The sequence below is a fragment of the Zea mays genome, chromosome 5, assembly GCF_902167145.1.
Source record: "Zea mays cultivar B73 chromosome 5, Zm-B73-REFERENCE-NAM-5.0, whole genome shotgun sequence".
NCBI lineage: Eukaryota > Viridiplantae > Streptophyta > Magnoliopsida > Poales > Poaceae > Zea > Zea mays.
This window is the reverse complement of record NC_050100.1, coordinates 16,827,124-16,899,212: the sequence shown is the minus strand read 5'-3', so window position 1 is coordinate 16,899,212 and position 72,089 is coordinate 16,827,124. Positions and strand designations below refer to the sequence as shown.

Below are 72,089 nucleotides of genomic sequence, written 5' to 3'. Positions count from 1 at the left end.
TCTTTGATGGTGACATCCTTTGCTGATACCAACTGCTTGAGGCGGGTCACTTCGTCCGCAGATTCCTGCAACCTACAACGTTGGTTGTCCAATTCCTCCATTGTAAAGCGGTGACTCCTCTCCAAGATGGTCAGCGAGTTGCTAGAATCACGATACAATCTGTCAAGATTGTCACGAGAAGCAGCAAGGATACGCTTTTCTTCCTGCAAGCAAAAATCAACTCCTTCAAAAACCAAGCAAGTAATAGGAACACAGCAAGGCAAGGCACAGTTTTGTAAATTACCTTTTCAGAATCGAGCTGAGCATGAAGAGAAGAACTCAGGGCATTGGCGTCATCCAAGGCAGCGGAGACCTGACCCAGTTCAGTTTGGCTCTGAGAGTACTTCTCCTCGAAATCAGCACACCGCTGGACCCATTCAGCCTGATCTCGGGAGTGTTTTTCCTCAATAATCGAAATCTGCCGAGTCATTCCTAGCAAGAGATAATCAAACAAAACGGGGTCAGAAGGTAAAACAGTCCACAACAAAAGCAAGGAGAAGCAAAAAGGGCACTAACCAGCGTTGGTTGCCTCCAATTCAGAGACGCGATGTTGAAGTGACACTGGATTCCAACATGCAAGAGACGAAGCCACTTCTGGGACGGAAGCACCCTGCAATCTCAGCTGGCTGGCCATCCCATCCACCAAAGCCTGATGAGGAAAACAGATGAGGGTGATGACAACAGTTCATACAATGTGAAAATCAAGCTAAAACACATCACGGTACCTGGAGGTTGGAAAAGAACGAAGGGATCCCCAAATCAGGGGAGATCAGTTGATAAGCAGGCGTAAGGCCACCACCCGAAGCAGCTTGCAACGAACCAGCAGAGATCAGCTCAGTACCTTCAACAGAGCCCAACACTCGGTCAGCGGGGACGCTGCCCTCTAAAGCGACTCCCTGATCCAAAGTTTGGGCTACCACCATACAGCCAGAGTGCGGAGGAGATCCCGCGTGAACGTCCATGGAAGTACAGGAAGGAGACCCTGCTTGGGCACCCTCGGGGGCTGGGTCATAGTTGACACTGCCCACTTGAGCCGGATCATCCCCGGCAGCACCCTCGGGGGCTGGGCAGTGGCTTACACTCTTCACCCAAGCTAAGTCATCCCCGACGACATCCTCGGGGGCTGGGTTAGTGTCAGCACCATTCTGGAGGTCCAAGCTCTCCGCAGTAACCACCTCTAAGGTTGACGGGCCCTCAGCCACTTCCATAGGACTAGGACAATCCAAGTCAGCTTCCCGACCCTCGAGATCGCGCTCTAAGGTCGACGAGGCACGGGATGACCTCAACCCAGCATCAGGCACGTCGACGCAAGCCTCCATTGCACCATCATCCACTGGCTTCGATAACAGGTCTTCTGGGACCATATCTTCGAGAGTCTGATCAAAGTTGGCTAGGGACAGTTCTTGCAGACCAATGAGGACAGACAAAGCAGGAGAGGGAACTCCACTACTTTCGCCGCTGGCGATGAACCGCCGGCTGTTTTTCTGAGTCAAAGGAGCTTCAGTCTCTTCTTCCTCATCATCCACATTGGCAACACAAACAGAACACCCATTGGGGTCAGCAACAGATGGAGCACCCACATTGGGATCAGCAGCAGATTGGGGACACCCATTGGGGTCAGCATCAATAAGTCCAGTCGCAGGCATTTCTTCAGTAGCAGGAACCGAGGTACCAGCGTCCTGATCAAAGCTGGATACTCGCCGGAGGCGTCTTCTTTTCTTCTTCTGCTCATCAACAAAAGGATCAGGCTGATTGGCTCGGCAAGGGCGCCTCAGGCAAGTACGGACAGGTTTCTGAGCATCCAAAGTCGTATCAACCTCTGGGAGGGGCACCACTGCCAACGCCCCAGCAGGAGCAGCATCGGAAGAATCCTCAGCTAGCAAATCGAGCATAGCGTTTATATCTGCATCACTAGGGTTCAGAGGCACCTCAAAATGAACCTGTCGTTCGTCATCAGGAATCTCCCCAAGCGAAGCAACCAAAGCACTGACTTCTTCGGCAGAGGGTCGCACTCTAAGGCCCAAACCGCCATTAGTAATGGGCGGATTCGACACGAAAAGGGTAAAGGCTTTGGGAGGAGGCAAGTTCCAGGCCGAGTACGCCACTGGAGCACCAACATTTGACACCTTGCCCCTGAGGATCATTTCAAGTCGGCTCACCAAATCTGCAGAAGGAATTCTCCTGTTGGTAACCCGAGTTGAGTCGGCTAGCCCTCGATACAGATAAGCTGGATAGGCCCTGTCTTTCAGTGGCTGAATATTCTTGAAAACAAAGTCAGTAACCACAGCTTCAGCAGTTAGACCCCTCTCTTTCAGCAGCCCAACTTCAGCTAGCAACACACCTGCCTCAGCTACCTCCTGATCTGTGGGAGACTCGGTCCAGCTTGGGGTGCGAACGTCCGGTTGTCTTCCCGACCGGGGGGGGAGAGAATTCCCATAATTCTCAACTATGAACCACTCTAGGCGCCATCCCTTAATACTATCCTTGAGGGGGATCTCGAGATATTCAGTTTTCCTCCCGCGGCGCATCTCCAAGCTGGCACCCCCGACCAACTGATGTTGTCCCCCGGCCATCCCAGGGCGACAATGATACAAGTATTTCCATAAACCGAAATGTGGCAGCACGCCAAGAAAGGCTTCGCATAAGTGAACGAAAATGGAGATTTGCAGAATTGAATTGGGGTTCAAATGGGTCAAGTTAATATGATAGAAATCAAGGAGGCCGCGGAAAAAGGGAGAGATGGGAAGGCCGAGGCCGCGAAGAAGAAAAGGGGCGTAAACAACAGACTCATGGGTATCCTCTGTCGGAACAGTAAACCCATGGCAAATCCGCCAAGAACAGAGTTCTTGCGGAGGAAGAACCCCGATAGATACGAGGTGAAGAAGCTCAGTTTCAGAAATGATGGACATGTGGTTACCTGCGAAAGGCAATTGGCTGTTGGGGTCGATTGGAGGAATCACCACATCAGACGAGCTCGCGGTCTTCCTCTTGGGTGCCATCTCGATTCTACCAGCAAGCAGAGCGGAAGGCGAATGGCAGAGAGGATTTGGAAGCGGAAAAACAAGAACTAGGGCACGGAAAGCAAAGGCGGCTAAAAGCGCAGCTCTTATGGGATATTCTCGAGCCAGATACCGTTTCAAAAAGTGCCCAGTCATCACCCGGCGGTTATTTCCAAAAACCCAGCATGCCACGTGGAAACCCGGCAGTTATCTCCAAAACACCGGTGCGCCACCTCATCACTCGGCGTTGCCTCCAAAACGCCGATTTCGTTTCAGTCGCTCGGCATTACCTCTAAAAATGCCAACGTCGCCTTTCCAGTCGGTCGGCGTTACCTCCAAAACGCCGACTTCTCGTTCAGTCGCTCGGCATTACCTCTAAAATGCTGACGTCGCCTTCCAGTCGATCGGCGTTGCCTCCAAAACGCCGACTTCGCGTTCAGTCGCTCGGCATTACCTCTAAAATGCTGACGTCGCTTTCAAATCACTCGGCGTTGCCTCTAAAACGCTGATATAGTGTTCAGTCGCTCGGTGTTGCCTCTAAAACGCTGATTCAGTGTTCAGTCGCTCGGCATTGCCTCTAAAACGCCGACATCGCCCTTCAGTTGCTCGGTGTTACCTCTAAAACGCCAACACCGTCTACAAAGTTACTCGTCAGCTACTTCTGGAAGCGTCAGTGTGATGCCCAAGTTACTCATCTACTGTCTCAAAGGAATCAGTTTTACAAACAAGCACGACGAGTTACCAAGGAGAAGCCAACATCATTCTTTCATTAAAAGGGAAGATAATAAACTTACAAATCAACTCTTCACGAGTTGATACTTCCCTACTATTACTACATTACATTACTACTACTACTACACTATACTATACTACTCTACACTACTAATACTACTACATTATTTCACTATACTACTTCTAATCTATACTAATATCTAAAAACCAGTGACATTTAGCCACTGGCCTTGTTGCTGCCCTTGCTGCTGTCGCCGCCGCTGCTGCCCCTGCTGCTGCCGCCGTTGCCGCTCCTGCTGCCGCCGTTGCCGCTCCTGCTGCCGCCGTTGCCGCCCCTGTCGCTGCCGTCACCGTCACCGTCACCGTCGTCGCCGCCGCCATCGTCGTCGTCGTCCTCGTCCTCGTCCTCGCCGCCGCCGTCCGAGTCCTCCTCATCCGAGGAGTACTCTGACTCATCCGAGCCCTCGAGCCCGGAGCGCTCGACGGCCCGGATGTACGTCCAGACCTCCGCGGCAATCCCCTGAGAGTCGTCCGAGTCATCGGACGACGCTGGGGGAGAGACGGGAGCCGGAGACCCCTCGGACTCAGAGGAGAACTCCTCCTCTGAGTATTCCGAGTCGCCAAAGTCCTCTGACGGAGGAGTCGGCTCGCGCTTGCGTTTGTTGTTCTTGCCCATGGTGGAAATGCAAGGAGAGGAAGAAAGCAAGCAGCGAAGAACAGCAAGAGATGTGAAATAACCAGAGAGGCAAAGGCACTATTTATAGAAGAAGAAGGCAACCGCTCACCTCCAACCGCGGTCACTGAACAGTCGCAAAGCATTCAATAAGCACTTCAACCCGTCTGAAGACACGTCAGGCGGCTGACGCCGTTTCACGCAACACAACACCCATTGGGACTCCAGTCAACAGCGCGGAGGATATGATTACACCCGCCGTCACATCACATTACTACTCAGAAGCAGCCGGCTAAAACATTCAGCGCACCAAGCCGTCCCTTGCCCACACCCATTGGGGGGGGGACGCACAGGAATTATCAGTATATTTTTCAAAACGGTCACATCTGTGCAGGGCACGCAGTGAATACCTCAAGACAAAAATGAGATATCAGTAAGGATCAGAGGAAAGTCAAATATAGCTAGTGAAGTACAAAATATGGCCGACAGAAGCGATGTGAAGACTAGACAGAGAACGTCCATCAAACGTCCAATCAGTCGCAGAGCAAATAAATTGCACTACCTAGCAAGATATGGATGGATTGCGAACTCGGCTGCTAAAGACAAAATATATGCTGACCTCTGAAGCAAAATATTGATGACATAATGCTGACCTCCAAAGCATAATGCGAATAGCTTCATGCCGATTTCTACAAACAAGAGAGGATAATTTTCAGCAAAGAGACACAAAAGGAAGACCTTCGAATGGATTATCCTCAAAAATCCATTTGAAGGTCGGGGGCTACGCCCATTGGGTGCACCTTCGTGGATTATCATTCCAAGCCAAGATAGTGCCGACTTCTAAAGAGCGTGGAACAAGATTAAAAGACCAGTTCTCAACTAAAACGCAGGAGTACAAATGGAAATAATTTCTGGGAAGACCTTTGAGTAGATTATTTTCTAAAATCTACTCGAAGCTCGGGGGCTACACCCATTGGGTACACCTCCGGTGCACCCAATGAAGTTCAGAATCCTACAAATTGGAATGCCGACCTCTAAGGCACAAGCACGAAACAAGGTTTCGGTCTACGAGTGATCAAAGTAGGAGAAGACAACAAGAGGTCATTTTCTTCAAATCACCTACAAGCTGGACCTAAGATCTTTGGGCTGATTACCTCTAAATTAACCCAAAGATCGGGGGCTTGTGGGGGATAGATATCCCCCGGGTCCACTAAAAGAGTAAAAGACCTCACGAAAGGCCCAAGGGCCCAATAAATCGTAAGGTCATTCTTTCGTGGGCCTGGGGAGAAGCAGCCAGCAAAGCAGATCGACATGAGGCCGGATTGGTGCAAACCCGGACGACCCACGACGTCGAGCGAGTGACCACAACAGAGATCCGACTTTCCCGCGCTGGAGCCCCCATGCAACGGAGCCATGCGAGGATAAGTCGGCAAGGGTTACGCAGGGATAGACTCAAGAGGTTCACTATCTTTTAGCTACTTGTTGTTATCATATCCATATGTATTGCCCCACGGTCGAGTATATAAGGCCTAAGGGGCACCCCTTCAGAACGATCGACCCTATTACTTAGCCACCCACGTCAACTCTCTGTATTCTCAATCCAGAGAGCTCTTTTGTAACCTCGTTCACCAAACATACTCACCAGGACGTAGGGTGTTACGCGTCTCTAAGCGGTCCGAACCTGTAAATCTTGTCCACTGTCCCACGTGCAATCGGCATGAACCATTTTGCTACAGTTGTCGACACCGTCCTACTCCTAAAAACACCTCGAGGGGCAACCCCGGGTGTGCGGTCGGACCCAAAACACCGACAGTACCTAAAGTCAAGAACTAAACTTGTTTTGTAGGTTTATGCATCCGGGGGCTCAAGTTGGATCATCGATAGCGGGAGCACAAACCACATGACAGGGGAGAAGAAGATGTTCTCCTCCTACGAGAAAAACCAAGATCCCCAACGAGCGATCACATTCGGGGATGGAAACCAAGGTTTGGTCAAAGGATTGGGTAAAATTGCTATATCTCCTGACCATTCTATTTCCAATGTTTTTCTTGTAGATTCATTAGATTACAATTTGCTTTCTGTATCTCAATTATGCAAAATGGGTTACAACTGTATTTTCACTGATGTAGGTGTCACTGTCTTTAGAAGAAGTGATGATTCAATAGCATTTAAGGGAGTGTTGGAGGGTCAGCTATACTTGGTAGATTTTGATAGAGCTGAACTCGACACTTGCTTAATTGCTAAGACTAACATGGGTTGGCTCTGGCACCGCCGACTAGCCCATGTTGGGATGAAGAATCTTCATAAGCTTCTAAAGGGAGAGCACATTTTAGTACTAACCAATGTTCATTTTGAGAAAGACAGGGTTTGTAGCGCATGCCAAGCAGGAAAGCAAGTTGGTGCCCATCATCCACACAAGAACATCATGACGACCGACAGGCCGCTTGAGCTACTCCACATGGATCTGTTCGGCCCGATTGCTTACATAAGCATCGGCGGGAGTAAGTATTGTCTTGTAATAGTGGATGATTATTCTCGCTTCACTTGGGTGTTCTTTTTGCAGAAAAAATCTCAAACCCAAGAAACCTTAAAGGGATTCTTGAGACGGGCTCAAAATGAGTTCGGCTTAAGGATCAAGAAAATAAGAAGCGACAACGGGACGGAGTTCAAGAACTCTCAAATTGAAGGCTTCCTTGAGGAGGAGGGAATCAAGCATGAGTTCTCCTCTCCCTACACGCCACAACAAAATGGTGTAGTGGAGAGGAAGAATAGAACTCTATTGGACATGGCAAGAACCATGCTTGATGAGTACAAGACTTCGGATCGGTTTTGGTCCGAGGCGGTCAACACCGCTTGCTATGCCATCAACCGGTTGTATCTACACCGAATCCTCAAGAAGACATCCTATGAACTCCTAACCGGTAAAAAGCCCAATATTTCATATTTTAGAGTCTTTGGTAGCAAATGCTTTATACTTGTTAAAAGAGGTAGAAAATCTAAATTTGCTCCTAAAACTGTAGAAGGCTTTTTACTAGGATATGATTCAAACACAAGGGCATATAGAGTCTTTAACAAGTCCTCGGGACTAGTTGAAGTTTCTTGTGACGTTGTGTTTGATGAAACTAACGGCTCTCAAGTAGAGCAAGTTGATCTTGATGAGATAGGTGAAGAAGAGGCTCCGTGCATCGCGCTAAGGAACATGTCCATTGGGGATGTGTGTCCTAAGGAATTCGAAGAGCCTCCCAATGCACAAGATCAACCATCCTCCACGCAAGCATCTCCACCAACTCAAAATGAGGATGAAGCTCAAATTGATGAAGTAGAAGATCAAGCAAAAGAGCCACCTCAAGATGACGACAATGATCAAGGGGGAGATGCAAATGATCAAGACAAGGAGGATGAAGAACAAAGGCCGCCACACCCAAGAGTCCACCAAGCAATCCAACGAGATCACCCTGTCGACACCATCCTCGGCGACATTCATAAGGGGGTAACCACTAGATCTCGTGTTGCACATTTTTGTGAGCATTACTCTTTTGTTTCCTCTATAGAGCCACACAGGATAGAGGAAGCACTACAAGATTTGGATTGGGTGGTGGCGATGCAAGAGGAGCTCAACAACTTCACTAGGAATGAGGTATGGCATTTAGTTCCACGTCCTAATCAAAATGTTGTAGGAACCAAATGGGTCTTCCGCAACAAGCAAGATGAGCATGGTGTGGTGACAAGGAACAGAGCTCGACTTGTGGCCAAGGGATACTCCCAAGTCGAAGGTTTGGATTTCGATGAAACCTATGCACCCGTAGCTAGGCTTGAGTCAATTCGCATATTATTGGCCTATGCTACTTACCATGGCTTCAAGCTTTATCAAATGGACGTGAAAAGTGCCTTCCTCAATGGACCAATCAAGGAAGAGGTCTATGTTGAGCAACCTCCCGGCTTTGAAGATAGTGAGTACCCTAACCATGTTTATAAACTCTCTAAGGCGCTTTATGGGCTCAAGCAAGCCCCAAGAGCATGGTATGAATGCCTTAGAGATTTCCTTATCACTAATGGCTTCAAAGTTGGAAAGGCTGATCCTACTCTATTCACTAAAACTCTTGAAAAAGACTTGTTTGTATGCCAAATTTATGTTGATGATATTATATTTGGGTCAACTAACGAGTCTACATGTGAAGAATTTAGTAGGATCATGACACAAAAATTCGAGATGTCTATGATGGGGGAGTTGAAATATTTCTTAGGATTTCAAGTGAAGCAACTCCAAGAGGGCACCTTCCTAAGCCAAACGAAGTATACTCAAGATATTCTAAGCAAGTTTGGAATGAAGGATGCCAAACCCATCAAGACACCCATGGGAACCAATGGGCATCTCGACCTCGACGAGGGAGGTAAATCCGTCGATCAAAAGGTATACCGATCAATGATAGGCTCTTTGCTATATTTATGTGCATCTCAACCGGATATTATGCTTTCTGTATGCATGTGTGCAAGATTCCAAGCCGACCCTAAGGAAGCTCACCTTACGGCCATAAAACGAATCTTGAGATATTTAGTTTATACTCCTAAGTTTGGGCTTTGGTATCCCAGGGGATCCACATTTGATTTGATTGGTTATTCGGATGCCGATTGGGCAGGGTGTAAGATCAATAGAAAGAGCACATCGGGGACTTGCCAGTTCTTGGGAAGATCCTTGGTGTCTTGGGCTTCAAAGAAGCAAAATTCCGTAGCTCTTTCTACCGCCGAGGCCGAGTACATTGCCGCAGGACATTGTTGCACGCAACTACTTTAGATAAGGCAAACCCTCAGGGACTATGGTTACAAATTAACCAAAGTTCCTCTTCTATGTGATAATGAGAGTGCAATCCACATGGCGGATAATCCCGTTGAGCATAGCCGCACTAAACACATAGTCATTCGGTATCACTTTTTAAGAGATCACCAACAAAAGGGAGATATCGAGATTTCTTACATTAATACTAAAGATCAATTAGCCGATATCTTTACCAAGCCACTTGATGAACAAACTTAGGCATGAGCTAAATATTCTTGATTCTAGGAACTTCTTTTGTTGATTTGCACACATAGCTCTTCTATATACCGTCGATCATGTCTCCTTCATGTGCCATGACTAATGTGTTTTCAAGTGAATTTCAAACCAAGTCATAGGTATATTGAAAGGGAATTGGAGTCTTCGGCGAAGACAAAGGCTTCCACTCCGTAACTCATCATTTGCCGTCGTTCCGCGCATCTCTCCATCTTTTGGGGGAGAGTCCAAAGCAAAGGACTTCGTCTTTGGTATAATCTTCACTCATTTATTTATGACCAAAGGGGGAGAGAGTAATTCTAAGGGCTCTAATGATTCCGTTTTTGGCGATTCATGCCAAAGGGGAGAGAGTATGAGCCCAAAGCAAAAGGACTGCACCACCACCAATTTCAAAAATTTAGTTTTTCAAAGAGTATTTTCAAATTGGTATCTTACTTGTGATATAATTTCAAATTGGTACACCCTTTTCAAAATTAATATCAAAACCCTCTTGAACACTAAGAGGAGGATTTCATTAAGGGGGAGTTTTGTTTAGTCAAAGGAAAAGCATTTGAAACAGGGGGAGAAAATTTCAAATCTTAAAGATGCTTTGCAAAATTTTATTCATTTACCTTTGACTGTTTGCAAAAGAACTTTGAAAAGGATTTACAAAAGAATTTGCAAAAACAAAACATGTGGTGCAAGCGTGGTCTAAAATATTAAAAACAAAGAAACAATCCATGCATATCTTATGAGTAGTTATATTGGCTCAATTCCAAGCAACCTTTGCACTTACATTATGCAAGCTAGTTCAATTATGTATTTCTACCTTTGCTTTGGTTTGTGTTGGCATCAATCACCAAAAAGGGGGAGATTGAAAGGGAATTAGGCTTACACCTAGTCCCTAATTGATTTTGGTGGTTGAATTGCCCAACACAAATAATTGGACTAACTAGTTTGCTCTAGTGTATAAATTATACAGGTGCCAAAGGTTCACACTTAGCCAATAAAAAGACAAAGTATTGGGTTCAACAAAAGAGCAAAGGGACAACCGAAGGCACCTCTGGTCTGGCGCACCGGACTGTCCGGTGCACTAGAGGACTCCAAGTCAAACTCCTCACCTTCGGGAAAATCCAGACGGGCTCCGCTATAATTCACCGGATTGTCCGGTGTACACCGGACAGTGTCCGGTGCTCCTAGGAAGGGCGGCTCTGGAACTCGCCAGCTTCGGGAATTCACAATGGCTAGTCCGCTATAATTCATCGGACATGTCCGGTGTACACCGGACTGTCCGGTGTGACATCGAAGCAACGGATACTTCGGCGCTAACGGCTACCTGCAGCGCATTGAATGCGCGCCAGCGCGCGCAGAAGTCAGGCACGCCCATGTTGGCGCACCGGACACTCTACAGTGCATGTCCGGTGCGCCACCGGACATCCAGGCGGGCCCAGAAGACAGAGCTCCAACGGTCGGAACCCAACGGCTTTGGTGACGTGGCTGGCGCACCGGACATGTCCGGTGCACCATGCGACAGACAGCCCCACCAAACGGCTAGTTTGGTGGTTGGGGCTATAAATACCCCCAACCACCCCACATTCAAGTCATCCAAGTTTTTACACTTCCAACCACTCACAAGAGCTAGGCATTCAATTATAGACACACTCAAGAGATCAAATCCTCTCCCAAATTCCACACAACGCTCTAATGCTTAGAGAGAGGGATTTGCTTGTGTTCTTTCGAGCTCTTGCGCTTGGATTGCTTTATTCTTTCTTTGATTCTTCATTGCGATCAACTCACTTGTAATTGAGGCAAGAGACACCAATCTTGTGGTGGTCCTTGTGGGAACTTTGTGTTCCAAGCATTTGAGAAGAGAAAGCTCACTCGATCCAAGGGACCGTTTGAGAGAGGGAAAGGGTTGAAAGAGACCCGGTCTTTGTGACCACCTCAACGGGGAGTAGGTTTGCGAGAACCGAACCTCGGTAAAACAAATCCACGTGTCTCACTCCTTATTCGCTTGCGATTTGTTTTGCACCCTCTCTCGTGGACTCGATTATATTTCTAACGCTAACCTGGCTTGTAGTTGTGATTATTTTTGAGAATTTCAGTTTCGCCCTATTCACCCCCCCTCTAGGCGACTTTCAAGTAGCCGACCAATCATCAAATCTTTGAGCCATATGCTCGATCGATTGCCTAATAACACACACTACTTTTGTAGACGATCAATCATATGGATCATGCATGGAGGCATAGTTCAAGTGACAAGATTACCTCACCAATCATCAATCATATTGTCATATCCATAACATTGTAGGTTGCTTCTTCCACCATTCCCACACAGAGAAAGCATCATTGCACACACCATTTTTCCTCCTTACATGTCATAATTTTGCCATGGATCCCTCTTCTTTATGAAGAAGTCAAAACCACTCCTATAGGGTTATAATTTGGGTTGACATAAGATTGATTAGAAAATGAGCTATGTGGAATAGTTCAATGATTTTGGGGCTATGTTCTTATGGTTGACAATGAGGTTTGTCCTCCTCTCTCTATCCCATGAACAGGGAGTGACAATGAGGTTTCTCACATCCTGGATTTTTTGTGCCATTTAGAGAGGTCAATCAATCTACTCATCGGAGTGTTTTAGTCGTATACCACATTAGCAGAAGGTAATAAATTGCAGCATTGTGGTCAGTGTCGTTCAATCAAACGTGAAATGATGAGATATAGTCTCGTGCACGCTTGCCACATCTCGAGAGAATTGATTTTCTTCATCCCATATTTCCTTTATGTCACTCAAAGACCATTTAGTCCTTCGTACACCTATATTAGTGTCTTAGTCATATACACCCTTACTACAATTAATTACGAGAACGAAAAATCTTGTAGCTAATACATTTCGATCAAACGAAATGAGGACAAGTAGCCATGTATGTACAAACTTACACATCTCGAAATAAGGATTTTTCTTCCTACAAATTTTCTTCTACCATTCATAGGATCTTAGTCAGCCGCTCTTAACAAAATAGCAAGTAAATCTTGTGACCGATACAATTCAACCAAAAGGAATGATAGGATTGCCTCGTGCACAATTGCCACGTCTCAATTGATGGCATTTTCTCCCTCCTGGATTTTCTTGTGCCAATTTAGAGGTCAATCAATATACTCATCTGTGTGTTTTAATCGTATACGACATTAACAGAAGGTAAAAAAATTGCAGCATTGCGGCCAGTGTCGTTCAATCAAACATGAAATGATGGGATATAGCCTCGTGCACGCTTGCCACATCTCGAGAGAATTGATTTTCTTCATCCCATACTTTCTTTATGTCACTCAAAGTCCATTTAGTCCTTTGTCCATCTATATTAGTGTCTTAGTCATATACACCATTACTATAATTACGAGAAAGAAAAATCTTGTAGCTAATACAGTTCGATCAAACGAAACGAGGACAAGTAGCCATGTATGTACTAACCTACACATCTCGAAATAAGGAATTTTCTTCCTACAGATTTTCTTCTACCATTAAGAGGATCTTAGTCATTCCGTATCATATTAGCGGTTTGGTCGTATACGCTATTAACAGAATGGAAAGTAAATCTTGTGACCGATACAATTCAACCAAAAGGAACGATAGGTTTGCCTCGTGCACAATTGCCACATCTTAATTGATGACATTTTCTCCCTCCTGGATTTTCTTGTGCCATTTAGAGGTCAATCAATCTACTCATCGGAGTGTTTTAGTCGTATACAGCATTAACAGAAGGTAAGAAATTGCGGCAGTGCGGTCGGTGCCGTTCAATCAAACATGAAATGATGGGATATAGTCTCGTGCACACTTGCCACATCTCGAGAGAATTGATTTTCTTTATCCCATATTTCCTTTATGTCACTCAAAGACCATTTAGTCCTTCGTACACCTATATTAGTGTCTTAGTCATATACACCCTTACTACAATTACAAGAAAGAAAAATCTTGTAGCTAATACAGTCCGATCAAACGAATCGAGGACAAGTAGCCATGCATGTACAAACTTACACATCTCAAAATAATGAATTTTCTTTCTCCCAGATTTTATACTACCATTTAGAGGATCATAGTTAGTCTGTCTACTCTACCATGTGAGTGCTTTAGTCGTATACGCTCTGATTAGAATGGCAAGAAATTTTTTTTGACCGATACAATTCAACCAAAAGGAACGATAGGATTGCCTCGTGCACAATCACCACATCTCAATTGATGGCATTTCCCCCCCTTCATTGATTTTCTTGTGCCATTTAGAGGTCAATCTACTCATCGAAGTGTTTTAGTCGTATATATACGACATTAACAGAAGGTAAGAAATTGTGGCAGTGTGGTTGGTGCCGTTCAATCAAACATGAAATGACGGGATATAGTCTCATGCGTGCACGCTCGCCACATCTCGAGAGAATTGGTTTTCTTCCTCTCATATTTTCTTTCTGTCACTCAAAGCCACATTCAGTATTCTGGTCCTATATACACCCTTAATAATAGAATAATAAGGGAAAAATATTGAAAACGGTACAATTCAATCAAACGAAGCGATAGAGGTAACGACCCTGTGTACGCTGAGGACTCTATCTGTAAAGGCCCCCCTCACCCTTCAATGATCCATCATCTTGCATGACAGACGTGACACAAGCTAGGTAGAGACGCGCTCCGCCGTCCTTGGCATGCATCATGGGCTTGGAAGAGTTTCTTCTCCTCTAAAAACCACATAACCGTTCATCGATCATCAATTAAGAATTAACAACCATCTATCACCTCTAATTAACAAGTGTAAATAATAAGTACGAGAATAAACGAAACAGAATCCTGACGATGATAGCTGAGCGCGCATGCATTACCTAGGTTTATTCATGTAGCTGTTGGGATTTCTTCTCGAAGCAACGCATAAGTAATTTTTACTGGTCTTTTATGTGTATGCAGTGTGAACATCGTGTGTGGACGGAGACAACACATACATGCGTTGTAGTGCATTGTAGATTAAGCTAGAGCACGTCAACAAGAGGCTGCGAGAGGTATATATATATATATATATATATATATATATATAACACTCTAATCTCTTAAGAGTTGTTCACTTCGGATTAAAGCTAGTTATTTGGAGAGTGATTTGAATAGTATGTTAGAACATGTCTAAGACTTTTTATATATAATAGTATGTTAGAACATGTCTAAGACTTTATATATATATAAATATATAAATATAATAGACCTCTAAATTCTAATTTGGAGAGTGATTTGAATAAAAACCGTTCTCTCTCTATATATATAGAAGGAAATAAAGAGGCTATGCACTTAAAATGCAAAAAATCTAATAGTTTAAAATTAAGGTAGCAATGTCTTTTGAATAAAATTTGCTAGCTCAATCCTAAAAAGTGCCCTAATTAAGAGAGGAAATGAGGACCACTGACGATTGGCCACATGTCAGGCAGGAGTGAGCTTATGATAAAGAGAGAGAAAGGCTAATAATTGACAAGACGAGCGTACTATGCTATGCTACAACTAGTATATAGCTAGCCCGGCCAGCCGCTGTGGAGAATAATATAATATCGAAAGAAGAAAGAATCGCTGGGCTAATAATATATTAGCTGCTGTCTCCATCTTCTTCACCGTCGTGTCATCGTCGGTTTGTCATTGTCGCCACCGCTTCCTCCAGCGACAGCCGGTACTCTCCGAATAATTGCGAAGCTGCGTCCAGTCCACTCGTGGCCGATAGCCGGTAGCCACAGTCGTCGATAGATAGCTAGCTGCACAACTTAACGGACCACTAACGAATTATTGGTAGATACATCTATACTATATTCTAGCCTTTTGTCGGTAGGGTAGCTGGCACATGCATGCGGTGAAAAGGGCCAACACCGCGAACCGATTCCTCAAAAAAAAAAATCTCTATAGTAAAACATATATAAACCTATGTGTATATGCTTAGGTGGTGTTTGGTTTCTAGGGACTAATGTTTAGTCTCTTCATTTTATTCCATTTTAGTCCCTAAATTATTAAATATATAAACTAAAACTCTATTTTAGTTTCCCTATTTAACAATTTATGAACTAAAATGGAATAAAGTGAAGAGACTAAAGTTTAGTCCCTATAAACCAAACACCCCTTTACACAATCTATAGTAAAAAATATAAATATTGCGCTTATAGGATAAGCCTAGGCCCATTGGTTTGGAGTGACTAATAGTCACTTTTAGTCCCTAAAGAAGTAAACATGGTGACTAAAGTGGTATGGCTAAACTTAAATTCTTTAGTCACCAAGGGGTGACTAAAAGGGACTAAAGTATGATTTTTACCTCATTTGACCTATCCTCTTTCTTAGTGCAGCAATCATCCACTAATTAATAGGGATAATATAGTTATTATTCGCACCAATTAATATTGTTTAGTCAGATTTAGTTACTGAAACTAAACGGGGTAGTTTAGTGACTCACTAAAGTTTAGTCACGTGACTAAGGATGTGTTTGATTGGATGTACAAAGAGTGATGGAAGGGAGTGGCCATAGTTTCTATATTGTTTGAATGAGAGTCACGTAGGGACTAGGTGAACACCGGAGTAATTTTTGGTGGTGGCGTGATCCCAAAAAATTAAGAAGACGGTGTCACCGTCACCTCCTCTTACTTTAACCTCAAACCAAATACATCGTAAAGGAACCAAACGGCGCCCTAATACCGCATGTAAATAAAAACGGAGGCACGGAAATCGTCGCCTTTCAGAGTTTCAGTCATACAAGTCTTTTTTAATTAACATTTACCGTTAATAGTACAGTATGGACACTGATAAAGTCACAAGAAGTGTGCAGAATTATTAATTGCTACTAGTAGACCCGGCCCGAAAGAACATTATTATTGTGTGGCTTCAACATTCATATACTACACACTATATCATTGCAAATATACATGTGTCTAGCTTCAAACAATGTGACAAACAATACATCATTTGGACTTTATTTGGAGCCATGAGTTATATATGGCCATTTTTAGAGCAACCACAACGTTTAGCTAGCTTTGTGTGCTGTGCTAAGATGAGACCCACGTGAGGAGTACGTAGGTTAGCAAAATTTGCTCCACCGTAGGGCACTCACGTGGAACTCAGCACAATAAATAAAAAGGGGGAAACGTTTGTACTAATATGAGGCTAATCTTAATAAAATTTCAATGGACATTAAATAAACTGATGTTGCATACTTTATAGCAAGGTTAACAATATATAACTTATAGTGGGCATTATGACGATGTGGTCATGTCACATATAGCCAATTAAAAGCTAGTCACATATATGATAACTCTCTAATAATACAAGCTGTATATTTAATACTTGTCATATATCTTTCTCTTACAAAGTTTTTGAGTCCATGAGCAGCCAGTCCACTTTACTACTAGTGAACAACATGCTTTTCTTCTCTCTTTATTTCTCTTTCTTTTACATCACCGTAAATGTAATACATCATCTTATTATAATTGCTCGTGAGATAAAAAATTATGAATCTTAAAAACAGGCCGGCCATTAATTAAACTCCCACTGAGATTGACTTATTTCTAAATATTTTTAAATATTTTTAAATTTGTATGCACCTGGTGCTCAACTTGAGGCTAGTTCTAGGTCTGTACCCATAAAACACTGTTCCAGCGTGCCGCGTATGTCTGTTGGTTTCCGCGCTCTTCTTGGCAACACCCAAAAACTAACGCTGCAAACGTTTGGCTTTGTGTGTGTGCTAATTAAGATGAGACCTACTTGAGGACTAGGTTAGCAGAATTTGCTCCGATCCACCGTAGAGCACTACCGTGGATCTCAGCACACATTTTTTTTAAAAAAAAAGATAAAAAAGGAAAAACAATGTTTGTACTACGAGGCCAATCTTATCGAAAGTTTTATAGATATTAAATAAGCTAATGGCCCTGTTTGGCACAGCTTATTTTCAGCTTTTTCATAAATTTAAGCAGAAGTTCTGTCAAACAGGTAGCTTCTGCAGCAGCTTATCAGTTCAGCTGCTTCTCAGAATATACTAAAATCAGTCAACAAGCAGAAGTTGCTTTTATCAACTTCTCAGATAAGCTGCTTTTTCAACAAGCAGCAGCTGTACCAAACAGGGCCAATGTCGCATAGTATAAATAAAGAGAGAGAGAGAGAGAGAGAAAAAATAAGATGGAATGAATTTTATAGGAATGAAAAAACTTGTTTGTATTGTGTCTTGGTAACAGACAGGGCGGACCCACACGGGTCCACATGGATCATGACACACCCTAAACTAGGCCCACCAAGACCCCACCCTAGGACCGTTCGACATTTTCCTTCGAGGCTTCGACCGCGCGCCCACAAGGCACGAGGCACGAGACACGAGTCCACCATCCGTGGCTGTGGCGCCACACAAACCACTATGAAGGAGTCCTATAGATGTCTAAATGGGCGGGCCGTACCGACCCGAGCACGGCTAGGCCCGGCACGGATTAGGACCGTGCCGGCTCGGCCCACATTAGCTAGCGGGCCGTGCCGTGCCGGCCCACGGGCCCCAAGCGAGGCTCAAGCACGGCCCGCAAGGTTAATAATCGTGTCGGGCCGGCCCACGGCCCGACGGGCCTAACAGGCTCATAACAATATATGACATTTAAATGATAAAAATATCCTAAAAGTATGCATTTTTTATGGTTTAAACCATATTTATTTGTTCTAAATATTTATTTACAACCACATAACCAACAAAACACATGTTTCTTATGTTTTATACTCTATATTCAAGTATGATATATGTATTTATATGAAAAAATAGAAAAAAAATAAAATCGATCCGTGCCGGACCTAGCCCGTCGTGTCACGCCTTCGGTCTAGGCACGACCCGCTGACCGGGCCGGGCCGGCACGGGCCCGCTGATCGGGCTGGGCCGGTATAGACCCGGTTCAGTACGTGCCGTGATGGGTTCGTGCCAGGCCAAACCCGTGTCGGGTTTTGGGCCGCCCGACAAACCTAATCCATTTTGACATCTATAAGGAGTCCCCGCGCGCCTGTTGAATCTCCCAACCGTCATTGTTGGTGCTCCCGCTGATATCGCCCTAAAGTATACGTTGCTGGTAACATGTTCGAGAGTGTTCTGTCAGATGCTGCCTTCCTCAAGGCATGCATGGGAAAAAAAGACCAATAACAACAATAGTGACATACTGACATGGCAATAATAGTGACACACAATTACTTTGGGTAGTATATACTACTCCCTCATCACAAAATATTATTCATTTTAGCTATTAGTTTTTATATCGATATTCAAATAGATAATAATGAATCTACAGTTCTAGACATATATAAAACATATATATCAAATAATATTCATTTTAGCTCTTAGTTTTTATATCAAGTTTTTTATACTAAGTGACCAGACCAGAATTCGAATCCTCTAGCTAAACAAAAATATAGGAACCAATCAGGAGATGAATCACATATTGGAATGAATACGATGCATGCATAAAGGCGTACCCCGTACGTACGTAGTAGCTAGCCCTGTGGCTCTGTGCATCCATGCATCTGGAAACTGGACCAAGCCGCATAGGGTGGACGTACGCGATGACACAGCACATGGGGCGCGCCTTCTCGTGGTCAGTGGTCACTGAGTACCGATCGAGCGATGGGCCGGGCCCGGGCCCCCGGCATGCATCCATCAAATTTGGAGATCAACTCGCATTGCATGCACCTAGCAGCGCCCCATATGCATGCCAATCTGCCATCAATCGAGTAGCCTACGTGCAATAATTCTTAACACCTGATATAGTCAAGTTTTAAAATGTGGCTCTGCTGCTGCCGGGCGGCGTCGCCGCTACAAGATTCATGGTGGTCAGTATGAGATGGACGCTGGATCCCAATGCAAGTGACGATATCGCAAACCGCAGCTACGTAGCTGGAATAAAGGCGAGGCCGATGACATGGCGAACGCGATACTTTCACTAGTTTCTTCTTCGTACTAGACACAAACGTCGGGAGTGGCGGACACAGGACGTGAATTTATGGGAGGCCAGAAAGACCACATGCATGAGAGTCAGAGTTTGCTGGTTCGCCAAACTCGCTGAGTGTCGAGGATGGGTTACATCTGCGATGAGCGAGATTTGGATTGTCGGGTGGATCGGCGTCAGAAAGGAGCGAGGTCGAGCAGTGGCAGAAACGGGGCAGCGGACAAATTGGCTTAGGTGGTGAATATTAGGGTCAGAGAGGATCCGGCGAGGAGGCTCATGACAAGGTTGTTTTATGTTATGTTCCAAATCTTTAGAGCTAATTGTTAACTGGTTTTTGTTGGGTTGGGACAACTAACAACTAATGCTTATTTGAGGGGATATAGCTAACAATTAGTTGTTCCATTCTAAACCTCTCAACTTATTTTAGCCGCTATCTATTATTTTTAGAGGTTTAGAACAAGACTTTATGCTATCTAAAACTTAATTTTTTCCTACACTTAACAGTAAATAATCATTCGGCATAAAAGAATGTATAAAGGTATTGGATGGACATGCCATGGCCCACTTTACCCCTCTTTGGATCTGCCTTTGAACGTCGGTAATTGCCGTGTTGCTAAAGCAACGGTGAAGTCTCCGATGATCGTCCCTCGGATTGGATTATCTATGCCCGGATCTACTCATATACTGTATTGGACAAGCGCCATATACGCACATTCGATCATGGCCAGAGAACTTATGTCGTCTGTAATAAAGCAATGCGAGGGTATCTAAATCAAACTTCATGGATAGGAGACTCTATAGAAGGGTCCATGGGCTCAGCCATGAGGCCAAGGATTCGACGATCAAGATCGGGCAGAAATAAGAGGATTCTAGAAATACAAATATGGTAAAGATCTCATCAAAACAAGAGACATGAGAAAGATTTCAACAGATAAGAATATATGCTTGTAAACATAGAGAGTTGGACTCGTATAAAACTCGGTACCGACCAAACATGGTAACAGACTTGATGCCTACTATGTAAACTAGTCGTTACAGTAAGAGGGTCAGGTGCACCAAGGTGAACTACGCCTAATTACATGCTCTCAGCGTAGACGATTCGGTGGATCTGGCGCCCCATCTCAGCCGAGGCACAGAAAAGTGCTCTCTGGATGTGTGGTCCGTGCCATCGGACCGGTCCGATGCACCTAGACACACTCTAATTCTTTTCTAACTTAAGTTTTTTAATTCAGATTTGATTTCATACTTTGTGTGGGCTACTTAGTGACAGCTAGCATTGTTTTATGTGTGTGGAACTGTGGATGCAACAACACTACACTAGACATGCATAGGTCAAGTTACTCATCCACAACCCTCTTTATATATAGTACGACCAAAACCAAAATAAAAGGTCTCAACTCTATACTAAGTGTGCGGCAACTCATTCGACGCTTATAATACATAATCCTTCAGCTTTTGATCCTTCTTTTTCATCTGTCGCGTCGATTTTCATTGGTCGGGTTGTTTTCACTTGTCGTAGCCTAAATTCCTGCATTTGTGACTTTACTTACCATATAGCTGCAAAACACAAGTTAGTCACAAAATTTTTTTGTTGTCATTAATCATCAAAACCAACAAGGGGCCTAAATGCTTTCACTTACCGTTTAGAATGGAGGGATGGGTACTAAAGTATTGTAGTAGAATATGAATAGATTGGACATATGGTCCTATGTTATTTTATCCATGGATTTCGTTCTAACACTTGTCTGTTTTACTTAAAAACACTCGTGTATGCGGAAGAGTGCTGTTTAATATAATGGACTAGTAGGACAAAATAATACAGAAATTATTTGGACCAGCGCCGAGGAAGACAATTCGTTTTGAATGAATCTGCTGCTGGCTGCTGAGTAGTCGGACATAGAGAATCCTTCTAGACACAGCGACGTGCCGGTGCCCCAGCAATTCATTGTGGCATTTCGCAGCCCACATCAACCCCTTCACACGAACCAGATCAGAAAAGCCACTACTGCTTTCTCTCTCTCTCTCTCACACACACACACAGACACAAATAAAAAGAAATCAGTAGTTCGATTTCTCCTCTCACCTTTACACATATCTCCGTATTTACAAATTAGGTTGTTGATGTAGGCTGTACGCACCTGCTGGTTTGCTACTCGATCCTATATATCGTCCAATCCTATCTGACCTCTCGACATCTGGTCCTTGATTACTCGTCCTTTTTGCTTGGTGCCTGTGTATATCGTCGCCCCGGCCGCTTGAGCTAGCTTCCTCTAGTGCTCGCTCTCGTCGTCGATCGGTTGTTTGCATAGCCCACGGCGAGCCGAAGCAATGTCGTCGGCGCCCCTGCAGATCGCGCCGGTGCCGGAGCATGTGTGCTACGTGCACTGCAACTTCTGCAACACAATTCTCGCGGTAAACAACCCCATCTGATCTCATCTCTCTGTTTGTTCCCCTCCCTCCTTTGAATTCCCAGTTCTCGATCGGCATGCATGCCTCTGAAGTGCAGATCTACAAAAGGGAGATGCACATGAAATGATTGGCTGCGCGCGCGCATGCATCATACAGTTTATTTTGTAGGATTTGGCTGTCCCTCTTGCTGGATTTCATCTTCTTCTTCTTTACTTTTTTTGCTCTAAATTGTTTTGTAAAGGTTGAATGAAATTTCTGAATCACTCCCGTCCCTTGTCGTCCTAGCTTCAATAATCGTTATTTTCGGCCGGCCGGAGTGCGTTATTGAATTCTTACTTTTCTTTTCAACTTGATCTGAAGCTCGATCTCTTCTCTTGTACCTTTCCAATTTGACTGCTATACTCTTTCACCATGGATATGCATGGGAGGAGAAGTGGTAAAGGTCAGCAGACATATTGAAATTTGGGGTGCTTCTCGCGCCTTTTCCTCTGATCAAATCTTGGGAACAACGTGATTAATAGCTGTCTAGCTTAGAGGAAACTACTAGCTAGTGAGCAACAGGCGCAGGTGCTTACTCCACTACATATACATGCACACATGCGCATACTTCCTTTTGAATATGGTTTTTTGATAATTCCATATATACTCGCAAAATTTTCAAGCATTCTCGCCTTCTGTAGGAAATTATCATCATTGTTGAGAGTGAGAGGTGGTCTATTAGATCTCAAGTATAGCAAATTTAGATTATTCGTTTGCCTGGTGTGTATGCATCATGCATGATGTATAGCTTCGTGCATAACCAGTCCCGTGCTTTAGTTTCAGGTACTACTTAAAACACAATATATCGGGCGTTAGATCTACGCATTAATTTCCTACCTGAACTGCAACAAAGGGCGCATGCAATAATAACTGTTAAGTCGATAAAAAATTTAGTATGTGTAACCTGTTATTACGTGGATATGTAATTTTTATGTTCTATAATAATTAATAAACCATGTGTTATTACCCTCCTCGTCCTCCTCACATAAAGCTAAGCCGTGATATACTAGTAATATATATGGGCCAATTATATCTGCTGTAAAACGTTGCTACTTTTTATTCATGGAACAAAAAAAAAATCCATTATGGAGAAGTTTAAGGAGTGCTCTAAATTAAGATCAAAACCATTTACTGGAATAATAGAGGAAGAACGTAACAATGTACTGAAGCAGTATACATGTATAATGTGTTTGGTTTAAGGAATAAAGTAATCTATCTTCTTCTCACTCCTCACTTTTTTATTTGGTTTGTGGAATAGAATGGGTTGATCCATCACCACCTCATTCCTTATAAGCTAATAATTAGTATATACATGAGGAGTGAGTTGATTCCACCAAAATTGATGGAATAAACTTATGATGCATCATCTCATGAAGCATAGAGTGACTCCACAAACCAAACACACCCGTATATAGTGTACTGCAGGCCTGCAGGGTGACTTCATCCCGATACAAAATTCAAATAATTCCCTATTTTTTCCGATAAAGGAAGCATTTATTTAAACACCAAGTACGATACATGCATCAAATTGCATTGTATAGAATTTATGCTTAGAATTTATCCATACATCGACGAGTACAGATTTCTTCTTGTATTGTACAGCATATAGTCAAGTACAGGATCTAATTCGGCATGCATGCTGAGCTCTTGCATGAAATGGCCTATTCTATCATTCACACGTTATGTTCCGTTCTCTCTACGCTTGAACGTAATACCCAATGTCTTTTAGTAATGGTAGGGATCCTACACTGAATACTCAATCAAACACAAATGTGTAATGCTAATAGTGTGTGTCATATATACTATGGGTCTTGCATTAGCCTCAGCCTAGCTACATTAGAGTGTTGATGCAGCATAACCCGGCCAAGCTAGTACTGTAACGTATGCAATGTCCCTGATATCAGTTTTCTTAATTTCTGCATAGGCAATAAGCCGCTTTTAGTGACACTTTGTTTGGCTGTTTACATTTTGTTGCATGTATGCAATGCACAAGTTTAGATACATGCCTGCTAAATTAATACATGCAACCAGTGCAGTGAGACACTATAGTAGCTAAGAGCAAGATCATATCTTTCGCAAGAGATCTTGCCTTGGCTGAAGTATGAAGAAGTGGCAGTACTTTTTTTGCAACTCCAATGCCATCTCTCTCTCTCTCTCTCCCCTTAGCCAATGCAAAGATAAAAAGGAAGTCGATCGATCTTTGTTGAATCCCCTGCATGACCCCACTAATATATGCAAAACATATTGCACATGCCCGTGTGCCAAAGTGGCTCCTGCATGAATTGTCACTGTCTCCTGCGTCTTTCTGATCCCTCTAAACTCTGCCCAAATATATTCTTTCGGTGCCGTTTTTGTGTGCACAGCATGTGTCAGAGACGGCGGTCGATATGAGCAAATGCATATATGCATGGATTATTATGAGTACGTACGTTCTCTATAAAATCAGATCACACATCGCATCACATGCACGCATTGTATAGCTAGCTAGAGCAGCTAGGCGTCACAACAGCTCCCATCATGTGACAGATTTCACCTCGTCCGCTCATGCATGGAGCACGTACGCACAATCATTTGTAGTAGGGCACTTGTTCAATCCTAGCTTAAGATCGTCTCATGGGACGACGGAGTTTGTGCGCACAAAAAAAAAAAAAAGGCCAGCGCGCGTGAGTGAGGACGAATCAAACAAAGTATGGCTGGCACAGAGTACTGATGTGCACTGCACCAACAGTTTTGGTGCAAATGAAAATACTGTTAATAGATGGAAAGAGAAAGGGAATGAACCAGTACGTGTTTGTTTACTACTGGGAAAATAAATAAAATTAAAAGAGTGGCCCACTTGTAGTAGTGGTCTCTGCTCAGGCTCAGCAGCAGCAGAGCGCTGATAAAAGTCATGGAGCAACAGTTTCGCAGGCAGCCATGGGTAACAGGAAAAGGGAAAGAGAGAGAAGGCGGTTCTCCACCATGCTTTGTGCTGTGCAAAAAGGAAAAGCCACAGTTACATATAGCTTTGTTTGGTGCGTTATTATATTTGTATATTCATGCATGCATCTGCAGAAGTCGATCGACGCTCGATCCTTGTTCAGAAAGTATATATATATATATATATATATATATATATATATATATATATATATATATATATATATATATATATATATATATATATATATATATATATATATATATATATATATATATATGTGTGTGTGTGTGTGTGTGTGTGTGTGTGTGTGTGTGTGTGTGGGGCATTCTTTTTAGTTTAGTTTTGTACATGTGTGTTTGTTCTTCGAAAGCATGCTTCATTCTCCTTCGTCAAATCTGCAGGTCAGTGTCCCGAGTCACAGCATGCTGAACATCGTCACAGTCCGTTGTGGGCACTGCACTAGCCTGCTGTCGGTGAACTTGAGAGGACTCATCCAATCACTTCCTGTCCAGAACCACCACTACTCCCAGCAGCAGGTTGGAATTAGTGTGAAATAATATATAGAAACACACTATATATACTAATTAGTAGTCGTCGTCCGTGCAATGCATGATCTGTGTGTGCATGAAATATATGAAGAGACACAGTCCTGCTAGTTCTAAACTCCTTCTAAGCTAGAAGAGCTAATACATACAAACCCTTTTAATTGCCGTTGATTTGCTTCAAAATTAATTGTAACAATAATTCATGTCTGCAAAGTTCAGAGAAACGTATAGCTAGCTGGTAGTATATAGCAGATAAAAGCCACACTATATGTCAATGTGCATGCATGCATGGGTCATGTCACGTTCATCCAATGCCTTTCTACAGTAGAGACAAACCAAAGGATCTGACCAGCACTGCTGCTTTCTCACATGAAAGAGCTTTAATTTAGAGCTTGCACATGCTTCTGAACCAGATGCATATATCATCAGCCCTCGCCATGCATGACATGAACCTAGCTGCAGGGACGGTTATCTGTAGCACACTCTCTGTCCGACTGTATCTAAGGCCCTGTTTCAATCTCACGGGATAAACTTTAGCTTCCTGCTAAACTTTAGTTATATGAATTGAAGTGCTAAAGTTTAGTTTCAATTACCACCATTAGCTTTCCTGTTTAGATTACAAATGGCTAAAAGTAGCTAAAAAAAGCTGCTAAAGTTTATCTCGAGAGATTGGAACAGGGCCTAACTTTAAACCTTTCTGATGATACATACTACATGCTGGAAAAACACTATATATATGCACAGTCTCAATTATTCGCTTGAAAAAAGGAGCTTCACATTGATAACATGATCATTAATTGTTTCGATTGGCGGCAGGAGAATTTCACCGTCCAAAATATGGGTTTTACTGAAAATTACCCTGAGTACGCACCTTCGTACCGCATGCCAACGACGCTGTCAGCGAAAGGTGATCTGGATCATATGCTGCACGTGCGCGGTAAGCTTATTGATTCATACATGCATGTGTATGCTACTGCTCTATATATTCTTCTATGTTAGAACCGGCCGGTTGTATTCACTACAGATAAAGGTGATCTGACCTATTATTTGATATCTGAAGTGCTGCCCTTCCTTATTCAATAATGTGTTTCCTTGATTCCTTAACAATTTCCCGGTTGATGTCATATTAGTGTTGCAATGGGTTTACAGTAGTTCACCTTAGCCTTTTTAGTAGATCAAGAGCATATCACCTTTTGAGACAGTAAGACGCCTTTTCACTTTTTACCTATTTTACAAGAAAGTAGGTCAGAGGACCCAAGTCTTTTGCTGTAAAATTATACTTTGACTCCTTGCTCAGTTTGTTTGTGGTTGAGTTAGTAGATGAGCTAACAATAATTATTTCATCTACATAAATTAGCATGCAGACTAATATCCCAGCTTGTTTGAACCAAATAGTGAGGCATCTGCAACTAAAAGATTGAAGCCAAGTTCATGTAGTTTTCTTATCATTCTTGAGTGCTAGTCCCTTGGTGCTTGTTTTAGCCCATAGAGTGACTTCTCGAGCCTACAAATATATTTCAAAGGTCTTGTTGGATCATTGCGACTAGGAGGTTGTCTCATATACACCTCTTCTTCAAGCACCCAATGCAAAGAATGCATTCTGAATGCCTATTTGTTTCATGCTCCATATTTGAGAGATTACAAGTGATAGGATGACTCTGATTGTTGTTGGTTTGATAACTGGACAAAATGTATCAAGATAATCAATAGCATACTTTTGCTTTGTGACAAGTCTAGCTTTAAGTCTATGCACTAAATTAAACCATCAACCTTTCTCTTCACTTTGAAAACCATCTACTATCAATGAGATCTATTCCTTTCCATTATGCTTGGTAATTTTCCATTGGATATGCCATCTAACTGCCCAACAATGAGGACAGGGTCAAATGACTGTGGATTTTTTGTGATGAGTTACATGAAGTCTTATGATCACAATGCAGGTGTCATATCTTCTTTCAATCAACCAGTAAGTGACTGTGCTAACTGTTTCTATAATCCGGTTGCCATCAGTTGTACATGTTAGCTATAGACGTGTCTAATGCACGCTATGCTTTTATTGCAGGACAATTCCCGAGACCTACGTGCTCATGCCCTTCATCAACTCACATTCCATCGCATCAACAAGGTGTTGCCACTTCCATTAGATATCCAGAGATTTATGTTTGCGCGCAATTAGTGAAATATGTCAGAACTAAGCAATGGTGTGGGCAATGTACCGTACTGTGGTATTTTGGCCATTATTGTCAGTTAACAATTGTAGGAAGCTTCCTTATATGTGCTGTTTCAGAACAATTGTCATGCTACTTTGTCTTAGGGGTGTTACCCAGGTTCTTTCTGTGAACTTTAGTTGGCTGGATACTTATGGTTATGTTGCGAATATGTGAACATCATATGTTTTCACTTCTGTGTGCTTTAAATATGATCTGTTTTTATGTTCTGAAGATGTTATATGTATACCTCATTCCTTAATATTACCATCTGTTTATATGCGAGTATCATCCAGGCTATATACGATGTTTCCTACTTCAAATTATGCAACATTAGTAAGCAATATACGCTCTATTTATCAGATTTCAACAACTTTATATCTTAGATTATTCGTATCAGATACAACAGACTACTCGCGCGCCTGACTCACTGCTGTCGTTATCAACAGTACTGGTATATAGTTTACAAATTATACGATCATCCCACAAGTTATCTACGATGTTTTGTAGTTCCAGTTACGCAACATTATTAAGCAATATATGCACCATTTATTAGATTTCAATATCCACCTCTATATAAATCAGTTGCCAAACAAGCAAGGTTTATTGTAAAAAACAAATTAATCGTATCTCATACAACAGTCTAATCACTGTCTGACTCACTACTATCGAAATCATTTGCGTGTTTTTTTGATGTTGTTGTCTCATTCCAATCAGGAGCTTTACTGCCACCCTTGTTCCTAGATCCTGGAGGTCGTCCTCTCTTACGTCCAGCAAGGCTTGCCAACCTTTGTCTATTTTCCTCCATTGACAAACATGTCCTACTGTTGTGACCATCAGCAATTCCACACTTCTGACATTTCCTGGTCATTTTCTTTGTACCTTTTGCTCCCAATTTAATAACCCTTTCTTCACTCCCCTTTATTGTTCTTCCTTTGGGTTTTGAGTTACTTGGTCTTGCCAAGCTTATCCCATCGACTGCAAATTCCAGTTTCTGCAATTCAAAAGTAAATACTTCTCAGCATATAATATTATGTAGTCCAACATACAGTATTTATACCATTATTACCTTTCTGGCATTATCATTTTGTTCACTGACACCACTAACATTCATTATTGCGTGATCATGCAAATTAACCTGTAATTGACAACACATTTTGTTAAGCTCAATCATAACCCAATAACTCAAACGTATAAATCATGTATATGTATAACTGCAAATCAGTAAAGTTGTTAAAGATATTACCTCTTCTAATGGACGTATTGGTATATGTATTTGATCATTGGCCACACCTTGTTCAAGTATATTAGATACGTCTTGAATTTCCTGAAAATTTGGATGAAAGATCATTATACATCATTTACAAATAAACATTCACAACAGTACGATCCAAACCTTGTTATTTCTTTCGTCAAATTCATCATCTTTTTCGTTGTCTCTATTGGCTTCATCATCGTCCTGAGATTTTATTGTTTCACACCTCATCAATATAATATGATTAATAATATGTTACAACATACATATTAAAACAATACATACCTGTATACCATCTCCTCCACTAGTTCCACAAGTTTCCTCAATGTCTATATCTGTTTCCAAACGCGAAAGTACTTCGAGAAGCTCATCCATTACTGTTAGGGCTCTATCATTTCCTGCTTTGGATAAACTAGCATGATGCACTACTTTCATTGCCTTTTTAAGCAACATCTTCTGTCTATATGACTTAGTTTCTCCATCCTTCCCCTTCAAATTCCTATCATCTCTTGAAAACGGAACATCTTGCCTTGCAGAGGTGGTGTATCTTTGTAAAATATATTCTTTCGGTATCCGGTCAATCTGAAGATGCATAAACGCGCGTAGTACATGTACACAGAATAGCCCTATAAAACAATAACGATCTTAAGATTTTGTTTATATGTTTTCAATGTATATATTTACTATTTAGTACTCCATACCTGTATGTTCCCAATGTTTGCATTCACAAGTATACTTTCCTGCATCTTCATCAGCTGTGACTTTGAATTGGTGCTGTCCCCAAACAATTTTATTCGATCTAGTTGTATGTTGCACTACCCAATCATTTGCACCCCCTCCTTCGTCGTGCATTATCTTGAATGCGGTTGCATATTTCAAAGATTCCTGGAATCTACACATCACAGCCCTTGTGTATGCTCTTGCAACCCTTATCTCAAACATGTATAGCGTGTTCGTTTCCTTTTGACCCTGTGGCATATATAATGCAAATTAGTTTACACTTATATTAAAGTATCAATATACGACATAACAATTTTATCCTCACCATGCTTCCCACTGCTTCTTTTGACTCTTTCATCTTTCTACTGTGTAGAAGTTTCATCATTTGCTTGGCGAATTGATGAAGCGCAGTATTTGCATCGACATGTGCGCTTTTGACAAGCCTGTTCATGCTTTCGCTACGCTGTGTAGACAACATTCGACCACAATAATGATTTTTAAAAAAAGCAGGCACCCAATCCTTACGTATTCCATACAGCTTATCCAGAGTACTGTTATCGTGCAGATCAAAATCTTCAAGTAGCATTGACCATGCAGTCTCAAACTCCAACTCAGTCAAAGGATGATGTATTATAGATTGAAACCGTGTCTTAAAGTCCATTTCCTCAAATCTTGCATACAACTCGTTTAGAAAAGGCATATACCTATTTTGCACATGCCATAGACATAAACGATGTATTGTGTGTGGGAAAACCCTCTCGAGGGCTACTGGCATTGCAGGATCTTGATCTGCAAACATATATGACAAAATTGTACGAATCTTATTCCATGTTATATAAAGAAAATAATATCTAATTTAAGCCATATTTGATGTATATACATTTAATTCATTATTATCAGTCGTACCTGTCAGCATCACTCGTGGCCCTTCGGTTCCCATGCATGTTTTGAAGGCGTTGAATACACATTCAAATGTATCAACAGTTTCATCCCCCAACAATGCGAAAGCAAATATAGTGCAATGTAGGTGGTGATTTGAACCAACAAACATACCTAGTGATTTTTCATACAGATTAGTCTTATGTGTTGTGTCAAATGTAACCGCATCACCAAAATCAATGTAATCCCCTTGCTGGCTTGCATGTGACCAAAATATGCTTAAAATCTTGCCTTCTTTATCCAATTGGAAGTCAGAGAAAAATTGTGGATTATCCTTTTTGCAGGATGCAAAAAAGGATAGTAGCTTTGCCACATCATTTGCATTTCTTTCTCGTTGCTTTGCCTTTTTCCTGAAATTATTGTGAAAATTTAGCATTAGGCGGAAACAACAATCAGCAAATATCAATTATGTATATCAATCGGAACATATCATAAACTTACAGGTTATACATGTCCTGTGCTGTTACAGGCACACTCTCAGGACCACCGTGCATTTCTGATACATAATCCATAATACAATGTTGCGGGATTCGACTCTCTTGCATTGAACTTATGAACTCCATGTATTCAGGATCATGCGTCTTGTTGCATTGTAATTGATTCTTTTCGGTATCCTTTTTAAAAAATTCATGATTATGATCCAAGTGCAACAGATCAATACGCACTGATATAACTGTCTCTTTTGCATCATCATAAATTTTTTTAAGTTTCATACCGGCCTTGCATTGTGTCCGTTTCGAACTGGTACTACGTACCTTTGGGTTTGATATTCCCCTTACTGATCTTTTGCCTTCCATCGAGCAATTCAACCACTTACAATTTTTCCGTTCCCTATACTTTTTCAATGGAAATCCAACTTCATATGCATACCTACTATAAAATTTATATGCTTCATCCACCCCACTGAATGTCATACCAACTTTAGGTACTAATCTCGGATCAATTGTAACTTCCTGTGCAAAAAATATAAATTGTATCATCTATGGTACCCTACATATTTTTATGTTGTATGTAGATCATAACAATTTTCAGGCAAAAGTTTCACAGTGTATGCACAATATAAATACTGAATGTCACACCATCTCTAGCTGCCTTATACTGTATACAATTCAACGTACAATACTGAAAATTCAAATCAGTTCAATATTACTTACATGTCTCTGCAGAATCACTGGTGTGTCCTGTTCATGATCACCAATAGTACGCATAGTATTAAGGTGCTGTCCTCCTTGATTTACTGTCATCCTTGATGCCTCAAATATGGTCTGTTCATCAACCCCTGGGGCCCTCAAAGCTGCTGGTGGAGTAATTGCGTCTACAGCAGTAGCTGATTCTGTATGCGTAATTCCATCTGACGCTAACTGGTACCCTCCTTGTTCTTCTTCCTGCACCATTGTTACGATATCCAAGCATTGATTTTGTCGATGAACAGACGTCGGCGTCGCATACTCACTTATGGTCTTGTTTCCCCATGGCGCCGCCATCTTCCAGAGCAAATACGCCCTTCACCCAGCAGCGGACTATCAAATGATGCGTACTCTCCACTTTTCTGGAAGATTATGATTTTTTTCCCTGTACCAAGCGTATATCCAATATCGTGGATGCATATTTCACGGCGCATATCCATTACCCGCTGAATTTTAGGATCGTGGCCGCGCTGATCGTGGGCGCTCTGATCGGGGGAGTAACAGTCATCTATGCAATTTTATACATACATTTACGGTGTCGTAACTGTCTGTTTAAATGCGCTTCCCCCTTTTACGAGTTACACGTCACCGATCCACGTACGAACACGTGGCCCACGTTGGTTTACGCATATTTGTACAAGCTATTATACTTGCATAACTGTAGTGCATTAAAACGGGCCGCCTGGATCGATCCATTCGGTTCGACCACGTTCGGCTCGTCTGGCTGGGGCTCCGCACACCTATATGAAGCCCAGGGCTTCCATTACCATCGCCCTATATATATATATAGTATTTAGAGCCCTGGGCTCTTTTTAACTACAGGAAGCCCCAACCACCCGCTCGGTTGACCAGGCGACCATCCGGTCCACCCACTATAATGTTTACGCTTAGTTATACACAAGTTTACGCTCATGTACCATTGTATAAAACCAACCGCTCTACCTGGCCTTCCGCGCGATGGCTGAGACTAGGGTTTCAGTGGCGGCTGTTGTGCGACACGAGCGAGCACGGCGGACAAGCATCCCATAGACGAGATCCATGGCGATCGCCTCCCTGTCATCGTTCCAGAGGTGCCTCCTAGCTCAGATCTGTTCGCCCCTCGCCCTTTCCAGACTCGGTGATTCGCAGACTCGGCCAGCTGCCTAGGCACCGGCCACCGGCGTCCGGATCTCCTGCTCTGCTGCTCGCCACCACGGGGGCTCTCCGGCGTTGGCTCGACGCGGCAGTGCCCCCCGGTTACTCTGCCTCCTCGTCCGACCCCAGCGCCAGCCCCAATATCTCCTCCACGATGCCATCTCCGACACCCTCTCCTGCTCCCGCGCCATCACCGACCAAGAATCCAGCTCCGGGCATCTCTGCGTCACCGCCTGCACCGAGCTCCATTGGCCAGATGCCGACCGCCGCCTGCACCGAGGTCCATTGGCAATTCTCTGTGATTCCTCTTTCTTGTCTCTCTAGTGACGGGTGTGGATTTTGTGGAATCTACGATTGATGGGGTTACGATTTGGGGGTTTTCTGCGCTTAAGGCAGCTGGCGGGGTTCGGGAGCTTCGGATCTGGTTTGTGGATTTCCATCCGCAAGGGCTGTTTGGGGTTCCGAGGTTGTGGGTTTCTGCTGGAATATATTTTCTAACCATAGAATTTGTTTAGAGGAGTTCAGATCCATTCGTATTTGAGTCTGGATGTTTAACATCCGATACCGCATCCATATCAGAACAAATAAATCTGTTTATGATGTCGATATCCATTTGTATCCTATCCGACATAGCTAGTTGATATTATCCATATTCAAATCCGAATAGAAATCTGGAAACAAATGTAATATTAGTGATATACGATTGTGTCCGATCCATGTGCACCCTTAGCTTTATGATTTCACTGGGTTATTTGTGGGTATAGTTTCACTTATTTTTTTGTCTGGCTCCAGTTTTCTTCATTTAAGAGCAGTGCACGTATTCAGAAGCTGACTATGTAATTTCTTATATGTTGCTTTGAGGCAAATTGAACAGGGATTTGTTTTGGCTTCCAAATGGTTTGTTGGTCCTAAAATAGTCAGAATAACATGACATTTGTGCTATAGGTAATATGATCTTCTAACTCAAGTTTGCATTCAGTTTAGACTTTAGGTTATGTTAGTCATAACAAGCTTGAAAAGACATATTAACAAGGAAAGATCATATTAACAGTTCATGTTACGTTTGCAGATATGGACCTCAGTGGTTTTCTCCACATTAGGAAAGCTGGAAGAGCCTTTTGAACTCAGTTTTTTGCTAACAGTGGTGTTATGGTGAAACCGAGTTTTGTGTGTATATACCAACAGCTAAAATGTAAACACGACATTATCATAGCTGAGTACAGGAATAATTATCTTTTATATCTTATTGTAAAATCTGAAACAGTTCTCCTGTAGATGGTTAGCTTGCATTTTACGCTACAATTACCTCAGATCACTTCTTGTTGTATCTTACACCAATTTACGAAATTTCTTGATGCATTTTATGACAATCTCATGCGCTGAGAGATACATTCGATCTACATTCGTTATTATGAAACAGATGGACGATTTACGCTAAAATTCATACTCATTTACGTTGTTTTGGTTCACGATTTACGCTTAAATCCGTCCGAGCCAGAACCCGCACACGACCGGTGGCGCACGATTTTGGAGCCGTAAATTTGGGCTCCATTCGCCATTTCGAAACAGATATACGATTTATGGTAAAATTTGTGCTAATTTACAATGTTTTGGTTCACGTTTTACGCTGAAATCCATTGGAGCCAGAACCCGCGCTCAATCGGCCGCACGCGATTTTCACGCCGTAATTCAGGCCTCATTTGCTGTTACGAAACATGTATACGATTTACGCTAAATTGTGTACTCATTTACACTGTTTTAGCTCACGTTTTACGCTAAAATCTATTTGAGCCAAAACCCACGCACGATCGGACGCACGCGATTATTACGCCGTAATTTTCGGGACCCATTTATGGTTTCGAATCAGATATATGATTTACGCTAAATTTCGTACTCGTTTACGCTGTTTTGGTTCATGTTTTACACTAAAATCTTTCTGAGTCAGAACCCGATCACGATGGGACGCGCGAGATTTTTACGCCGTAATTTTCGGGCCGCATTCGCAGTTTCAAAACAGATCTATGATTTACGCTAAAATTCGTAATCATTTACGCTGTTTTTGTTTACGTTTTACGCTAAAATCTGTTCGAGTCAGAACTCGTGCCCGATGGGACGCCCGCTGGTACGGGACGTGGCTATACCTGGCTGGGGCTTCCTGGTACTAATGGAAGCCCAGGGCTTCCATTACCTCGTCCCTATATATATATATATATATATATATATATATATATATATATATATATACATCAAAGCACACACTCGTTATATCCACAAGTATGAGGGACATTCAATTCAGATCAAGCTATAGGTAGGCATTAAGTGTCTAGGCAAAGCATGCATGCGTGTAGCATCTTGTAGAACACCAAATTTTGGAGAGGATACATGAAGTAGTAGCCGACCAATCATCAAATCTTTGAGCCATATGCTGATCAATTGCCTAACAACACACACTGCTTTTGCAGACGATCAATCATATGGATCATGCATGGAGGCACAGTTCAAGTGACAAGATTACCTCACCAATCATCAATCACATTGTCGTATCCATAACATTGTAGGTTGCTTCTTCCACCATTCCCACACAGAGAAAGCATCATTGCACACACCATTTTTCCTCCTTACATGTCATAATTTTGCCATGGATCCCTCTTCTTTATGAAGAAGTCAAAACCACTCCTATAGGGTTATAATTTGGGTTGACATAAGATTGATTAGAAAATGAGCTATGTGGAATAGCTCAATGATGTTGGGGCTATGTTCTTATGGTTGACAATGAGGTTTGTCCTCCTCTCTCTATCCCATGAACAGGGAGTGACAATGAGGTTTCTCCCATCCTGGATTTTTTGTGCCATTTAGAGAGGTCAATCAATCTACTCATCGGAGTGTTTTAGTCGTATACCACATTAGCAGAAGGTAATAAATTGCAGCATTGTGGTCGGTGCCGTTCAATCAAACGTGAAATGATGAGATATAGTCTCGTATACGCTTGCCACATCTCGAGAGAATTGATTTTCTTCATCCCATATTTCCTTTATGTCACTCAAAGACCATTTAGTCCTTCGTCCACCTATATTAGTGTCTTAGTCATATACACCCTTACTACAATTAATTACGAGAAAGAAAAATCTTGTAGCTAATACAGTTCGATCAAACGAAACGAGGACAAGTAGCCATGTATGTACAAACTTACACATCTCGAAATAAGGAATTTTCTTCCTACAAATTTTCTTCTACCATTCATAGGATCTTAGTCAGCCGCTCTTAACAAAATAGCAAGTAAATCTTGTGATCGATACAATTCAACCAAAAGGAACGATAGGATTGCCTCGCGCACAATTGCCACGTCTCAATTGATGGCATTTTCTCCCTCCTGGATTTTCTTGTGCCAATTTAGAGGTCAATCAATCTACTCATCTGTGTGTTTTAATCGTATACGACATTAACAGAAGGTAAAAAATTGCGGCATTGCGGTCAGTGCCGTTCAATCAAACATGAAATGATGGGATATAGCCTCGTGCACGCTTGCCACATCTCAAGAGAATTGATTTTCTTCATCCCATACTTCCTTTATGTCACTCAAAGGCCATTTAGTCCTTCGTCCACCTATATTAATGTCTTAGTCATATACACCCTTACTATAATTACGAGAAAGAAAAATCTTGTAGCTAATACAGTCGATCAAACGAAACGAGGACAAGTAGCCATGTATGTACTAACCTACACATCTCGAAATAAGGAATTTTCTTCCTACATATTTTCTTCTACCATTCAGAGGATCTTAGTCATTCCGTATCATATTAGTGGTTTGGTCGTATACGCTATTAACAGAATGGAAAGTAAATCTTGTGACCGATACAATTCAACCAAAAAGAACGATAGGTTTGCCTCGTGCACAATTGCCACATCTCAATTGACGACATTTTCTCCCTCCTGGATTTTCTTGTGCCATTTAGAGGTCAATAAATCTACTCATCTGTGTGTTTTAGTTGTATACGACATTAACAGAAGGTAAGAAATTATGGCATTGCGGCCGGTGTCGTTCAATCAAACATGAAATGATGGGATATAGTCTCGTGCACGCTTACCACATCTCGAGAGAATTGATTTTCTTCATTCCATACTTCCTTTATGTCACTCAAAGACCATTTAGTCCTTCGTCCACCTATATTAGTGTCTTAGTCATATACACCCTTACTAAAATTATGAGAAAGAAAATCTTGTAGCTAATACAGTTCGATCAAACGAAACGAGGACAAGTAGCAATGTATGTACAAACCTACACATCTCAAAATAAGGAATTTTCTTCCTACATGTTTTCTTCTACCATTCAGAGGATCTTACTTAGTTCGTATATCATATTAGCGCTTTGGTCGTATACGCTCTTAACAGAATGGCAAGTAAATCTTGTGACCGATACAATTCAACCAAAAGGAATGATAGGATTGCCTCGTGCACAATCACCACATGTCAATTGACGGCATTTTCCCCCTTCATTGATTTTCTTATGCCATTTAGAGGTCAATCAATCGACTCATCGAAGTGTTTTAGTTGTATACGACATTAACTGAAGGTAAGAAATTGCGGCAGTGCGGTCGGTGCCGTTCAATCAAACATGAAATGATGGGATATAGTCTCTTGCACGCTTGCCACATCTCGAGAGAATTGATTTTCTTTATCCCATACTTCCTTTATGTCACTCAAAGACCATTTAGTATTTCATACACCTATATTAGTGTCTTAGTCATATATACCCTTACTACAATTACAAGAAAGAAAAATCTTGTAGCTAATACAGTCCGATCAAACCAATCGAGGACAAGTAGCCATGCATGTACAAAATTACACATCTCAAAATAAGGATTTTTTTCTCCTAGATTTTATACTACCATTTAGAGGATCATATTTAGTCTGTCTACCATGTGAGGGCTTTAGTCATATACGCTCTGAATAGAATGGCAAAAAAAATCTTTTGACCGATATAATTCAACCAAAAGGAACGATAGGATTGCCTCGTGCACAATCACCACATCTCAATTGACAACATTTCCCCTTCATTGATTTTCTTGTGCCATTTAGAGGTCAATCAATCTACTCATCGGAGTGTTTTAGTCGTATATATACGACATTAACAGAAGGTAAGAAATTGCGGCAGTGCGGTTGGTGCCGTTCAATCAAACATGAAATGACGGGATATAGTCTCGTGCACGCTTGCCACATCTCGAGAGAATTGATTTCTTTATCCCATACTTCCTTTATGTCAATCAAAGACCATTCTAGTCCTTCGTACACCTATATTAGTGTCTTAGTCATATACACCCTACTACAATTACAAGAAAAAAATCTTGTAGCTAATACAGTCTGATCGAACCAATCGAGGACAAGTAGCCATGCATGTACAAACTTACACATCTCAAAATAAGGAATTTTCTTTCTCCCAGATTTTATACTACCATTTAGAGGATCATATTTAGTCTGTCTATCTTGTGAGCGCTTTAGTCATATACGCTCTGAATAGAATGGCAAAAAATCTTTTGACCGATACAATTCAACCAAAAGGAACAATAGGATTGCCTCGTGCACAATCACCACATCTCAATTGACGGCATTTTCCCCTTCATTGATTTTCTTGTGCCATTTAGAGGTCAATCAATCTACTCATCAGAGTGTTTTAGTCGTATATATACGACATTAACAGAAGGCAAGAAATTGTGGCAGTGCGGTTGGTGCCGTTCAATGAAACATGAAATGACGGGATATAGTCTCGTGCACGCTTGCCACATCTCGAGAGAATTGATTTCTTTATCCCATACTTCCTTTATGTCACTCAAAGACCATTCTAGTCCTTCGTACACCTATATTAGTGTCTTAGTCATATACACCCTTACTACAATTACAAGAAAGAAAAATCTTGTAGCTAATACAGTCCGATCAAACGAATCGAGGACAAGTAGCCATGCATGTACAAACTTACACATCTCAAAATAAGGAATTTTCTTTCTCCCAGATTTTATACTACCATTTAGAGGATCATAGTTAGTCTGTATATCATGTGAGCGCTTTAGTCGTATACGCTTTGAATGGAATGGCAAGAAAATCTTTTGACCGATACAATTCAACCAAAAGGAACGGTAGGATTGCCTTGTGCACAATCACCACATCTCAATTGACGACGTTTTCCCCCTTCATTGATTTTCTTGTGCCATTTAGAGGTCAATCAATCTACTCATCGGAGTGTTTTAGTCGTATATATACAACATTAACAGAAGGTAAGAAATTGCGGCAGTGCAGTTGGTGCCGTTCAATCAAACATGAAATGGCGGGATATAGTCTCGTGCGTGCACGCTCGCCACATCTCGAGAGAATTGGTTTTCTTCCTCCCATACTTTCTTTCTGTCACTCAAAGCCACCTTCAGTATTCTGGTCCTATATACACCCTTAATAATAGAAATAATAAAGGAAAAATATTGAAAACAGTACTGTTCAATCAAACGAAGCGATAGAGGTAATGACCCTGTGCACGCTGAGGACTCTATCTGTAAAGGCCCCCCTCACCTGTCAATGATCCATCATCTTGCATGGCGGACGTGACACAAGCTAGGTAGAGACGCGCTCCGCCGTCCTTGCCATGCATCTTGGGATCAGAAGAGTTTCATCTCCTCTAAAAACCACAGAATCGTTCATCGATCATCAATTAAGAATTAACAACCATCTATCACCTCTAATTAACAAGTGTAAATAATAAGTACGAGAATAAACGAAACAGAATCCTGACGATGATAGCTGAGCGCGCATGCATTACCTAGGTTTATTCGTGTGTAGCTGTTGGGATTTCTTCTCAAAGCAACACATATGCATAAGTAATTTTTACTGGTCTTTTATGTGTATGCAGTGTGAACATCGTGCGTGGACGGAGACAACACATGCATAAGTATGTTAGAACATGTCTAAGACTTTATATATATATATAAAATAGACCTCTAAATTCTAATTTGGAGAGTGATTTGAATAAAAACCGTTCTCTATATATATAGAAGGAAATAAAGAGGCTACGCACTCAAAATGCAAAAAACCTAATAGTTTAAAATTAAGGTAGCAATGTATTTTGAATAAAATTTGCTAGCTCAATCCTAAAAAGTGCCCTAATTAAGAGAGGAAATGAGGAATGGCGAGTGGTGACCACTGACGATTGGCCACGTGTCAGGCAGGGAGTGAGCTTATGATAAAGAGAGAAAGGCTAATAATTGACAAGACGAGCGCGTACTATGCTATGCTACAACTAGTATATAGCTAGCCCGGCCAGCCGCTGTGGAGAATATAATATCGAAAGAAGAAAGAATCGCTGGGCTAATAATATATTAGCTGCTGTCTCCATCTTCTTCACCGTCGCGTCAAAGTCTTCGTCGGTTCGTCATTGTCGCCACCGCTTCCTCCAGCGACAGCCGGTACTCTCCGAATAATTGCGAAGCTGCGTCCAGTCCACTCGTGGCCGATAGCCGGTAGCCACAGTCGTCGATAGATAGCTAGCTAGCTGCACAACTTAACGGACCACTAACGAATTATTGGTAGATACATCTATACTACATTCTAGGCTTTTGTCGGTAGGGTAGCTGGCACATGCATGCGGTGAAAAGGGCCAACACCGCGAACCGATTCCTCAAAAAAAAAAAAAATCTCTACAGTAAAACCATATATAAACCTATGTGTATATGTTTAAACAATTTATAGTAAAAAATATAAAATTATTGTGCTTATAGGATAAGCCTAATATACCGCATATAAAATAAAAACGGAGGCACTGAAATCGTCGCCTTTCAGGGTTGATTTGGTGACCAGGGATCACAGGAGGATTGAAGGGAATTGACGAGGAAATTAGTTTATTTCTCCCTCAACCCACTCCAATCCTCCCGTGATCCCCTTGTCACCAAATCAACGCTTAGAGTTTCAGTCATACAAGTCTTTTTTATTAACATTTACGGTTAATAAGTACGGTACGGTGATGGACACTGATAAAGTCACAAGAAGTGTGCAGAAATATTAATTGCTACTAGTAGACCCGAAAGAACATTATTATTGCGTGGCTTTAACATTCATATACAACTATATCATTATTGCAAATATATACCTGTGTCTAGCTTCCAACAATGTGACAAACAATACATCATTTGGACTTTATTTGGAGCCATGAGTTATATATATATATATATATATATATATATATATATATATATATATATATATATATATATATATATATATATATATATATATATATATATGGCCATTTTTAGAGCAACCACGACGTTTAGCTTTGTTGTGCTGTGCTAAGATAGATGAGACCCACGTGAGGAGTACGTAGGTTAGCAAAATTTGCTCCACCGTAGGGCACTCACGTGGAACTCAGCACACTAAATAAAAAAAGGGAAAATGTTTTTAAATTTGTATGCACCGTGTGCTCAACTTGAGGCTAGTTCTAGGTCTGTACCCATAAAACACTGTTCCAGCGTGCCGCATATGTCTGTTGGTTTCCGCGCTCTTCTTGGCAACACCCAAAAACTAACGCTGCAAACGTTTGGCTTTGTGTGTGTGCTAATTAAGATGAGACCTACTTGAGGACTAGGTTAGCAGAATTTGCTCCGACCCACTGTAGAGCACTCCCGTGGAACTCAGCACACAGAATTTAAAAAAAAAGATAAAAAAAGAAAATAATGTTTGTACTACGAGAGCCCAATCTTATCGAAAGTTATATATATATATATATTAAAAAAGCTAATGTCGCATAGTATAAATAAAGAGAGAGACAAAAAAGAAGAAGATGAAATGAATTTTATAGGAATTAATGAAAAAAACTTGTTTGTATTTTATCTTGGAAACAGGCAGGGATGGACCCACATGGGATTCAGGTGAACCATGACACACCCTAAGCTAGCTAGGCCCACCAAGACCCCCCGTCTAGGACCGTTCTGTTGAAGTATACTCAGTGGTAATGAGATTGAGAGAGACAAATGACAGAACTGTTGTTCCTTTATTGCAGAGGAGCAGTTTATATACAAGTGTATACATGGTTCCCCAAGGGGTGTGACCCTTGGGTAGTAACTGCTAATGGATGGGCTTGATCACATGTGCATAATGTTTTGTAACACTCCCCCTTGATCAATCCAAGTCCATTTGATCATCTGCAATTTGTCCTCCAAAATATTATCTCCTTAAAAACCCTGTGGGAAAAATAAGGAGTACAAAATGCTTTTTGGATCGTGAGAGAATCTCACTTGAACTCCAAAAGGCAAATATGCTTGTAATCATCATGCATAAAAACCCCGTGGGGAAAAATCAATGATGAAGCATACATCTTAGTTGATATTACCTCGTTAAAAACTTTGGATGAGAAAACCTTAATAAGGCAAAACTCATACAAAGAAAAGAGTGTAATATGATGGACAAAACAGATCAAATATCACGGAGAATTACTCCCCCTGATCTTGCAAGCACTTAAGTCTTCTCATACCAATCTACTGAACACATTTATCAAACGTGGAGTATGGTAGAGATTTTGTGAATAAATCAGTAAGATTATCACAAGATTTTGTTTGCAAGATGTTTATATTTTCATTTGTCTGTTTCTATCTGAACAACACAAGCTCAATTATCCTTATAGATAATTGTCGATGGTTTATTTGAACCATGGTATGCCATTGTTCTCCCATGGACTTCTAGCCCAAAGAACAATAATATGTCTATAGTCATCATTTCAAAAATCCCAGTGGGGAAAATAAATGATGAGACATATAACTCAGGCTAATATTTCTCCAAGACAATCTTGTCAGAAAATCTGAGAAATCAACATATCAGCCGAGTCTCCTTAAAAACCAAACAGGAAAAATAAGGAGAGTAGTCATACTCTATTGTTGATCCATTTGAACTCTAGGGAGATAAACTCGTATCCTAGTTCAAATACAACAATAACTATGCCATAATGTATCATCCTTTAAAAACCTCTATGGGAAAAATAGATGATACGACATAGGCCTTGTGTTGATGTTGCCTCGTTAAAAACTTTGAATGAGAAACCCAATCAGGGAAAAACTCATGCGAAGAAAAGAGTACAACATGATGTGTAAACAAGTTCTTCTGATCAAAAGGAAACTCCCCCTGATCTTTACGAATCACTAAGTCATCTCATACCTGCTCTCAAACATATTAAAAATGTGGAGTAAGGTAGAGACTTAGTTCTTAACTTGTTTTTCATCTAAACAACACAAAGTAATATTATCTCCATAGATAATAAGGTCAATGATATAAAATCATGACCACCACATACCCTCAGTATGTAGTATATCATTCTGTACAATCCCACAAAGTGTGTTACAGAATGATTAGTGTAAGTGACCATTAATCTCTGTTGATTGACATTTATCAAACAGTAGGTCCAACTTACCAGAAGTATGTCATTGATCTTGTACCTGGGGATCTTCTATAAATATCCAAGATCAGTATATCCAAACATAAGGAGAGCATGAGTACACCTGGAGATCATAACTCGATCTCATGTGCTGTTAGCTAGCAAATCTTTGTAGAGCAATATCCGGCCGGATGCTCTTGCAAGATACAATAGCACATCTCATGATCTGAAAGAATCAAATAACAATGATTCTCTCATATTGAATTTCTTCAATATATGTTGGATATAGACAGTTTTGTATCCAAGATACTCAAGATAGTTTACTTTGAATTGAAAATCTCTTTCAATTCATATCCTCTATCTCGAACTCCGTCGATAAGGAATGTATGTTTATAAATATGCTGCACATATTTGCACTAAACATACCATTCTTTGTGTATCCCTTCGGAACGAAGGATTCACTAGGTCGAATGTACCATATTTGACCTGAATGCTCTAAGTCACAAAGACTTTCCAAGCATTACAAATTTGTGATTAGTGATTATGTATTTTGAATCCTTCAAGACTCCATAAATACCATAATCCAGTGACCACATATGCACATGTTGTCACTACATCTATCAACTGCAAAGATAGATGATTTACTGCCCATAATATTGTATCGGAATTTTACTACTCACAGTAGAGGAGAATTTATAGCATTAAAATAATGCTTGGGTTTGCGTATAAACCCAGTTGCTACTAGCCATGCTTTCTCACCACCTCATTGTTTCCAAGTCCATGAAAACAAACTTGTATCCACAGTAAGATACCTTGAAGTGAAAATAAGTTAACACTTCTTTCCGGTGAACAAGGCTATCTCTGCAACATTGTATCACTCAACAAGATCCAGTTTGAGCATGCTCGTGCTCTGCTATGGCCATAGTCTTTTGGATCACTTGGAGTGCATATACAATTGCTGAGATGTATGTGTCGACACTTGTAGCTTTTAAATAACACAATTCTCCAGGTGACATAAAGTCATTTTTATGTACCCTTATGATTCCTCGTGAAATCCCAAAACGAGAATCAAGGGCTTCCGATAACCTAGCCTCATCAGTGCGCACTGAGCTAGGTTGTGAATGTCCTCCATTCACAGGATAATCAATATCCTTTAGGTGTCCACCAACACTAGGTTGGTTACCAACGAATAGATGGTCTGCATTTACTATCTCAGAAGGTCTAGCCTTCAGCTGCTTGCAAGCATCTTAATCCCAATTTGTGACCATACTTCTCCCCCTCTTATTTACAACAACGTTGCAATAGGGAGTTAAGTGGTTTTCCATGTAACCACTCTTTCTGGCACTTCCTTATAGGATTAATTTGAGTGACACCTAATAGTAAATGCACATGGCAGTCAATTTGCAACTTCTTGCAAATCATTCGAACCCAAAGGTTCAGTTTTAGTACGTGATCCTGAGCCTGAATGCTTACTGCATTCATTATAATTTCCTGGCATTCTTTTTGGTACTTGAAATCTCCCCCTAATGCCTGGAAAAGCTCATGATTCAAGAAAGCGTACGGGCCGTAAATAGATTCTCGTGAAGAGATTCTAAAACTTAATGGTCGACGGAGAAGGAACTCTCACATAGATCCCCAGCTTTCTGTGTGCCCATACATGTACGCTGCGGTGGTGAGATTGGGAACATACCCAATGTACGCATGGGAAATCTTTCATGGATTTCCACGTACTAAAAACCGTAGGGGAACTTGTACATGCAGTACATGCAGTTAATCACAAGTCAGGAGCGTGCAAAACTTCCTGAATCCAACCATAACCAGTTGAAAATGACAATTCATTACTGATGGTCATTAATGATCTGAAATTTTTGAATCTATCACAGATTCATCATATCCTTTATGGATATCATAATGAATACCAAGACAAACAATCATCATTGTAAGCATATTTGGTAAATTCAGTAGTGTGGAGGCTAATGTGCTCAAGCTTGAGACATTATTGCTTAGGTCATCATATAGATGCACCAAATAACCACATAAAGCCTTCAATGTCCATACCATCTATGTAATGGACCACACTCGTTCCTTTGAAACAATACAAAGAACTTAACCAATTCAGATCAGATTTTAAGATAAGAGGGACTTAAAATCTCATTTCCAATGATACTCATCAAGTATCCTTCTTATGGGAAAAACATGACCAATAGAATTGTTCATAACTTTTCATTTCATCCCAACAATGGGATGACCAATTCAGTCTTACCCAGCATGGTAAGTATCATCACATGAAAAGTTATAACATATGCAACACTTTGTATGGGAGGATGTATGTATAATACAGTCCATAAGAAATGTTTCTGAGAAACATATGCAATATCCATCACTATCACCTTGTGTTTCCACATGATAGTCATTTTATGGATATCTCTATAATTTGGTAAGATAAATTAGGATATATCAACACATCCTTGATACTTCCATTACCAAAAGGGGACTAGATATTAACGTATCATGATATCACGCGAAGCGATTGTCAAAATATTCTTTCCTCTTTCCAAAAGAATATGAGAATATTTTGTTTCCCCACTTATAGAGTTTGTGGCTCAATTCTCCACATTGCATGTTTCTTCCTCAATTGGAAGAATCCCTGTACAAGTTTGCACAACTCAAATCAATGAGTCTTCAACTCCCTTAATGAGTTGGTTCAACTCTAATTGATGAGTTTGTTCAACTCAAATCACATGAGTGATCAACTCCAATCGACGAGTTAGTTTAACTCAAATTCATATGAGTTTTTACACTCAAATCACATGAGTGTGTTCAACTCACATCACATGAGTTGAACCTATCACAACATCAATTATGAGATTATACCAAATCTCATGCATCATTTAAATAGCACTCAAAAGCAAATCATCTAACAAAGTGGTCTTCTCTTAGGAAGAGAAGTGTTGTTACATGATTATTCCAAATCATGATTTACACAACTAACCACTGTTATCATGTCAGATGGAAGATTGAAGTACACTTCATATCTTAGCTTTCATGAATAGTATGCATCTATTGAGATTTCATATACAAGATTAGATGTCTGGGCATACAACACTATATCACATATAGTGTAATGACAAAAGAGATTGTCATACTCATTGCCCTTCCATTTTTAATGTGCCTATATATTTGCTTTCAAGCAAAATATATGAATACAAAGTGTTAGTCTACAACATAATGTAGACACATACTCATAAGTCCACAAGTCTTATGATTTTCTTTGCTATTCATTTTGCGCTTGCATATCAAGCCGCAAAAGCACATAAGTTCTTTTCATAAGAACCGTAAGAGAAAGAGAGCATCTTATTTCCTCCAAAATGAAGAGATGAATTCCCATATCATGCAAAAATGAAATGAACATATGCAATGAACATTAAGGATAATTAAGCCCATTAGGCGAGTTCATCAAACTCTATTAAATAATTATCCTCCAAATGGCTTAACCATTTTCGTTTGCTGTTGCAACTTTGCCACAAAATATATCATATCTTTATATGTTGGAGAATTCCAGGTATCACATAAAGTGTACCAAAGATTTTTGAAAATTGGTGTACACAACGTAGATAATCTCCATGTAATGAAACAATGGAGTAGATCTCCCAGTAGTGGGCAAAACTTTTGCTGCCTGAAAGCATGGTCTCTGGGCTGATATATTCAAGGAACATACCGCAACCAATGCTTAGGACTCCACTACCCTGTGCTTGACCAAAATTTCAAAAATAAAATGGAAATCACCATAAAGGTGAATGACCAACATCACATCTCCAACATATCTACTTGGAAGAACACATAGGTAATCATCATAACCATATGATGTAGACCTCTTACTGATGGGCAAATAACCTTTTGCTGTCTAAAAGCTTGGTCTCAGGGCAAATAAATTCCAAGAACTTATTGCAGCCAAAGCCTAGATCTCCATCATGTGTTGAATAATCCCAAGTTCAAGATATGTGTCATATTTTACAAGAATTCATCGTTTAATTAAGTAGAACTTAATTAAAAGAATTCTTTTAGCAGTCACCATGACTGCAGCGTCCAGCCTAGCTCCATAGCCCGCAACGCCTGCTTGGTCCGTGATCTTTTTGGGATAGCACGTATAGGTAATCATCTCGAAAGATGTAGACCTCATAGTGATAGGCATTTCAAATGCGGCCTAAAGCACGGTCTCTGGGCTACTAAATTCTATAAAGAATTTAGCGCAGCCAGTGCTTAGGACTCCATCACCCTATGCTTCACCCAAAAAATGCAACCTCATGTTGCATGTAGACCATTCAGTTTCGACTTATTATATGTGCTATGTTTTCCATGCAATCATAAAGAATGCAAAAACAAAGCAAGTCGAAAATATGTGAATTATAAATGTAAAAACAAAGATAATTCACTAACAAGTCTGTAATTTCCATAATAAAATGGACAAATATGTACAGTTACATATATCTTTAGCAATCTAAATAACGAATCTAGATGCCTAAGATAATTTTGAACTGAAATTACATATAAAACAGAGACTTATACTTAAATTTAGAATTTAAAAATGGTAAAATAGGCCATTTTAGATCCTCAGAAACAGCCCAGGCGGCCTGCCAGGCGGGCCAGGCAGCGGCCTGGTGGCCAGCACGCCGGCCCAGCCTGGCTGGCCGGCCTAAGCGGCCCAACTGAGGCCACGAGGCCCATTAGAAATAGGGGCGGTTAGGTTTTCCAAACCCTAACCGCCCCAGCCGTCGTCTTCCAGGGAGCGCCCCAGCCGCCGCCGGACCTGCGCCTTCACCGCGCCACCGCCGAGGGTGCTCGCGCCGAGGAGCGCTCGCACCCTATCCACGCCGGCTGGGCCGTGGCCGAGCCGCCAGAAGCGCTCCAGCCGAGGAGCCGCGCCCGAGGAGGACCGCTGTGGTCCGCCGAGGCCGGCGGCCGGCAGGCCATCCGCGCAAGGCCGCGGGGCAGTCCGCGCAGGGGCACTCACCCTGGCCTGCACCGGGAATGGCCCGCCCGCCCGCATGGCTGTGGCGTGCTCGCGCGCCCGCGTGGCCAGGCTGGCCGGAGCCGCCCGTGGTGTGGCTGGCCGGGCCGCTCACGCGTGGCCGGGCTCGCCTGCTAGCCACGCGCCACCGCACCGTCGGGGCTGTGCCCGCGCACGCCCTGCCGGATCCGCGTCGGCGGCCAGCGTGGCTGGGTCGCGCCCACTCGCGCCGAGGGTGGCCGGCCGCCCCTGCCGGAGCGAGCCAAGGCCGTCGCGCACAGTCGTGCGCCTCGATGGGTGCCTGGCCACCCTTGCCGAAGCCGAGGTCGACAGTGCTCGCCGCCGGGGCTGCTCGCCGCCGGGGCTGCTCGCCGCCGGGGCCGAGCGTCAGTGCCCGCGCCGGTAACTGGCCGCGTCCGAGCACACCCGCACCGGGGCGCTCGGCTGCCGGGGGCATGCCCACCCGTGTGGTGGCTACCCCGCACTGGATCTGCGCGTGAGTGCACGGATTGGAGGGCCTGCCCAGCCACCGTTCGTGCTAGAACAGACGGCGAGGGAACATTAATGTCGATTTTGCTTCTAATTGACAATTGATTGCTCACCGCCTTTCGCGGATGGAGGTCGTCCTCTTTGCGTCCGATGTTCCTCCTGTCTGCTTTTGCCTTGACCGATCATCAGTTCCATTGTATAGCGAGCGATCTCCTCTGTCTGTTTCCAACAGAAATTTCTCTCGGTTCTCTCGCGGGTCGTGCTGATAACGTGTTGAAGTATACTCAGTGGTAATGAGATTGAGAGAGACAAATGACAGAACTGTTGTTTCTTTATTGCAGAGGAGCAGTTTATATACAAGTGTATACATGGTTCCCCAAGGGGTGTGACCCTTGGGTAGTAACTGCTAATGGATGGGCTTGATCACATGTGCATAATGTTTTGTAACACGTTCGACGATTTCCTCCGAGGCTTCGGCCGCGCGCTCGCGAGGCACGAGACACGAGTCCACCATCCGTGGCTGTGGCGCCACACAAACCACTGTGAAGGAGTTCCCCGCGCATGGAGTGCAGCGTGTTGGATCTTCCAATCGTCGTCGTCGGTGCTCCCGATGATACCACATGTTCGAGAGTGTTCTGTCAGATGCTGCCTTCCTCAAGGCATGCATGGGGAAAAAAACCAATAACAACAATAGTGACATGGCAATAATAGTGACACATAATTACTTTGGGTAGTATATACTACTACCTCATCATAAAATAGTATTCGTTTTAGTTCTTAGTTTTTATGTTGATATTCAAATGGATAATAATGAATCTAGAGTTCTAGACATATATATAAAACATATATATCAAATAGTATTTATTTTAGCTCTTAGTTTTTATATCAAATTTTTTATACTAAGTGACGAGACCAGAATTCGAATCCTCTAGCTAAACAAAAATATATATAGGAACCAATCAGGAGATGAATCACAAATTGGAATGAATACGATGCATGCAAGGCGTACCCCGTACGTAGTAGCTAGCCCTGTGGCTCTGTGCATCCATGCATCTGGAAACTGGACCGCGCGCATATAAGCCGCATAGGGTGGACGCGATGACACAGCACATGGGGCGCGCCTTCTCGTGGTCAGTGGTCACTACCGATCGAGCGATGGGCCGGGGCCGGGCCCCCGGCATGCATCCATAAAATTTGGCGAGCGATGGGCCGGGGCCGGAATGTTATTTTATCCATGGATTTCGTTCTAACACTTGTCTGTTTTACTTAAAAACACTCGTGTATGCGGAAGAGTGCTGTTTAATATAATGGACTAGTAGGACAAAATAATACAGAAATTATTTGGACCAGCGCCGAGGAAGACAATTCGTTTTGAATGAATCTGCTGCTGGCTGCTGAGTAGTCGGACATAGAGAATCCTTCTAGACACAGCGACGTGCCGGTGCCCCAGCAATTCATTGTGGCATTTCGCAGCCCACATCAACCCCTTCACACGAACCAGATCAGAAAAGCCACTACTGCTTTCTCTCTCTCTCTCTCACACACACACACAGACACAAATAAAAAGAAATCAGTAGTTCGATTTCTCCTCTCACCTTTACACATATCTCCGTATTTACAAATTAGGTTGTTGATGTAGGCTGTACGCACCTGCTGGTTTGCTACTCGATCCTATATATCGTCCAATCCTATCTGACCTCTCGACATCTGGTCCTTGATTACTCGTCCTTTTTGCTTGGTGCCTGTGTATATCGTCGCCCCGGCCGCTTGAGCTAGCTTCCTCTAGTGCTCGCTCTCGTCGTCGATCGGTTGTTTGCATAGCCCACGGCGAGCCGAAGCAATGTCGTCGGCGCCCCTGCAGATCGCGCCGGTGCCGGAGCATGTGTGCTACGTGCACTGCAACTTCTGCAACACAATTCTCGCGGTAAACAACCCCATCTGATCTCATCTCTCTGTTTGTTCCCCTCCCTCCTTTGAATTCCCAGTTCTCGATCGGCATGCATGCCTCTGAAGTGCAGATCTACAAAAGGGAGATGCACATGAAATGATTGGCTGCGCGCGCGCATGCATCATACAGTTTATTTTGTAGGATTTGGCTGTCCCTCTTGCTGGATTTCATCTTCTTCTTCTTTACTTTTTTTGCTCTAAATTGTTTTGTAAAGGTTGAATGAAATTTCTGAATCACTCCCGTCCCTTGTCGTCCTAGCTTCAATAATCGTTATTTTCGGCCGGCCGGAGTGCGTTATTGAATTCTTACTTTTCTTTTCAACTTGATCTGAAGCTCGATCTCTTCTCTTGTACCTTTCCAATTTGACTGCTATACTCTTTCACCATGGATATGCATGGGAGGAGAAGTGGTAAAGGTCAGCAGACATATTGAAATTTGGGGTGCTTCTCGCGCCTTTTCCTCTGATCAAATCTTGGGAACAACGTGATTAATAGCTGTCTAGCTTAGAGGAAACTACTAGCTAGTGAGCAACAGGCGCAGGTGCTTACTCCACTACATATACATGCACACATGCGCATACTTCCTTTTGAATATGGTTTTTTGATAATTCCATATATACTCGCAAAATTTTCAAGCATTCTCGCCTTCTGTAGGAAATTATCATCATTGTTGAGAGTGAGAGGTGGTCTATTAGATCTCAAGTATAGCAAATTTAGATTATTCGTTTGCCTGGTGTGTATGCATCATGCATGATGTATAGCTTCGTGCATAACCAGTCCCGTGCTTTAGTTTCAGGTACTACTTAAAACACAATATATCGGGCGTTAGATCTACGCATTAATTTCCTACCTGAACTGCAACAAAGGGCGCATGCAATAATAACTGTTAAGTCGATAAAAAATTTAGTATGTGTAACCTGTTATTACGTGGATATGTAATTTTTATGTTCTATAATAATTAATAAACCATGTGTTATTACCCTCCTCGTCCTCCTCACATAAAGCTAAGCCGTGATATACTAGTAATATATATGGGCCAATTATATCTGCTGTAAAACGTTGCTACTTTTTATTCATGGAACAAAAAAAAAATCCATTATGGAGAAGTTTAAGGAGTGCTCTAAATTAAGATCAAAACCATTTACTGGAATAATAGAGGAAGAACGTAACAATGTACTGAAGCAGTATACATGTATAATGTGTTTGGTTTAAGGAATAAAGTAATCTATCTTCTTCTCACTCCTCACTTTTTTATTTGGTTTGTGGAATAGAATGGGTTGATCCATCACCACCTCATTCCTTATAAGCTAATAATTAGTATATACATGAGGAGTGAGTTGATTCCACCAAAATTGATGGAATAAACTTATGATGCATCATCTCATGAAGCATAGAGTGACTCCACAAACCAAACACACCCGTATATAGTGTACTGCAGGCCTGCAGGGTGACTTCATCCCGATACAAAATTCAAATAATTCCCTATTTTTTCCGATAAAGGAAGCATTTATTTAAACACCAAGTACGATACATGCATCAAATTGCATTGTATAGAATTTATGCTTAGAATTTATCCATACATCGACGAGTACAGATTTCTTCTTGTATTGTACAGCATATAGTCAAGTACAGGATCTAATTCGGCATGCATGCTGAGCTCTTGCATGAAATGGCCTATTCTATCATTCACACGTTATGTTCCGTTCTCTCTACGCTTGAACGTAATACCCAATGTCTTTTAGTAATGGTAGGGATCCTACACTGAATACTCAATCAAACACAAATGTGTAATGCTAATAGTGTGTGTCATATATACTATGGGTCTTGCATTAGCCTCAGCCTAGCTACATTAGAGTGTTGATGCAGCATAACCCGGCCAAGCTAGTACTGTAACGTATGCAATGTCCCTGATATCAGTTTTCTTAATTTCTGCATAGGCAATAAGCCGCTTTTAGTGACACTTTGTTTGGCTGTTTACATTTTGTTGCATGTATGCAATGCACAAGTTTAGATACATGCCTGCTAAATTAATACATGCAACCAGTGCAGTGAGACACTATAGTAGCTAAGAGCAAGATCATATCTTTCGCAAGAGATCTTGCCTTGGCTGAAGTATGAAGAAGTGGCAGTACTTTTTTTGCAACTCCAATGCCATCTCTCTCTCTCTCTCTCCCCTTAGCCAATGCAAAGATAAAAAGGAAGTCGATCGATCTTTGTTGAATCCCCTGCATGACCCCACTAATATATGCAAAACATATTGCACATGCCCGTGTGCCAAAGTGGCTCCTGCATGAATTGTCACTGTCTCCTGCGTCTTTCTGATCCCTCTAAACTCTGCCCAAATATATTCTTTCGGTGCCGTTTTTGTGTGCACAGCATGTGTCAGAGACGGCGGTCGATATGAGCAAATGCATATATGCATGGATTATTATGAGTACGTACGTTCTCTATAAAATCAGATCACACATCGCATCACATGCACGCATTGTATAGCTAGCTAGAGCAGCTAGGCGTCACAACAGCTCCCATCATGTGACAGATTTCACCTCGTCCGCTCATGCATGGAGCACGTACGCACAATCATTTGTAGTAGGGCACTTGTTCAATCCTAGCTTAAGATCGTCTCATGGGACGACGGAGTTTGTGCGCACAAAAAAAAAAAAAAAGGCCAGCGCGCGTGAGTGAGGACGAATCAAACAAAGTATGGCTGGCACAGAGTACTGATGTGCACTGCACCAACAGTTTTGGTGCAAATGAAAATACTGTTAATAGATGGAAAGAGAAAGGGAATGAACCAGTACGTGTTTGTTTACTACTGGGAAAATAAATAAAATTAAAAGAGTGGCCCACTTGTAGTAGTGGTCTCTGCTCAGGCTCAGCAGCAGCAGAGCGCTGATAAAAGTCATGGAGCAACAGTTTCGCAGGCAGCCATGGGTAACAGGAAAAGGGAAAGAGAGAGAAGGCGGTTCTCCACCATGCTTTGTGCTGTGCAAAAAGGAAAAGCCACAGTTACATATAGCTTTGTTTGGTGCGTTATTATATTTGTATATTCATGCATGCATCTGCAGAAGTCGATCGACGCTCGATCCTTGTTCAGAAAGTATATATATATATATATATATATATATATATATATATATATATATATATATATATATATGTGTGTGTGTGTGTGTGTGTGTGTGTGTGTGTGTGTGTGGGGCATTCTTTTTAGTTTAGTTTTGTACATGTGTGTTTGTTCTTCGAAAGCATGCTTCATTCTCCTTCGTCAAATCTGCAGGTCAGTGTCCCGAGTCACAGCATGCTGAACATCGTCACAGTCCGTTGTGGGCACTGCACTAGCCTGCTGTCGGTGAACTTGAGAGGACTCATCCAATCACTTCCTGTCCAGAACCACCACTACTCCCAGCAGCAGGTTGGAATTAGTGTGAAATAATATATAGAAACACACTATATATACTAATTAGTAGTCGTCGTCCGTGCAATGCATGATCTGTGTGTGCATGAAATATATGAAGAGACACAGTCCTGCTAGTTCTAAACTCCTTCTAAGCTAGAAGAGCTAATACATACAAACCCTTTTAATTGCCGTTGATTTGCTTCAAAATTAATTGTAACAATAATTCATGTCTGCAAAGTTCAGAGAAACGTATAGCTAGCTGGTAGTATATAGCAGATAAAAGCCACACTATATGTCAATGTGCATGCATGCATGGGTCATGTCACGTTCATCCAATGCCTTTCTACAGTAGAGACAAACCAAAGGATCTGACCAGCACTGCTGCTTTCTCACATGAAAGAGCTTTAATTTAGAGCTTGCACATGCTTCTGAACCAGATGCATATATCATCAGCCCTCGCCATGCATGACATGAACCTAGCTGCAGGGACGGTTATCTGTAGCACACTCTCTGTCCGACTGTATCTAAGGCCCTGTTTCAATCTCACGGGATAAACTTTAGCTTCCTGCTAAACTTTAGTTATATGAATTGAAGTGCTAAAGTTTAGTTTCAATTACCACCATTAGCTTTCCTGTTTAGATTACAAATGGCTAAAAGTAGCTAAAAAAAGCTGCTAAAGTTTATCTCGAGAGATTGGAACAGGGCCTAACTTTAAACCTTTCTGATGATACATACTACATGCTGGAAAAACACTATATATATGCACAGTCTCAATTATTCGCTTGAAAAAAGGAGCTTCACATTGATAACATGATCATTAATTGTTTCGATTGGCGGCAGGAGAATTTCACCGTCCAAAATATGGGTTTTACTGAAAATTACCCTGAGTACGCACCTTCGTACCGCATGCCAACGACGCTGTCAGCGAAAGGTGATCTGGATCATATGCTGCACGTGCGCGGTAAGCTTATTGATTCATACATGCATGTGTATGCTACTGCTCTATATATTCTTCTATGTTAGAACCGGCCGGTTGTATTCACTACAGATAAAGGTGATCTGACCTATTATTTGATATCTGAAGTGCTGCCCTTCCTTATTCAATAATGTGTTTCCTTGATTCCTTAACAATTTCCCGGTTGATGTCATATTAGTGTTGCAATGGGTTTACAGTAGTTCACCTTAGCCTTTTTAGTAGATCAAGAGCATATCACCTTTTGAGACAGTAAGACGCCTTTTCACTTTTTACCTATTTTACAAGAAAGTAGGTCAGAGGACCCAAGTCTTTTGCTGTAAAATTATACTTTGACTCCTTGCTCAGTTTGTTTGTGGTTGAGTTAGTAGATGAGCTAACAATAATTATTTCATCTACATAAATTAGCATGCAGACTAATATCCCAGCTTGTTTGAACCAAATAGTGAGGCATCTGCAACTAAAAGATTGAAGCCAAGTTCATGTAGTTTTCTTATCATTCTTGAGTGCTAGTCCCTTGGTGCTTGTTTTAGCCCATAGAGTGACTTCTCGAGCCTACAAATATATTTCAAAGGTCTTGTTGGATCATTGCGACTAGGAGGTTGTCTCATATACACCTCTTCTTCAAGCACCCAATGCAAAGAATGCATTCTGAATGCCTATTTGTTTCATGCTCCATATTTGAGAGATTACAAGTGATAGGATGACTCTGATTGTTGTTGGTTTGATAACTGGACAAAATGTATCAAGATAATCAATAGCATACTTTTGCTTTGTGACAAGTCTAGCTTTAAGTCTATGCACTAAATTAAACCATCAACCTTTCTCTTCACTTTGAAAACCATCTACTATCAATGAGATCTATTCCTTTCCATTATGCTTGGTAATTTTCCATTGGATATGCCATCTAACTGCCCAACAATGAGGACAGGGTCAAATGACTGTGGATTTTTTGTGATGAGTTACATGAAGTCTTATGATCACAATGCAGGTGTCATATCTTCTTTCAATCAACTAGTAAGTGACTGTGCTAACTGTTTCTATAATCCGGTTGCCATCAGTTGTACATGTTAGCTATAGACGTGTCTAATGCACGCTATGCTTTTATTGCAGGACAATTCCCGAGACCTACGTGCTCATGCCCTTCATCAACTCACATTCAATCGCATCAACAAGGTGTTGCCACTTCCATTAGATATCCAGAGATTTATGTTTGCGCGCAATTAGTGAAATATGTCAGAACTAAGCAATGGTGTGGGCAATGTACCGTACTGTGGTATTTTGGCCATTATTGTCAGTTAACAATTGTAGGAAGCTTCCTTATATGTGCTGTTTCAGAACAATTGTCATGCTACTTTGTCTTAGGGGTGTTACCCAGGTTCTTTCTGTGAACTTTAGTTGGCTGGATACTTATGGTTATGTTGCGAATATGTGAACATCATATGTTTTCACTTCTGTGTGCTTTAAATATGATCTGTTTTTATGTTCTGAAGATGTTATATGTATACCTCATTCCTTAATATTACCATCTGTTTATATGCGAGTATCATCCAGGCTATATACGATGTTTCCTACTTCAAATTATGCAACATTAGTAAGCAATATACGCTCTATTTATCAGATTTCAACAACTTTATATCTTAGATTATTCGTATCAGATACAATAGACTACTCGCGCGCCTGACTCACTGCTGTCGTTATCAACAGTACTGGTATATAGTTTACAAATTATACGATCATCCCACAAGTTATCTACGATGTTTTGTAGTTCCAGTTACGCAACATTATTAAGCAATATATGCACCATTTATTAGATTTCAATATCCACCTCTATATAAATCAGTTGCCAAACAAGCAAGGTTTATTGTAAAAAACAAATTAATCGTATCTCATACAACAGTCTAATCACTGTCTGACTCACTACTATCGAAATCATTTGCGTGTTTTTTTGATGTTGTTGTCTCATTCCAATCAGGAGCTTTACTGCCACCCTTGTTCCTAGATCCTGGAGGTCGTCCTCTCTTACGTCCAGCAAGGCTTGCCAACCTTTGTCTATTTTCCTCCATTGACAAACATGTCCTACTGTTGTGACCATCAGCAATTCCACACTTCTGACATTTCCTGGTCATTTTCTTTGTACCTTTTGCTCCCAATTTAATAACCCTTTCTTCACTCCCCTTTATTGTTCTTCCTTTGGGTTTTGAGTTACTTGGTCTTGCCAAGCTTATCCCATCGACTGCAAATTCCAGTTTCTGCAATTCAAAAGTAAATACTTCTCAGCATATAATATTATGTAGTCCAACATACAGTATTTATACCATTATTACCTTTCTGGCATTATCATTTTGTTCACTGACACCACTAACATTCATTATTGCGTGATCATGCAAATTAACCTGTAATTGACAACACATTTTGTTAAGCTCAATCATAACCCAATAACTCAAACGTATAAATCATGTATATGTATAACTGCAAATCAGTAAAGTTGTTAAAGATATTACCTCTTCTAATGGACGTATTGGTATATGTATTTGATCATTGGCCACACCTTGTTCAAGTATATTAGATACGTCTTGAATTTCCTGAAAATTTGGATGAAAGATCATTATACATCATTTACAAATAAACATTCACAACAGTACGATCCAAACCTTGTTATTTCTTTCGTCAAATTCATCATCTTTTTCGTTGTCTCTATTGGCTTCATCATCGTCCTGAGATTTTATTGTTTCACACCTCATCAATATAATATGATTAATAATATGTTACAACATACATATTAAAACAATACATACCTGTATACCATCTCCTCCACTAGTTCCACAAGTTTCCTCAATGTCTATATCTGTTTCCAAACGCGAAAGTACTTCGAGAAGCTCATCCATTACTGTTAGGGCTCTATCATTTCCTGCTTTGGATAAACTAGCATGATGCACTACTTTCATTGCCTTTTTAAGCAACATCTTCTGTCTATATGACTTAGTTTCTCCATCCTTCCCCTTCAAATTCCTATCATCTCTTGAAAACGGAACATCTTGCCTTGCAGAGGTGGTGTATCTTTGTAAAATATATTCTTTCGGTATCCGGTCAATCTGAAGATGCATAAACGCGCGTAGTACATGTACACAGAATAGCCCTATAAAACAATAACGATCTTAAGATTTTGTTTATATGTTTTCAATGTATATATTTACTATTTAGTACTCCATACCTGTATGTTCCCAATGTTTGCATTCACAAGTATACTTTCCTGCATCTTCATCAGCTGTGACTTTGAATTGGTGCTGTCCCCAAACAATTTTATTCGATCTAGTTGTATGTTGCACTACCCAATCATTTGCACCCCCTCCTTCGTCGTGCATTATCTTGAATGCGGTTGCATATTTCAAAGATTCCTGGAATCTACACATCACAGCCCTTGTGTATGCTCTTGCAACCCTTATCTCAAACATGTATAGCGTGTTCGTTTCCTTTTGACCCTGTGGCATATATAATGCAAATTAGTTTACACTTATATTAAAGTATCAATATACGACATAACAATTTTATCCTCACCATGCTTCCCACTGCTTCTTTTGACTCTTTCATCTTTCTACTGTGTAGAAGTTTCATCATTTGCTTGGCGAATTGATGAAGCGCAGTATTTGCATCGACATGTGCGCTTTTGACAAGCCTGTTCATGCTTTCGCTACGCTGTGTAGACAACATTCGACCACAATAATGATTTTTAAAAAAAGCAGGCACCCAATCCTTACGTATTCCATACAGCTTATCCAGAGTACTGTTATCGTGCAGATCAAAATCTTCAAGTAGCATTGACCATGCAGTCTCAAACTCCAACTCAGTCAAAGGATGATGTATTATAGATTGAAACCGTGTCTTAAAGTCCATTTCCTCAAATCTTGCATACAACTCGTTTAGAAAAGGCATATACCTATTTTGCACATGCCATAGACATAAACGATGTATTGTGTGTGGGAAAACCCTCTCGAGGGCTACTGGCATTGCAGGATCTTGATCTGCAAACATATATGACAAAATTGTACGAATCTTATTCCATGTTATATAAAGAAAATAATATCTAATTTAAGCCATATTTGATGTATATACATTTAATTCATTATTATCAGTCGTACCTGTCAGCATCACTCGTGGCCCTTCGGTTCCCATGCATGTTTTGAAGGCGTTGAATACACATTCAAATGTATCAACAGTTTCATCCCCCAACAATGCGAAAGCAAATATAGTGCAATGTAGGTGGTGATTTGAACCAACAAACATACCTAGTGGTTTTTCATACAGATTAGTCTTATGTGTTGTGTCAAATGTAACCGCATCACCAAAATCAATGTAATCCCCTTGCTGGCTTGCATGTGACCAAAATATGCTTAAAATCTTGCCTTCTTTATCCAATTGGAAGTCAGAGAAAAATTGTGGATTATCCTTTTTGCAGGATGCAAAAAAGGATAGTAGCTTTGCCACATCATTTGCATTTCTTTCTCGTTGCTTTGCCTTTTTCCTGAAATTATTGTGAAAATTTAGCATTAGGCGGAAACAACAATCAGCAAATATCAATTATGTATATCAATCGGAACATATCATAAACTTACAGGTTATACATGTCCTGTGCTGTTACAGGCACACTCTCAGGACCACCGTGCATTTCTGATACATAATCCATAATACAATGTTGCGGGATTCGACTCTCTTGCATTGAACTTATGAACTCCATGTATTCAGGATCATGCGTCTTGTTGCATTGTAATTGATTCTTTTCGGTATCCTTTTTAAAAAATTCATGATTATGATCCAAGTGCAACAGATCAATACGCACTGATATAACTGTCTCTTTTGCATCATCATAAATTTTTTTAAGTTTCATACCGGCCTTGCATTGTGTCCGTTTCGAACTGGTACTACGTACCTTTGGGTTTGATATTCCCCTTACTGATCTTTTGCCTTCCATCGAGCAATTCAACCACTTACAATTTTTCCGTTCCCTATACTTTTTCAATGGAAATCCAACTTCATATGCATACCTACTATAAAATTTATATGCTTCATCCACCCCACTGAATGTCATACCAACTTTAGGTACTAATCTCGGATCAATTGTAACTTCCTGTGCAAAAAATATAAATTGTATCATCTATGGTACCCTACATATTTTTATGTTGTATGTAGATCATAACAATTTTCAGGCAAAAGTTTCACAGTGTATGCACAATATAAATACTGAATGTCACACCATCTCTAGCTGCCTTATATTGTATACAATTCAACGTACAATACTGAAAATTCAAATCAGTTCAATATTACTTACATGTCTCTGCAGAATCACTGGTGTGTCCTGTTCATGATCACCAATAGTACGTATAGTATTAAGGTGCTGTCCTCCTTGATTTACTGTCATCCTTGATGCCTCAAATATGGTCTGTTCATCAACCCCTGGGGCCCTCAAAGCTGCTGGTGGAGTAATTGCGTCTACAGCAGTAGCTGATTCTGTATGCGTAATTCCATCTGACGCTAACTGGTACCCTCCTTGTTCTTCTTCCTGCACCATTGTTACGATATCCAAGCATTGATTTTGTCGATGAACAGACGTCGGCGTCGCATACTCACTTATGGTCTTGTTTCCCCATGGCGCCGCCATCTTCCAGAGCAAATACGCCCTTCACCCAGCAGCGGACTATCAAATGATGCGTACTCTCCACTTTTCTGGAAGATTATGATTTTTTTCCCTGTACCAAGCGTATATCCAATATCGTGGATGCATATTTCACGGCGCATATCCATTACCCGCTGAATTTTAGGATCGTGGCCGCGCTGATCGTGGGCGCTCTGATCGGGGGAGTAACAGTCATCTATGCAATTTTATACATACATTTACGGTGTCGTAACTGTCTGTTTAAATGCGCTTCCCCCTTTTACGGGTTACACGTCACCGATCCACGTACGAACACGTGGCCCACGTTGGTTTACGCATATTTGTACAAGCTATTATACTTGCATAACTGTAGTGCATTAAAACGGGCCGCCTGGATCGATCCATTCGGTTCGACCACGTTCGGCTCGTCTGGCTGGGGCTCCGCACACCTATATGAAGCCCAGGGCTTCCATTACCATCGCCCTATATATATATATAGTATTTAGAGCCCTGGGCTCTTTTTAACTACAGGAAGCCCCAACCACCCGCTCGGTTGACCAGGCGACCATCCGGTCCACCCACTATAATGTTTACGCTTAGTTATACACAAGTTTACGCTCATGTACCATTGTATAAAACCAACCGCTCTACCTGGCCTTCCGCGCGATGGCTGAGACTAGGGTTTCAGTGGCGGCTGTTGTGCGACACGAGCGAGCACGGCGGACAAGCATCCCATAGACGAGATCCATGGCGATCGCCTCCCTGTCATCGTTCCAGAGGTGCCTCCTAGCTCAGATCTGTTCGCCCCTCGCCCTTTCCAGACTCGGTGATTCGCAGACTCGGCCAGCTGCCTAGGCACCGGCCACCGGCGTCCGGATCTCCTGCTCTGCTGCTCGCCACCACAGGGGCTCTCCGGCGTTGGCTCGACGCGGCAGTGCCCCCCGGTTACTCTGCCTCCTCGTCCGACCCCAGCGCCAGCCCCAATATCTCCTCCACGATGCCATCTCCGACACCCTCTCCTGCTCCCGCGCCATCACCGACCAAGAATCCAGCTCCGGGCATCTCTGCGTCACCGCCTGCACCGAGCTCCATTGGCCAGATGCCGACCGCCGCCTGCACCGAGGTCCATTAGCAATTCTCTGTGATTCCTCTTTCTTGTCTCTCTAGTGACGGGTGTGGATTTTGTGGAATCTACGATTGATGGGGTTACGATTTGGGGGTTTTCTGCGCTTAAGGCAGCTGGCGGGGTTCGGGAGCTTCGGATCTGGTTTGTGGATTTCCATCCGCAAGGGCTGTTTGGGGTTCCGAGGTTGTGGGTTTCTGCTGGAATATATTTTCTAACCATAGAATTTGTTTAGAGGAGTTCAGATCCATTCGTATTTGAGTCTGGATGTTTAACATCCGATACCGCATCCATATCAGAACAAATAAATCTGTTTATGATGTCGATATCCATTTGTATCCTATCCGACATAGCTAGTTGATATTATCCATATTCAAATCCGAATAGAAATCTGGAAACAAATGTAATATTAGTGATATACGATTGTGTCCGATCCATGTGCACCCTTAGCTTTATGATTTCACTGGGTTATTTGTGGGTATAGTTTCACTTATTTTTTTGTCTGGCTCCAGTTTTCTTCATTTAAGAGCAGTGCACGTATTCAGAAGCTGACTATGTAATTTCTTATATGTTGCTTTGAGGCAAATTGAACAGGGATTTGTTTTGGCTTCCAAATGGTTTGTTGGTCCTAAAATAGTCAGAATAACATGACATTTGTGCTATAGGTAATATGATCTTCTAACTCAAGTTTGCATTCAGTTTAGACTTTAGGTTATGTTAGTCATAACAAGCTTGAAAAGACATATTAACAAGGAAAGATCATATTAACAGTTCATGTTACGTTTGCAGATATGGACCTCAGTGGTTTTCTCCACATTAGGAAAGCTGGAAGAGCCTTTTGAACTCAGTTTTTTGCTAACAGTGGTGTTATGGTGAAACCGAGTTTTGTGTGTATATACCAACAGCTAAAATGTAAACACGACATTATCATAGCTGAGTACAGGAATAATTATCTTTTATATCTTATTGTAAAATCTGAAACAGTTCTCCTGTAGATGGTTAGCTTGCATTTTACGCTACAATTACCTCAGATCACTTCTTGTTGTATCTTACACCAATTTACGAAATTTCTTGATGCATTTTATGACAATCTCATGCGCTGAGAGATACATTCGATCTACATTCGTTATTATGAAACAGATGGACGATTTACGCTAAAATTCATACTCATTTACGTTGTTTTGGTTCACGATTTACGCTTAAATCCGTCCGAGCCAGAACCCGCACACGACCGGTGGCGCACGATTTTGGAGCCGTAAATTTGGGCTCCATTCGCCATTTCGAAACAGATATACGATTTATGGTAAAATTTGTGCTAATTTACAATGTTTTGGTTCACGTTTTACGCTGAAATCCATTGGAGCCAGAACCCGCGCTCAATCGGCCGCACGCGATTTTCACGCCGTAATTCAGGCCTCATTTGCTGTTACGAAACATGTATACGATTTACGCTAAATTGTGTACTCATTTACACTGTTTTAGCTCACGTTTTACGCTAAAATCTATTTGAGCCAAAACCCACGCACGATCGGACGCACGCGATTATTACGCCGTAATTTTCGGGACCCATTTATGGTTTCGAATCAGATATATGATTTACGCTAAATTTCGTACTCGTTTACGCTGTTTTGGTTCATGTTTTACACTAAAATCTTTCTGAGTCAGAACCCGATCACGATGGGACGCGCGAGATTTTTACGCCGTAATTTTCGGGCCGCATTCGCAGTTTCAAAACAGATCTATGATTTACGCTAAAATTCGTAATCATTTACGCTGTTTTTGTTTACGTTTTACGCTAAAATCTGTTCGAGTCAGAACTCGATATATATATATATATATATATACATCAAAGCACACACTCGTTATATCCACAAGTATGAGGGACATTCAATTCAGATCAAGCTATAGGTAGGCATTAAGTGTCTAGGCAAAGCATGCATGCGTGTAGCATCTTGTAGAACACCAAATTTTGGAGAGGATACATGAAGTAGTAGCCGACCAATCATCAAATCTTTGAGCCATATGCTGATCAATTGCCTAACAACACACACTGCTTTTGCAGACGATCAATCATATGGATCATGCATGGAGGCACAGTTCAAGTGACAAGATTACCTCACCAATCATCAATCACATTGTCGTATCCATAACATTGTAGGTTGCTTCTTCCACCATTCCCACACAGAGAAAGCATCATTGCACACACCATTTTTCCTCCTTACATGTCATAATTTTGCCATGGATCCCTCTTCTTTATGAAGAAGTCAAAACCACTCCTATAGGGTTATAATTTGGGTTGACATAAGATTGATTAGAAAATGAGCTATGTGGAATAGCTCAATGATGTTGGGGCTATGTTCTTATGGTTGACAATGAGGTTTGTCCTCCTCTCTCTATCCCATGAACAGGGAGTGACAATGAGGTTTCTCCCATCCTGGATTTTTTGTGCCATTTAGAGAGGTCAATCAATCTACTCATCGGAGTGTTTTAGTCGTATACCACATTAGCAGAAGGTAATAAATTGCAGCATTGTGGTCGGTGCCGTTCAATCAAACGTGAAATGATGAGATATAGTCTCGTATACGCTTGCCACATCTCGAGAGAATTGATTTTCTTCATCCCATATTTCCTTTATGTCACTCAAAGACCATTTAGTCCTTCGTCCACCTATATTAGTGTCTTAGTCATATACACCCTTACTACAATTAATTACGAGAAAGAAAAATCTTGTAGCTAATACAGTTCGATCAAACGAAACGAGGACAAGTAGCCATGTATGTACAAACTTACACATCTCGAAATAAGGAATTTTCTTCCTACAAATTTTCTTCTACCATTCATAGGATCTTAGTCAGCCGCTCTTAACAAAATAGCAAGTAAATCTTGTGATCGATACAATTCAACCAAAAGGAACGATAGGATTGCCTCGCGCACAATTGCCACGTCTCAATTGATGGCATTTTCTCCCTCCTGGATTTTCTTGTGCCAATTTAGAGGTCAATCAATCTACTCATCTGTGTGTTTTAATCGTATACGACATTAACAGAAGGTAAAAAATTGCGGCATTGCGGTCAGTGCCGTTCAATCAAACATGAAATGATGGGATATAGCCTCGTGCACGCTTGCCACATCTCAAGAGAATTGATTTTCTTCATCCCATACTTCCTTTATGTCACTCAAAGGCCATTTAGTCCTTCGTCCACCTATATTAATGTCTTAGTCATATACACCCTTACTATAATTACGAGAAAGAAAAATCTTGTAGCTAATACAGTCGATCAAACGAAACGAGGACAAGTAGCCATGTATGTACTAACCTACACATCTCGAAATAAGGAATTTTCTTCCTACATATTTTCTTCTACCATTCAGAGGATCTTAGTCATTCCGTATCATATTAGTGGTTTGGTCGTATACGCTATTAACAGAATGGAAAGTAAATCTTGTGACCGATACAATTCAACCAAAAAGAACGATAGGTTTGCCTCGTGCACAATTGCCACATCTCAATTGACGACATTTTCTCCCTCCTGGATTTTCTTGTGCCATTTAGAGGTCAATAAATCTACTCATCTGTGTGTTTTAGTTGTATACGACATTAACAGAAGGTAAGAAATTATGGCATTGCGGCCGGTGTCGTTCAATCAAACATGAAATGATGGGATATAGTCTCGTGCACGCTTACCACATCTCGAGAGAATTGATTTTCTTCATTCCATACTTCCTTTATGTCACTCAAAGACCATTTAGTCCTTCGTCCACCTATATTAGTGTCTTAGTCATATACACCCTTACTAAAATTATGAGAAAGAAAATCTTGTAGCTAATACAGTTCGATCAAACGAAACGAGGACAAGTAGCAATGTATGTACAAACCTACACATCTCAAAATAAGGAATTTTCTTCCTACATGTTTTCTTTTACCATTCAGAGGATCTTACTTAGTTCGTATATCATATTAGCGCTTTGGTCGTATACGCTCTTAACAGAATGGCAAGTAAATCTTGTGACCGATACAATTCAACCAAAAGGAATGATAGGATTGCCTCGTGCACAATCACCACATGTCAATTGACGGCATTTTCCCCCTTCATTGATTTTCTTATGCCATTTAGAGGTCAATCAATCGACTCATCGAAGTGTTTTAGTTGTATACGACATTAACTGAAGGTAAGAAATTGCGGCAGTGCGGTCGGTGCCGTTCAATCAAACATGAAATGATGGGATATAGTCTCTTGCACGCTTGCCACATCTCGAGAGAATTGATTTTCTTTATCCCATACTTCCTTTATGTCACTCAAAGACCATTTAGTATTTCATACACCTATATTAGTGTCTTAGTCATATATACCCTTACTACAATTACAAGAAAGAAAAATCTTGTAGCTAATACAGTCCGATCAAACCAATCGAGGACAAGTAGCCATGCATGTACAAAATTACACATCTCAAAATAAGGATTTTTTTCTCCCAGATTTTATACTACCATTTAGAGGATCATATTTAGTCTGTCTACCATGTGAGGGCTTTAGTCATATACGCTCTGAATAGAATGGCAAAAAAAATCTTTTGACCGATATAATTCAACCAAAAGGAACGATAGGATTGCCTCGTGCACAATCACCACATCTCAATTGACAACATTTCCCCTTCATTGATTTTCTTGTGCCATTTAGAGGTCAATCAATCTACTCATCGGAGTGTTTTAGTCGTATATATACGACATTAACAGAAGGTAAGAAATTGCGGCAGTGCGGTTGGTGCCGTTCAATCAAACATGAAATGACGGGATATAGTCTCGTGCACGCTTGCCACATCTCGAGAGAATTGATTTCTTTATCCCATACTTCCTTTATGTCAATCAAAGACCATTCTAGTCCTTCGTACACCTATATTAGTGTCTTAGTCATATACACCCTACTACAATTACAAGAAAAAAATCTTGTAGCTAATACAGTCTGATCGAACCAATCGAGGACAAGTAGCCATGCATGTACAAACTTACACATCTCAAAATAAGGAATTTTCTTTCTCCCAGATTTTATACTACCATTTAGAGGATCATATTTAGTCTGTCTATCTTGTGAGCGCTTTAGTCATATACGCTCTGAATAGAATGGCAAAAAATCTTTTGACCGATACAATTCAACCAAAAGGAACAATAGGATTGCCTCGTGCACAATCACCACATCTCAATTGACGGCATTTTCCCCTTCATTGATTTTCTTGTGCCATTTAGAGGTCAATCAATCTACTCATCAGAGTGTTTTAGTCGTATATATACGACATTAACAGAAGGCAAGAAATTGTGGCAGTGCGGTTGGTGCCGTTCAATGAAACATGAAATGACGGGATATAGTCTCGTGCACGCTTGCCACATCTCGAGAGAATTGATTTCTTTATCCCATACTTCCTTTATGTCACTCAAAGACCATTCTAGTCCTTCGTACACCTATATTAGTGTCTTAGTCATATACACCCTTACTACAATTACAAGAAAGAAAAATCTTGTAGCTAATACAGTCCGATCAAACGAATCGAGGACAAGTAGCCATGCATGTACAAACTTACACATCTCAAAATAAGGAATTTTCTTTCTCCCAGATTTTATACTACCATTTAGAGGATCATAGTTAGTCTGTATATCATGTGAGCGCTTTAGTCGTATACGCTTTGAATGGAATGGCAAGAAAATCTTTTGACCGATACAATTCAACCAAAAGGAACGGTAGGATTGCCTCGTGCACAATCACCACATCTCAATTGACGACGTTTTCCCCCTTCATTGATTTTCTTGTGCCATTTAGAGGTCAATCAATCTACTCATCGGAGTGTTTTAGTCGTATATATACAACATTAACAGAAGGTAAGAAATTGCGGCAGTGCAGTTGGTGCCGTTCAATCAAACATGAAATGGCGGGATATAGTCTCGTGCGTGCACGCTCGCCACATCTCGAGAGAATTGGTTTTCTTCCTCCCATACTTTCTTTCTGTCACTCAAAGCCACCTTCAGTATTCTGGTCCTATATACACCCTTAATAATAGAAATAATAAAGGAAAAATATTGAAAACAGTACTGTTCAATCAAACGAAGCGATAGAGGTAATGACCCTGTGCACGCTGAGGACTCTATCTGTAAAGGCCCCCCTCACCTGTCAATGATCCATCATCTTGCATGGCGGACGTGACACAAGCTAGGTAGAGACGCGCTCCGCCGTCCTTGCCATGCATCTTGGGATCAGAAGAGTTTCATCTCCTCTAAAAACCACAGAATCGTTCATCGATCATCAATTAAGAATTAACAACCATCTATCACCTCTAATTAACAAGTGTAAATAATAAGTACGAGAATAAACGAAACAGAATCCTGACGATGATAGCTGAGCGCGCATGCATTACCTAGGTTTATTCGTGTGTAGCTGTTGGGATTTCTTCTCAAAGCAACACATATGCATAAGTAATTTTTACTGGTCTTTTATGTGTATGCAGTGTGAACATCGTGCGTGGACGGAGACAACACATGCATAAGTATGTTAGAACATGTCTAAGACTTTATATATATATATAAAATAGACCTCTAAATTCTAATTTGGAGAGTGATTTGAATAAAAACCGTTCTCTATATATATAGAAGGAAATAAAGAGGCTACGCACTCAAAATGCAAAAAACCTAATAGTTTAAAATTAAGGTAGCAATGTATTTTGAATAAAATTTGCTAGCTCAATCCTAAAAAGTGCCCTAATTAAGAGAGGAAATGAGGAATGGCGAGTGGTGACCACTGACGATTGGCCACGTGTCAGGCAGGGAGTGAGCTTATGATAAAGAGAGAAAGGCTAATAATTGACAAGACGAGCGCGTACTATGCTATGCTACAACTAGTATATAGCTAGCCCGGCCAGCCGCTGTGGAGAATATAATATCGAAAGAAGAAAGAATCGCTGGGCTAATAATATATTAGCTGCTGTCTCCATCTTCTTCACCGTCGCGTCAAAGTCTTCGTCGGTTCGTCATTGTCGCCACCGCTTCCTCCAGCGACAGCCGGTACTCTCCGAATAATTGCGAAGCTGCGTCCAGTCCACTCGTGGCCGATAGCCGGTAGCCACAGTCGTCGATAGATAGCTAGCTAGCTGCACAACTTAACGGACCACTAACGAATTATTGGTAGATACATCTATACTACATTCTAGGCTTTTGTCGGTAGGGTAGCTGGCACATGCATGCGGTGAAAAGGGCCAACACCGCGAACCGATTCCTCAAAAAAAAAAAAAAATCTCTACAGTAAAACCATATATAAACCTATGTGTATATGTTTAAACAATTTATAGTAAAAAATATAAAATTATTGTGCTTATAGGATAAGCCTAATATACCGCATATAAAATAAAAACGGAGGCACTGAAATCGTCGCCTTTCAGGGTTGATTTGGTGACCAGGGATCACAGGAGGATTGAAGGGAATTGACGAGGAAATTAGTTTATTTCTCCCTCAACCCACTCCAATCCTCCCGTGATCCCCTTGTCACCAAATCAACGCTTAGAGTTTCAGTCATACAAGTCTTTTTTATTAACATTTACGGTTAATAAGTACGGTACGGTGATGGACACTGATAAAGTCACAAGAAGTGTGCAGAAATATTAATTGCTACTAGTAGACCCGAAAGAACATTATTATTGCGTGGCTTTAACATTCATATACAACTATATCATTATTGCAAATATATACCTGTGTCTAGCTTCCAACAATGTGACAAACAATACATCATTTGGACTTTATTTGGAGCCATGAGTTATATATATATATATATATATATATATATATATATATATATATATATATATATATATATATATATATATATATATATATATATATGGCCATTTTTAGAGCAACCACGACGTTTAGCTTTGTTGTGCTGTGCTAAGATAGATGAGACCCACGTGAGGAGTACGTAGGTTAGCAAAATTTGCTCCACCGTAGGGCACTCACGTGGAACTCAGCACACTAAATAAAAAAAGGGAAAATGTTTTTAAATTTGTATGCACCGTGTGCTCAACTTGAGGCTAGTTCTAGGTCTGTACCCATAAAACACTGTTCCAGCGTGCCGCATATGTCTGTTGGTTTCCGCGCTCTTCTTGGCAACACCCAAAAACTAACGCTGCAAACGTTTGGCTTTGTGTGTGTGCTAATTAAGATGAGACCTACTTGAGGACTAGGTTAGCAGAATTTGCTCCGACCCACTGTAGAGCACTCCCGTGGAACTCAGCACACAGAATTTAAAAAAAAAAGATAAAAAATGAAAATAATGTTTGTACTACGAGAGCCCAATCTTATCGAAAGTTATATATATATATATTAAAAAAGCTAATGTCGCATAGTATAAATAAAGAGAGAGACAAAAAAGAAGAAGATGAAATGAATTTTATAGGAATTAATGAAAAAAACTTGTTTGTATTTTATCTTGGAAACAGGCAGGGATGGACCCACATGGGATTCAGGTGAACCATGACACACCCTAAGCTAGCTAGGCCCACCAAGACCCCCCGTCTAGGACCGTTCTGTTGAAGTATACTCAGTGGTAATGAGATTGAGAGAGACAAATGACAGAACTGTTGTTCCTTTATTGCAGAGGAGCAGTTTATATACAAGTGTATACATGGTTCCCCAAGGGGTGTGACCCTTGGGTAGTAACTGCTAATGGATGGGCTTGATCACATGTGCATAATGTTTTGTAACACTCCCCCTTGATCAATCCAAGTCCATTTGATCATCTGCAATTTGTCCTCCAAAATATTATCTCCTTAAAAACCCTGTGGGAAAAATAAGGAGTACAAAATGCTTTTTGGATCGTGAGAGAATCTCACTTGAACTCCAAAAGGCAAATATGCTTGTAATCATCATGCATAAAAACCCCGTGGGGAAAAATCAATGATGAAGCATACATCTTAGTTGATATTACCTCGTTAAAAACTTTGGATGAGAAAACCTTAATAAGGCAAAACTCATACAAAGAAAAGAGTGTAATATGATGGACAAAACAGATCAAATATCACGGAGAATTACTCCCCCTGATCTTGCAAGCACTTAAGTCTTCTCATACCAATCTACTGAACACATTTATCAAACGTGGAGTATGGTAGAGATTTTGTGAATAAATCAGTAAGATTATCACAAGATTTTGTTTGCAAGATGTTTATATTTTCATTTGTCTGTTTCTATCTGAACAACACAAGCTCAATTATCCTTATAGATAATTGTCGATGGTTTATTTGAACCATGGTATGCCATTGTTCTCCCATGGACTTCTAGCCCAAAGAACAATAATATGTCTATAGTCATCATTTCAAAAATCCCAGTGGGGAAAATAAATGATGAGACATATAACTCAGGCTAATATTTCTCCAAGACAATCTTGTCAGAAAATCTGAGAAATCAACATATCAGCCGAGTCTCCTTAAAAACCAAACAGGAAAAATAAGGAGAGTAGTCATACTCTATTGTTGATCCATTTGAACTCTAGGGAGATAAACTCGTATCCTAGTTCAAATACAACAATAACTATGCCATAATGTATCATCCTTTAAAAACCTCTATGGGAAAAATAGATGATACGACATAGGCCTTGTGTTGATGTTGCCTCGTTAAAAACTTTGAATGAGAAACCCAATCAGGGAAAAACTCATGCGAAGAAAAGAGTACAACATGATGTGTAAACAAGTTCTTCTGATCAAAAGGAAACTCCCCCTGATCTTTACGAATCACTAAGTCATCTCATACCTGCTCTCAAACATATTAAAAATGTGGAGTAAGGTAGAGACTTAGTTCTTAACTTGTTTTTCATCTAAACAACACAAAGTAATATTATCTCCATAGATAATAAGGTCAATGATATAAAATCATGACCACCACATACCCTCAGTATGTAGTATATCATTCTGTACAATCCCACAAAGTGTGTTACAGAATGATTAGTGTAAGTGACCATTAATCTCTGTTGATTGACATTTATCAAACAGTAGGTCCAACTTACCAGAAGTATGTCATTGATCTTGTACCTGGGGATCTTCTATAAATATCCAAGATCAGTATATCCAAACATAAGGAGAGCATGAGTACACCTGGAGATCATAACTCGATCTCATGTGCTGTTAGCTAGCAAATCTTTGTAGAGCAATATCCGGCCGGATGCTCTTGCAAGATACAATAGCACATCTCATGATCTGAAAGAATCAAATAACAATGATTCTCTCATATTGAATTTCTTCAATATATGTTGGATATAGACAGTTTTGTATCCAAGATACTCAAGATAGTTTAC

At 41.2% G+C, this 72,089-nt stretch overlaps 4 protein-coding genes across 4 annotated transcripts; 2 read left to right on the top strand and 2 right to left on the bottom strand.

Annotated features, from left to right (window-relative positions):
* The first annotated feature begins 21,372 nt into the window (after window positions 1-21,372).
* On the top strand, window positions 21,373-27,777 carry LOC103626034 (protein YABBY 2). The gene is made up of 5 exons (XM_008646418.4): window positions 21,373-21,841; window positions 25,202-25,336; window positions 26,162-26,282; window positions 27,226-27,311; window positions 27,408-27,777. Exons 1-5 carry the CDS (start codon window positions 21,758-21,760, stop codon window positions 27,519-27,521), a joined length of 540 nt encoding a protein of 179 aa, XP_008644640.2. The 5' UTR covers window positions 21,373-21,757; the 3' UTR covers window positions 27,522-27,777.
* Window positions 27,778-30,292: 2,515 nt separating this feature from the next.
* Window positions 30,293-31,860, bottom strand: LOC118471944 (protein FAR-RED IMPAIRED RESPONSE 1-like). Its single transcript, XM_035958872.1, has 4 exons — window positions 31,621-31,860; window positions 30,908-31,419; window positions 30,492-30,816; window positions 30,293-30,316 (listed from the first exon to the last, which is right to left on the bottom strand). The coding sequence occupies exons 1-4, from the start codon at window positions 31,858-31,860 to the stop codon at window positions 30,293-30,295; spliced, it is 1,101 nt and encodes a 366-aa protein (XP_035814765.1).
* An 18,275-nt stretch (window positions 31,861-50,135) lies between these two features.
* On the top strand, window positions 50,136-56,488 carry LOC118471992 (protein YABBY 2-like). The gene is made up of 5 exons (XM_035958960.1): window positions 50,136-50,604; window positions 53,908-54,042; window positions 54,868-54,988; window positions 55,932-56,017; window positions 56,114-56,488. The coding sequence occupies exons 1-5, from the start codon at window positions 50,521-50,523 to the stop codon at window positions 56,225-56,227; spliced, it is 540 nt and encodes a 179-aa protein (XP_035814853.1). The 5' UTR covers window positions 50,136-50,520; the 3' UTR covers window positions 56,228-56,488.
* Window positions 56,489-58,998: 2,510 nt separating this feature from the next.
* On the bottom strand, window positions 58,999-60,126 carry LOC103628041 (protein FAR-RED IMPAIRED RESPONSE 1-like). Its single transcript, XM_020537941.1, has 3 exons — window positions 59,614-60,126; window positions 59,198-59,522; window positions 58,999-59,022 (listed from the first exon to the last, which is right to left on the bottom strand). The coding sequence occupies exons 1-3, from the start codon at window positions 60,084-60,086 to the stop codon at window positions 58,999-59,001; spliced, it is 822 nt and encodes a 273-aa protein (XP_020393530.1). The 5' UTR covers window positions 60,087-60,126.
* Between the last annotated feature and the right edge of the window lie 11,963 nt (window positions 60,127-72,089).

Bases quoted from the DNA above. Each gene is read 5' to 3' on its own strand.
- LOC103626034 (XM_008646418.4), top strand. From the start codon at position 21,758: ATGTCGTCGGCGCCCCTGCAGATCGCGCCGGTGCCGGAGCATGTGTGC. The intron at 21,842-25,201 runs GTAAACAACCCC...TCAAATCTGCAG, and splicing joins TCTGCAACACAATTCTCGCG to GTCAGTGTCCCGAGTCACAG. The intron at 25,337-26,161 runs GTTGGAATTAGT...GATTGGCGGCAG, and splicing joins ACCACTACTCCCAGCAGCAG to GAGAATTTCACCGTCCAAAA.
- LOC103628041 (XM_020537941.1), bottom strand. From the start codon at position 60,086: ATGACATTCAGTGGGGTGGATGAAGCATATAAATTTTATAGTAGGTAT. The intron at 59,523-59,613 runs GTAAGTTTATGA...CAATAATTTCAG, and splicing joins GCACAGGACATGTATAACCT to GAAAAAGGCAAAGCAACGAG. The intron at 59,023-59,197 runs GTATTCAACGCC...ATATGTTTGCAG, and splicing joins CTGTTGATACATTTGAATGT to ATCAAGATCCTGCAATGCCA.
- LOC118471944 (XM_035958872.1), bottom strand. From the start codon at position 31,860: ATGGTGCAGGAAGAAGAACAAGGAGGGTACCAGTTAGCGTCAGATGGA. The intron at 31,420-31,620 runs GTAAGTAATATT...TTTTTTGCACAG, and splicing joins CAGTGATTCTGCAGAGACAT to GAAGTTACAATTGATCCGAG. The intron at 30,317-30,491 runs GTATTCAACGCC...ATATGTTTGCAG, and splicing joins CTGTTGATACATTTGAATGT to ATCAAGATCCTGCAATGCCA.
- LOC118471992 (XM_035958960.1), top strand. From the start codon at position 50,521: ATGTCGTCGGCGCCCCTGCAGATCGCGCCGGTGCCGGAGCATGTGTGC. The intron at 50,605-53,907 runs GTAAACAACCCC...TCAAATCTGCAG, and splicing joins TCTGCAACACAATTCTCGCG to GTCAGTGTCCCGAGTCACAG. The intron at 56,018-56,113 runs GTAAGTGACTGT...CTTTTATTGCAG, and splicing joins TATCTTCTTTCAATCAACTA to GACAATTCCCGAGACCTACG.